Here is a 61,837-nt window from a genome sequence, read left to right on the forward strand (position 1 = left end):
GAGACCTTTCTTCAGACAATCACAACTAATCTCACCGACGAGAGTTCAGTTTAGTCTGAAGAAGGGTCTTCTCTCTAAAGTCGCTGCGCTGCCTGTCCTGCAGAGTTACTCCAGCTTTATGTCTATCTTCAATTTCAGAGAAATACAATTTCTCACGGGGGGCTTATAACGTCTCTAAACCCCTCTGGGACCCTCTGAACACCTCTAAAACTCCTCTAGCCCCCCTATTTCCCTCTATTCCCCTCTAAACAATTGTAAACACACCTGAACCCATCTGAAGCCCTCTAAACATCTCTAAACCGTTTAAACCCCTCTAAACTAGGAGGCTGCAAGGTGACTTGGATAGGCTGGGTGAGTGGGCAAATGCATGGGAGATGCAGTATAATGTGGATAAATGTGAGGTTATCCACTTTGGTGGCAAAAACAGGAAAGTAGACTATTATCTGAATTGTGGCCGATTAGGAAAAGGGGAGATGCAACGAGATGCAACGAAAAATGCTCACGGCAGACCAAACGTGTTAAACAGAAATTGGTCAGATATTGAGCTTTACACAGTGAGAAATCATGTGAAATAAGCACTGAATTTAATTTTAAATGAATGTACCTGCATGTTATACTGTTTAGTTTGGAGATACCACCAGATAGTCTGGTTGATACAACCAGATTAGTTTGGAGATACAACCAGATTAGTTTGGAGATACAACCAGATTAGTTTGGAGATACAACCAGATAGTCCACTGAGTTCGCACCGACCAGCGATTTTTGTTACAGATTTGACAAATTTATTTGGCGGCCAATCAAACGCTGTCTCTAAGGGGGTTGAATCCAATCACCAACCAGCTTGCCTTAAAATTCCCGAAACTACACGAAATATAAACATACATAAATTTTTACTTTTCTAGAGTAGGGGCCCCGCCATCAGTTTTCTAATTGGGCCCCGCAATTCCTAGCACCGGCCCTGGTCACGACGCACGATGCGCGCATGGCGTGCATTACGCATGCATGGGGCGTTTTGAGGCGTGGTGTAGGCAGTGATTTTGGGATTCACAAAATCTTTGCGTGCCACCTGTGTGACGAGCAAATGATGCCCAAGTGGGACAGACCCTTAAAGCTGGAGAAATTGAAACCCAGAATGCTCAAGGAGCCAGAAGTTTCTTTGGCACACCAAGAGTCAAGAGTGTTTTATTGTCATATGTCCCAGATAGGGCAATGAAATTCTTACTTGCAGCAGCATAACAGAAAATGTAAAAATAATACACTGTAAACAATATAATAAATAAGAAAAAAAACTTCATGTCCACGCTGACCTTTTCGCCCATCTACATTAATTCCATTTCTGCCCACAGCCTGTTTAAATATACCTAAAAGTTTTTAAACATAGTGCCTATATAGTCATCTTCTTGCGTATGGCCTGCACAGCCTAAAGTTGTAGGACAACTTGAAGGTACGCAAAAAGGCTGGAGAAACTCAGCGGGTGCAGCAGCATCTATGGAGCGAAGGAAATAGGCAACGTTTCGGGCCTAAAAGGACAACTTGTTCTATTTGATCTATTTGATTGTGCACGCCTGGTTGATTGCATTTGTTGAAACAGGGCAGACCACGTGAAGGTTGCAATCTCCCACCCCACCTATATAGTATCTATACAGTACAGAAATAGGTCCTTCAGCCCAATATCTCCTCACCAACTTCAGATAGACCTTGATTTCTCTATTCCCCTTCCCCTTCCCAGGTTTCCCACTTGTCTTACTGATTCCCCCTACATTCTGTCTTTGTCCCGCCCCCTCCCCTGCAATCCGAAGAAGGGTATCGTTCATTTTGTGTCTATCTTCAATTTAAACCAGCATCTGTAGTTCTTTCTTACACACCTCCATGCCAATGTTAGTGTCCATTTACACTGATCCCATTTGTCCACACCAGGTCTGCATCCTGATAAGCCTTGCCTACTTAGCTGTAGGAAGGATCTGCAGATGCTGGTTTACACCGAAGATAGACACAAAATGCTGGAGTAACTCAGTAACGCAGTTCCTTCCTCCAGAGGGATCTGGGAATCACTGTGCACAGTTCCCTGAAAGTGGAATCTCATGTAGATAGGGTGGTAAAGAAAGCTTTTGGTGTGCTGGCCTTTATAAATCAAAGCATTAAGTATAGAAGTTGGGATGTAATGTTAAAATTGTACAAGGCATTGGTGAGGCCAATTCTGGAGTATGGTGTACAATTTTGGTCGCCTAATTATAGGAAGGATGTCAACAAAATAGAGAGAGTACAGAGGAGATTTACTAGAATGTTGCCTGGGTTTCAGCAACTAAGTTACAGAGAAAGGTTGAACAAGTTAGGGCTTTATTCTTTGGAGCGCAGAAGGTTAAGGGGGGACTTGATAGAGGTCTTTAAAATGATGAGAGGGATAGACAGAGTTGACGTGGATAAGCTTTTCCCACTGAGAGTAGGGAAGATTCAAACAAGGGGACATGACTTGAGAATTAAGGGACAGAAGTTTAGGGGTAACATGAGGGGGAACTTCTTTACTCAGAGAGTGGTGGCTGTGTGGAATGAGCTTCCAGGGAAGGTGGTGGAGGCAGGTTCGTTTTTATCATTTAAAAATAAATTGGATAGTTATATGGACGGGAAAGGAATGGAGGGTTATGGTCTGAGCGCAGGTATATGGGACTAGGGGAGAATACGTGTTCGGCACGGACTAGAAGGGTCGAGATGGCCTGTTTCCGTGCTGTAATTGTTATATGGTTATATGGTTATATGGTTATATGGTTATATGCCGACTGATCCGCTGAGTTACTCCAGCATTTTGTGTCTATCTTCGATTTAAACCAGCATCTGCAGTTCCTTCCTACAGATTTTGACGGCTCCATTGTGAAATCTCTTCAAGGTACGCCTACATCCTCTCTCGCTGCTCCTTCTCTATGATTCCTCCTGCTCTCCAACTCTACGACTACAATTTAACCCAGGCTCGTTGTCCTTTTCATGCCTTGGTTCTGCACCTTTTCATATCTCTTGTTTCCCTCTCCCCTGACTCTCAATCTGAAGAAGGGTCTCGACCAGATTAGTCACCTATTCCTGAGATGCTGCCTGACCTGCTGAGTTGCCTGTTTAGGCACCTGTCTAAATGTCTCTTAAACAAAATGATTGCGGTTGACTCCTCCATTTCCTATCATCACATTCCAGATATCAGCCACTCCACGTCTTAAAAAAACATTCCCCTCAAATCCCCTTTAAAAATCTTCTCACGTTGAAGTGTGATGGAATGGAATTCAATGTGAACTGGCAGGCTATCACAGTGATTGCAGTCTGAAGAAGGATCTCGACCCAAAACATCACCTATTACTTTTCTCCAGAGATGCTGTCTGACCCGCTGAGTTACACCAGCTTTTTTGTGTCTATCATCGGTTTAAAAGAGCATCCCCAAAATTTAGGGGAGAGAGAAGAAAAAGACAATAAACAGAGAATAAGAGAGGGTGGGTTTCTTAAATGTGTATATTTTAATGCTAGGAGCATTGTAAGAAAGGTGGATGAACTTAGAGCCTGGATTGACACCTGGAAGTATGATGTTGTGGCGATCAGTGAAACATGTTTGCAGGTGGGCTGTGATTGGAAACTAAATATTCCAGGATTTCGTTGCTTCAGGTGTGATAGAATTGGAGGGGCAAGAGGTGGAGGTGTTGCATTGCTTATCAGGGAAGATATTACAGCAGTGCTTTGGCAGGATAGATTAGAGGGCTCGTCTAGGGAGGCTATTTGGGTGGAACTGAGAAATGGGAAAGGGGTAGCAACACTTATAGGGGTGTATTATAGACCGCCAAATGGGGAGCGAGAATTGGAAGAGCAAACATGTAAGGAGATTGCAGATATTAGTAGTAAGCACAAGGTAGTGATTGTGGGAGATTTCAATTTCCCACACATAGACTGGGAAACACATTCTGTAAATGGGCTGGATGGGTTGGAGTTTGTAAAATGTGTGCAGGATAGTTTTTTGCAGCAATACATAGAAGTACCTACTAGAGAAGGGGCGGTGCTGGACCTCCTGTTAGGAAATGAGACGGGTCAGGTGGCGGAGGTATGCGTTGGGGAACAGTTCGGGACCAGTGATCACAATACCATTAGTTTCAATATAATTATGGAGAGGGTCAGAACTGGACCTAGGGTTGAGATTTTTGATTGGAGAAAGGCTAACTTTGAGGAGATGCGAAAGGATTTAAAAGGAGTAAATTGGGACAGTTTGTTTTATGGGAAAGATGTGGAAGAGAAATGGAGAACATTTAAAGGTGACATTTTAAGAGTACAGAATCTTTATGTCCCTGTTCGGTTGAAAGGAAATAGTAAAAATTGGAAAGAGCCATGGTTTTCAAGGGAAATTGGACACTTGGTTCGGAAAAAGAGAGAGATCTACAATAATTATAGGCAGCATGGAGTAAATGAGGTGCTTGAGGAGTATAAAGAATGTAAAAAGAATCTTAAGAAAGAAATTAGAAAAGCTAAAAGAAGATATGAGGTTGCTTTGGCAAGTAAGGTGAAAGTAAATCCAAAGGGTTTCTACAGCTATATTAATAGCAAAAGGATAACGAGGGATAAAGTTGGTCCATTAGAGAGTCAGAGTGGACAGCTATCTGCAGAGCCAAAAGAGATGGGGGAGATATTGAACAATTTATTTTCTTCGGTATTCACCAAGGAGAAGGATATTGAATTATGTGAGGTAAGGGAAACAAGTAGAGTAGCTATGGAAACTATGAGGATCAAAGAAGAGGAAGTACTGACACTTTTGAGAAATATAAAAGTGGATAAGTCTCCAGATCCGGACAGGATATTCCCTAGGACATTGAGGGGAGTTAGTGTAGAATTAGCAGGGGCTATGACAGAAATATTTCAAATGTCATTAGAAACGGGAATAGTCCCCGAGGATTGGCGTACTGCGCATGTTGTTCCATTGTTTAAAAAGGGGTCTAAGAGTAAACCTAGCAATTATAGACCTGTTAGTTTGACGTCAGTGGTGGGAAAATTAATGGAAAGGATACTTAGAGATAATATATATAAGCATCTGGATAAACAGGGTCTGATTAGGAATAGTCAACATGGATTTGTGCCTGGAAGGTCATGTTTGACTAATCTTCTTGAATTTTTGAAGAGGTTACTCGGGAAATTGATGAGGGTAAAGCAGTGGATGTTGTATATATGGACTTCAGTAAGGCCTTTGACAAGGTTCCTCACGGAAGGTTGGTTAAGAAGGTTCAATGGTTGGGTATTAATGGTGGAGTAGCAAGATGGATTCAACAGTGGCTGAATGGGAGATGCCAGAGAGTAATGGTGGATGGTTGTTTGTCAGGTTGGAGGCCAGTGACTAGTGGGGTGCCACAGGGATCTGTGTTGGGTCCACTGTTGTTTGTCATGTACATCAATGATCTGGATGATGGTGTGGTAAATTGGATTAGTAAGTATACAGATGATACTAAGATAGGTGGGGTTGTGGATAATGAAGTAGATTTTCAAAGTCTACAGAGAGATTTATGCCAGTTGGAAGAGTGGGCTGAAAGATGGCAGATGGAGTTTAATGCTGATAAGTGTGAGGTGCTACATCTTGGCAGGACAAATCAAAATAGGACGTACATGGTAAATGGTAGGGAATTGAAGAATGCAGGTGAACAGAGGGATCTGGGAATAACTGTGCACAGTTCCCTGAAAGTGGAATCTCGTGTAGATAGGGTGGTAAAGAAAGCTTTTGGTGTGCTGGCCTTTATAAATCAGAGCATTGAGTATAGAAGTTGGGATGTAATGTTAAAATTGTACAAGGCATTGGTGAGGCCAATTTTGGAGTATGGTGTACAAACAGAGGAGATTTACTAGAATGTTGCCTGGGTTTCAGCAACTAAGTTACAGAGAAAGGTTGAACAAGTTAGGGCTTTATTCTTTGGAGCGCAGAAGGTTAAGGGGGGACTTGATAGAGGTCTTTAAAATGATGAGAGGGATAGACAGAGTTGACATGGATAAGCTTTTCCCACTGAGAGTAGGGAAGATTCAAACGAGGGGACATGACTTGAGAATTAAGGGACAGAAGTTTAGGGGTAACATGAGGGGGAACTTCTTTACTCAGAGAGTGGTGGCTGTGTGGAATGAGCTTCCAGTGAAGGTGGTGGAGGCAGGTTCGTTTTTATCATTTAAAAATAAATTGGATAGTTATATGGACGGGAAAGGAATAGAAACATAGAAACATAGAAATTAGGTGCAGGAGTAGGCCATTCGGCCCTTCGAGCCTGCACCGCCATTCAATATGATCATGGCTGATCATCCAACTCAGTATCCCGTACCTGCCTTCTCTCCATACCCTCTGATCCCCTTAGCCACAAGGGCCACATCTAACTCCCTCTTAAATATAGCCAATGAACTGGCCTCGACTACCCTCTGTGGCAGAGAGTTCCAGAGATTCACCACTCTCTGTGTGAAAAAAGTTCTTCTCATCTCGGTTTTAAAGGATTTCCCCCTTATCCTTAAGCTGTGACCCCTTGTCCTGGACTTCCCCAACATCGGGAGCAATCTTCCTGCATCTAGCCTGTCCAACCCCTTAAGAATTTTATAAGTTTCTATAAGATCCCCTCTCAATCTCCTAAATTCTAGAGAGTATAAACCAAGTCTATCCATCTTTCTTCATAAGACAGTCCTGACATCCCAGGAATCATCTGGTGAACCTTCTCTGCACTCCCTCTATGGCAATAATGTCCTTCCTCAGATTTGGAGACCAAAACTGTACGCAATACTCCAGGTGTGGTCTCACCAAGACCCTGTACAACTGCAGTAGAACCTCCCTGCTCCTATACTCAAATCCTTTTGCTATGAAAGCTAACATACCATTCGCTTTCTTCACTGCCTGCTGCACCTGCATGCCTAATTTTAATGACTGGTGTACCATGACACCCAGGTCTCGCTGCATCTCCCCTTTTCCTAGTTGGCCACCATTTAGATAATAGTCTGCTTTCCTGTTTTTGCCACCAAAATGGATAACCTCACATTTATCCACATTATACTGCATCTGCCAAACATTTGCCCACTCACCCAGCCTATCCAAGTCACCTTGCAGTCTCCTAGCATCCTCCTCACAGCTAACACTGCCCCCCAGCTTAGTGTCATCCGCAAACTTGGAGATATTGCCTTTAATTCCCTCATCCAGATCATTAATATATTTTGTAAATAGCTGGGGTCCCAGTACTGAGCCTTGCGGTACCCCACTAGTCACTGCCTGCCATTGTGAAAAGGACCCGTTTACTCCTACTCTTTGCTTCCTGTTTGCCAGCCAGTTCTCTATCCACATCAATACTGAACCCCCAATGCCGTGTGCTTTAAGTTTATATACTAATCTCTTATGTGGGACCTTGTCGAAAGCCTTCTGGAAGTCCAGATACACCACATCCACTGGTTCTCCCCTATCCACGCTACTAGTTACATCCTCTAAAAATTCTATAAGATTCGTCAGACATGATTTACCTTTTGTAAATCCATGCTGACTTTGTCCAATGATTTCACCACTTTCCAAATGTGCTGCTATCCCATCTTTAATAACTGACTCTAGCAGTTTCCCCACTACCGATGTTAGACTAACTGGTCTGTAAATCCCTGTTTTCTCTCTCCCTCCCTTCTTGAAAAGTGGGGTTACGTTTGCTACCCGCCAATCCTCAGGAACTACTCCAGAATCTAAAGAGTTTTGAAAGATTATTACTAATGCATCCACTATTTCTGGAGCTACTTCCTTAAGTACTCTGGGATGCAGCCTATCTGGCCCTGGGGATTTATCGGCCTTTAATCCATTCAATTTACCCAACACCACTTCCCGGCTAACCTGGATTTCACTCAATTCCTCCAACTCCTTTGACCCGCGGTACCCTGCTATTTCCGGCAGATTATTTATGTCTTCCTTAGTGAAGACGGAACCAAAGTAGTTATTCAATTGGTCCGCCATATCCTTGTTCCCCATGATCAACTCACTTTGCATCTACCCGATCTATTCCTCATGATTTTATACATAGTATTAAGGGATCAAGAGATATGGGGTTAGAGCGGAATAGCAGTAGTGTCATAAAAGGTCAGTCACAATGGTATTGAATGGCATCATAGCCACAAGAGGCTACAATAGTCACAATGACCTACTGATGCTAATTTCTAATGTGGTAATCATAATTGGTATACGTGACAATAAACTGACCTTGAAACCTTGCTGTGTGGGAGCTGAATGGAGGGTTATGGTCTGAACGCAGGTGTATGGGACTAGGGGAGAATACGTGTTCGGCATGGACTAGAAGGGTCGAGATGGCCTGTTTCCGTGCTGTAATTGTTATATGGTTATATGGTTATCTGCAGTTAGCTCCCACACAGCAAGGTTTCAAGGTCAGTTTATTGTCATATATACCAATTATTTCCACACTGTTTCACTCTATGACTCAATGTCCTGAATTTCTGAATGAGTGACCCATCACCGTCTTGCTGAGTAGAATAGTAAGTTACCTCCGCAATAGAATAGTAAGTAACCTCCGCAGTTTTGGGGACGGAGCCTTCTCCAGGGCAGCTCCCAGGCTCTGGAACTCCCTCCCCCAACTGATCCGCAATTCCGTGTCCCTCACCATCTTCCAGTCCCGCCTCAAGACCCATCTCTTCACCTCTGCCTATTCTTAGCCCCACGTCCCCGTCCCTTTTCATCTGTGCATTAATTGCCTCATACTGTGTTTTGTATTGAATTCTGTCTTTACTTTGTGTACTAGTCATGTCTCTACTATTTATTTCATTCCCCTTACATGTTTTTCCTCTACATGCTCAATTTTTGTAAGGTGTCCTTGAGACTCTTGAAAGGCGCCCATAAATAAAATGTATTATTATTATTATTAATAGTAAGATTAAACGAGAACTAAGTTTGAAGTTTGATCTTTATTTTATGAGGAGTAACGTTGAGGGGTTACGTGAAGACCCCATCCAGTACGCATGCGTGTCATTCTTCAAAGCAATGATGTGAAATCACAGAAAACAGTTCTTGAAATGAACATAGTAAGATAAGAGAACCATAATACCAGTTGAACTTTATGATAGAGGGCTGGGAGCGGAGGGCACGTAATCCCTCAACGTTACTCCTCATAAAATAAAGATCAAACTTCAAACTGGTAAGTTCTCGTTTAATCTTACTATTTTACTTCGGAGTCACGTGAGTGACTACGTGAAGATTTTAAAGCTCTATGATTTCATGTCGTGGAACCAAGTCCAGGCATCATACACTGCATCAGTAGGCCAATGATGAGTGAGCATTAAGAATGCATTCAGACATGACATAGATATAGACATGCTGATGCTATAAATGAATAATAGTGGCAATAGTAACCTCCCTCAACCTGGAGGAAGTATGAACCATACCTAACATCGAGTTGGCAAATACCCCTGATCTGGCAATAGGTTTATTCTGAATATTTGGATAGATCAATAGTTTGACCATCCTGCAACCGCTAGGATGTGGTCCATCCCTGCTGCTGAGGTATAGCGGTCCTGGTGGAGTGAGACTCAATGTCAATGTACACTCCTGTATATGCCAGACCCATATAACCATCTGGAGAAGGTTCGTCATGATACCTTCTAACAAGATTTTATGTAACTTATAATATTGCTGTCAGTCTATAAGGCTCTTAGGAACCTTGACATACTGGTGTAAATGCGTGATCACACGCAACCCAAGGTCCATGGGATATGCAACTCTAGTTTGGTCTTGTGTCCCTGTCTAATCTGCTTGATTAATCATAAACAAACATGTTATTATAGCCCGCAGATATGATCATCCTATCCAGTGTTGCAATGACTGGACCCATAGCCCTGTACTCAGTGTCATGGCGTAATTACTAGTACGTGAGTATGACCATGGGCAGGGATGTTGCTGATGCCCATCAGTGAAGTGACGTAGTACAATGTTAACAACCCATATCTCTGCGTCCCTAAACCTGGGAGGTTTTAAGACGGCACCTTCATTCTCTGGATATCAGAGGGTGAGACCGGACAGAGTGGTTTACGTACTCATCAGCCAAATGATTAGGAGGTACTTAAGGCGCAGTAATGGAATAGTAACAATGTTATAATATAACCATATAACCATATAACAATTACAGCACGGAAACAGGCCATCTCGACCCTTCTAGTCCGTGCCGAACACATAATCTCCCCTAGTCCCATATACCTGCGCTCAGACCATAACCCTCCATTCCTTTCCCATCCATATAACTATCCAATTTATTTTTAAATGATAAAAACGAACCTGCCTCCACCACCTTCACTGGAAGCTCATTCCACACAGCTACCACTCTCTGAGTAAAGAAGTTCCCCCTCATGTTACCCCTAAACTTCAGTCCCTTAATTCTCAAGTCATGTCCCCTTGTTTGAATCTTCCCTACTCTCAGTGGGAAAAGCTTTTCCACTTCAACTCTGTCTATCCCTCTCATCATTTTAAAAACCTCTATCAAGTCCCCCCTTAACCTTCTGCGCTCCAAAGAATAAAACTCTAATCCCATAATCCCTGAATCCTGAATTTTAATGTGTCAGTCATCCGTGCCGAGTTAAACGTAAGGAAGCATAAACAATGCTTCCCATCTCCTATGCAGATTGCTGCTATTTGGTGCTATCCCTGCAATCTGTAGTGAGCACTCTTAACGCTCATGGTTTGACAACCCAAGCCGCAGAAATGATCTCTCAGAGTCTGTGAGTCTATGATTGATTATATCATGCAGAGGATGGTTTCAACATCACAACTGAACCAGCATCTTTTTATCCGGAATTAAACATGTAAGGTTTTATGTTCATTCTTCGCCTCAGCAGGAGCCATAGGTATATAACCCAGGCAGGCACTATGAAAACCCAGAAGCGGGAATCTTGCTGAATTTTGCAAAACCCGTCTATTGAGGCCAAATGGAGGAAGACATAAAAGAACATTCCTCCCTAGTGTAGCGAGAATGCACCCTTCGCCACTGTATGCCTCGTTCACTGTTGATTGAAACTGGATGCAAGCAACTCAATAGTTAGTGTTCTATCAATCCACATTGTCATTAAATACTTTGTGATCACACATTCATTCTGTGTTGTCATTGATTTTGCATAATAATACACCAGTGCTAAATGCAGTTTGGTAAAACTATCACCGGATACTTTGATTTGATTGGTCTCACCAATGTAGATCAGCAGACAACTAGAGCAGCGGATGCAATAGATGAGGTTGGAGGAGGTGCAGGTGAACCTCTGTCGCATCCGGAACGACTGCTTGGGTCCTTGAATGAAGTCGAGGGGGGAGGTAAAGCGACAAGTGTAGCATCTCCTGCAGTTGCAAGGGAAAGTGCCCGGGGAGGGGGTGGTGCAGGTGGGAAGGGAAGAATTGACCAGGGAGTTATGGAGGGAGCGGTCTTTGTGGTAAGCAGACAGGGGGGAGATTGGAAGATGTGGCGAGTGGTGGGGTCAGGATGGAGGTGGCAAAAATTACGGAGGACTATTTGTTGTATGTGAAGGCTAGTGGGGTGGAAGGTGAGGACTAGGGGGACTCTGCCCTTGTTCCGAGTTGGGGGATGGGGAGAGAGAGCAGTGTTGCGGGGTATTGAAGAGACCCTGGTGAGAGCCTCATCTATGGTAGGGGAGGAGAACCCCCGTTCCCTGAAGAATGAGGACATTTCCGATGCCCTGGTATGAAACACCTCATCCTGGGAGCAGATGCAGCGTAGACAGAGGAATTGGGAGTAGGGGATGGAGTCCTTCCAGGAAGCAGGGTGGGAAGAAGTGTAGTTTAGATAGCCATGGAAGTCAATGGGTTTATAGTGGATGTCGGTCAAAAGTCTATCACCTGCGATGGAGATAGTGAGGTCAAGAAATGGTAGGGTAGTGTCGGAAATGGTCCAGGTGTATATGAGTGCCGGATGGAAGTTAGTGGCAAAGTTGATGAAGTTAATGAGTTCTGTGTGGATGCAGGAGGTAGCACCAATGCAATAGTCGATGCAGCGGAGGCAGAAGTCGGGGGCCTAGAGAACGGAATGCCCGGAGACGACAGAGAGTGTCTGAGGTGTCTTGAACATAGGTAGGGAGGGTTGTTGCGGAGTGAGTCGATGGCAGTACGTTCGGGGGGGGGGGGGGGGGGGGGGGGGGGGGGGGAGAGGTTAGAGTGAGACAGGGGAGTGGAGAGGTTGAGGTCCACATTAACCAACCTGATCTTCCTGTGGCTGAGCACTTCAACTCCTCCTCCCATTCCGAATCCGACCTTTCTGTCCTGGGCCTCCTCCATGGCCAGAGTGAGGACCACCGTAAATTGGAGGAGCAGCACCTCATATTCTGCTTGGGCAGTCTGCACCCCAGCGGCTTGATCATTGACTTCTCCAATTTCCGGTGGCCCTTGCTGTCTCCTCCCCTTCTCAGCTCTCCCTCAGCCCTCTGGCTCCTCCGCTTCCTTTCTACTTCCCTCCCCCCCACCCTGCATCAGTCTGAAGAAGGGTTTCGGCCTGAAACGTTGCCTATATCCTTCGCTCCATAGATGCTGCCGCACCCGCTGAGTTTCTCCAGCGCTTTTGTCTATCTTGGGTATTGTATTTAAATGAGATCATCTCTCTTTCTTATCAACTTAATGTAATATTGAGGCTCCATTAGGTACTGGTGAGGCAGCATTTGGAATGATGTGAGGAATTTTGGGCATCATATCTGAGAAAGGATGTGCTGGCTCTGGAGAGGGTCCAGAAGAGGTTTAAAAGAATTATCCCAGGAATAAGTAGGTTAATCTATGATGAGCGTTTGTCAGCACTGGGCCTGTATTCGCTGGAGTTTAGAAGAATGAGGGGGATCTCATTGAAACATACAGAATGGTAAAAGGCTTGGATAGAGTGGATGTGGAGAGGATGTTTTCACTAGTGGGAGATTCTAGGACTAGAGTTCATAGCCTCAAAATTAAATGTCATTATTTTAGGAAGGAGATGAGGTGAAACTTCTTTAGTCAGAGGGTGGTAAATCTGTGAAATCCTTTGCCATAGAAGGCTGTGGAGGCCAAGTCAGTGGATATTTTTAAGACAGAGATAGACAGATTGTTGATTAGTATGGGTGTCAGAGGTTATGGGGAGAAGGCAGGAGAATGGGGTTCAGAAGGAAAGATAGATCAGCCATGATTGAATGGTGGAGTAGACTTGATGGGCCAAATGGCCTATATCTATTCCTTATGACATGACCTTGACAGGTACATACTGTGCCCTCCATAATGTTTGGGACAAAGACCCATCATTTATTTATTTGCCTCTGTACTTCACAATTTGAGATTTGTAATAGAAAAAAATCACATGTGGTTAAAGTGCACATGGTCAGATTTTAATGAAGGCCATTTTAATGCATTTTGGTTTCACCATGTAGAAATTATAGCAGTGTTTATACTTAGTACCCCCATTTCAGGGCACCATAAAGTTTGGGACACAGCAATGTCATGTAAATGAAATAAGTCATGTTTAGTATTTTGTTGCATATCCTTTGCATGCAATGGCTGCTTGAAGTCTGCAATTCATGGACATCACCAATTGCTGGGTGTCTTCTCTGGTCAGGCCTGTATTGCAGCCATCTTTAGCTTATGCTTGTTTTGGGGGCTAGTCCCCTTCAGGCTTCTCTACAGCATATAAAAGGCATGCACAATTGGGTTCAGATCAGGGGATTGACTTGGCCACTCAAGAATTGACCATTTTTTAGCTTTGAAAAACTTCTTTGGTGCTTTAGCAGTATGTTTGGGATCATTGTCTTGCTGTAGAATGAACCGCCAGCCAATGCGTTTTGAGGCATTTGTTTGGGCTTGAGCAGATAGGACGTGTCTGTACACCAGAATTCATTATGCTACTACCATCAGCAATTGTATCATCAATGAAGATAAGTGAGCCAGTACCTTCAGCAGCCATACATGCCCAGGCCCACCCCCACCACCGTGTTTTACAGATGAGGTGGTATGCTTTGGATCTTGGGCAGTTCCGTCCTTCTCTCCTCCATACTTTGCTCTTGCCATCAACTGATGTAGGTTAATCTTTGTCTCAACTACCCACAAGACCTTTGTCCAGAACTGCGGTTGCTCTTTTGCGTATTTCTTGGCAAACTATAACCTGGCCATCCATTTTAGTGGCTAACCAGTGGTTTGCATCTTGCAGTGTAGCCTCTGTATTTCTGTTCATGAAGTCTTCTGTGGACAGAGATCATTGACAAATCCACTCCTGAAGAGTGTTTCTGATTTGTCGGACAGGTGTTTGGGGATTTTTCTTTATTATAGAGAGAATTCTTCTGTCATCAGTTGTGGAGGTCTTCCTTGGCCTGCCAGTCCCTTTGCGATTAGTAAGCTCACCAGTGCTCTCTTTCTTCCTAATAATGTTCCAAATAGTTGATTTTGGGAAGCCTAAGGTTTGGCTGATGTCTCTAACAGTTTTATTCTTGTTTCTCAGTCTCATAATGGCTTATTTGACTTTCCTTGGCACAACTTTGGTTGATAAACTCATGTTAATAAACATTTCCAAAGGTGATGGAAAGACTGGAGGAAAGATTAGGTGCTGAGAGCTCTCTTATACCTGCATTAAGGAGGCAATTAAACACACCTGAGCAATTGCAAATGCCTGTGAAGCCATGTGTCCCAAACATTATGGTGCCTTGAAATGGGGGAGGGGGGGGGGGGACTATATGTATAAGCACAGCTGTAATTTCTACATGGTGAAACCAAAATGTAGAAAAATGGCCTTTAATAAAATATGACAATGCTCACTTTAACCACGTGTAATTTTTGCTACTACAAATCTCAAATTGTGGAGCACAGAGGCAAATAAATAAATGATGTGTCTTTGTCCCAAACATTATGGTGGGCACTGTAGGTCAATCTACTTCATCTTTCATCACTTGTTCAACAAACCCTTCAAATTAGCTCAATGAAGTGTGGGTGCTGCACTCCTTCTATTTAGTTTAGTTTATTTTAGAGTCCGCACCGAGCAGTGACACCTATACTACCCTACACACTAGGGACAATTTACCATTTTACCAAGTCAATTAACCTACAAACCTTTACGTCTTTGGAGTGTTGGAGGAAACTGGAGCACCCAGAAAACCAATGCAGTTTGTCCTTAGTTACTTGGGAAAACAAGGTCTATATACAATATTCTATTCAATGTATACAATATATATTGAATATGTAATAGTTAATATGTACAATAGATTTTCTCACACAAAGGGTGGTGTTTATGGTGGAACGAGCTACCAGAGGAGGTAACTGAGGCAAGTACTACAACAACTTTTAAAAGACATTTGGACAGGTACATGGTTAGGAAAGGTTTTGGGAAGGATATGGGCCAAACACAGGCATGTGGGACTTGTGTGGATAGGCATCTGGGTTGGTATGGGCAAGTTGGGCCATGCTGTATGACTCTATGACTCTATAGATGTGGTGTGACTAGAACCACATATATTATCAGTGCAAGATGTCTCTATTATGTAATTAAGTGCTCCTGTGATAAAGGACAGCATACTGTATATTCCTCTTCCTAATGTTCCAACGATGCTCTTATTATATCTCCACAGAAACCAGAGCACTTGACCATGGAGGAACTGTTTCAGAATGTCATGGCCGGTCTCCTCCCACACTCCAAAGATGTGCAGGTTTGTAGGTTAATTGGCTTCTGTAAATTGTAAATTATCCCTAATGTGTAGGATAGCGTTAGTGTACGGGGTGATCGCTGATCGATGCGTACTCGGTGAGCCAAAGGATATGTTTCTGTGCTTATCTCTAAAGTCTAAAGTCTAATGTGTGAGTAGAAAAAATTTAGAAAAATATATTGGGATTACAATAAGTGGATGGAACCGTTTTACATTGATCTTTGGGAAGCAGGCTTTGTATGTGAGATTGCACCTTGAAACATTCTTCATACACGCTAGGAGTTTGAAACCTTTTCAAATCTTTAACAAAAGGTAAAATGCTTGTGACTTTACTGCATGCTGTCCAATGTTTCAATATTGCCGAGATGGTGTGGAATTTAAACGACAAAATATTTAATTTGCAAGTTCTATCCAGATATTTTAGTTTTTAGTTTAGTTTTAGCTTAGTTTAGAGATACAGTGCGGAAACAGGCCCTTCAACCCACCGAGTCCGCGCCGGCCAGCGATCCTCGCACACTAACACTACCCTACACACATCAGGGACAATTAAAAATGATACCAACCCAATTAACCTACAGGCCTGAAAATAGACACAAAATGTTCGAGTAACTCAGCAGGAGAGGCATCATCTCTTGAGGGAGTTGGCTGAATGGGTGACATTTTGGGTCGAGAAGTCTGAAGTAGGGCCTCGGTCTGAAACATCATCCATTTCTTCTCTCCACAGATGCTGCCTGTCCCGTTGAGTTACTCCAGTATTTTGTATCTTTCTTCAGTGTAAGCCAGCACCCGCAGTTCCTTCCTACACAATTAACCTACAAACCTGCATGTCTTTGGAGTGTGGGAGCAAACTGGAGCACCTGGAGAAGACCCAGGCGATCACATGGAGAACGTGCAAACTCCGTACAGACAGGATCGAACCCGGGTCTCTAGCACTGTAAGGTCAGAAGGCCGTAAATTCATAAGTGATAGTAGAATTAGGCCATTCGACCCAAGGCCGATCTATCTCTCCCTCCTAACCCCATTTTCCTGCCTCTTCCCCATAACCTCTGACACATGTACAAATCAAGACAGCAACTGCGACCTATCTGTGCTGTATCTGCACCACCTCGTTCCCATTTTATTCGGACTCAATTCGGTACATTCCTACATCTGGATCAATACCTGCCTGGTATTTCAATTGAAAGACAAGTCAAGCCTGGTGTTGTACGTGCATTACAAACACAATGAAAATCCTTGCTTGCAGCAGCATAACAGGTCAAATAGAATGAAATGAGCTCAGTGTGTAAATGAAAGTCACAGAAACTAGACTAAGTGGGACCCGTTGAGTCCCAGCTTCACACGGGAGGGCTGACCCCCCAATGCAATATTCCACCTCTCCACCAGTTCCAAGATTGCTGGCCAGTGTGGGGGGGAGGGGCTTTCTGGAGCGCTAGCATGGGTGTTGTGGGCCGAAGGGACTGGTTTCCAGGGGGCTAGTATGGATATTGTGGGCCGAATGGATTCTTGAGATGGCAGCTCAGTAACTCAAGCCTGGCAGGCTGGCAGCTCAGGAACTGCCAGAAATTCTGCCAAAAACAGGTGAGAAACTGTGAGAGAGAAGGGGGAGAGGGTAGACAATCAATTTTAGACATTTTCATATTTTATTACAGTTGCAAAAGGCACGCAGTTGCAAAAGACACACAGTTACAATAGGTACACATTTCAATAGCCACACAGTTGCAAATGGCACAGTTTAAAAACACATAAAGGGCACTCGCAGGTCAGTATTCTCAGTGTTCTGTAGATTTCCAGCTCACACTGAGAGTCATGACCCTGTCCCTCCCCCATCTTGCAGAGACTGAGCCAACTCCACACTTCTGGGTTTGATAGCTCCTCCCCCCTCCCCCCCAGAAGGGCCGTGGCCTTCATGGCACGATTGACCAAAGAGTTCCTTCTGCAGTTGTACAGAGCCCTAGTGAGACCACACCTGGAGTATTGTGTACATTTTTGGTCCCCTAATTGAGGGAGCGCAGCGTTGGTTTACAAGGTTAATTCTTGGGATGGCGGGACTGTCATATGCTGAGAGAATGGAGCAACTGGGCTTGTACACTCTGGAGTTTAGAAGGATGAGAGGGATTTTCATTGAAACATATAAGATTGTTAAGGGTTTGGACATGCTAGAGGCAGGAAACATGTTCCCGATGTTGTGGGAGTCCAGAACCAGGGGCCACAGTTTAAGAATAAGGAGTAAGCCATTTAGAATGGAGATGAGGAAACACTTTTTCTCACAGAGACTGGTGAGTCTGTGGAATTCTCTGCCTCAGAGGGCTGTGGGGGTGGATTCTCTGGATGCTTTCAAGAGAGAGCTAGATAGGGCTCTTAAAAATAGCGGAGTCAGAGGATATGGGGAGAAGTCAGGAACGGGGTACTGATTGGGGATGATCAGCCATGATCGCATTGAATGGCGGTGCTGGATCCAAAGGCCAAATGGCCTACTCCTGCACCTATTGTCTATTGTCTATTGACAGGAGAGAGAATTTCAACATTTTTTAAACAGTAATAAATCTTTTATTTTTCATCGATGGGAAAAATCTTCTGGCCCTGGCAGCTGGAGGGGGACTCTGAGTTAGGTGGCCAAATATCACAGCCGTAAGTGGTCGCGTTTTTCTAAAATCAATATAAATTGCAACAGGAAGTGGTCAAGTTTCGACTTTTAATTATATGGATAATAAACTGTGGACCCACTCCGAATTTCCACCGCCTCCATCCATATCTCTTTAAGTATGTACAGTTTTCTGCATGTGTCTATGTTTGTGTGGGAGCCCACTCCTACTTACATATGTGCTCATACTTGAATGCATCCCTCTCAGTTGTCTGTATCCAAATGAGTTTGTCCTAGTGGTGTGTGCGTGTGCACACGAGTGCATATAGATAGATTCTGCATGTTCATATATAAATGATAGATTGGATTAAAGGTATATAACAATCTTTTATTTCATATTTATGAGCACCCTTTTTGTTGATGTTATGAGTTACAGATCAAACTAAGCTATAAATTAATATGTGTAGGAAGGAATTGCAGATGCTGGTTTATATTGAAGATGGACAGAAAGTGCAACTCAGGGGTCAGGCCGCATCTCTGGAGGAGAGGAACAGGTGACATTTTGGGTCAGAACTCTTTTTCAGTCTGAAGAAGGGGTATGACTCAAAACGTCACCTAATCCTTTTCTTCCAAAATGCAACCTGACCCGATGAGTTACTCCAGCATTCTACTCTATCTAAGCCATAAATTCCTTCCTTGTTGATAAAGGAAAGGTGCGAAAGAGGATTTCTAGTGATAATATCAAGAATAGTCAGCATTGATTTGTGCACTGCAAATTCGTCTCTCATATATTTGATAGATTTTTCTGAGGAAGCAACTAAGAAGATTGATGAGGCAGCAGCTTAGAAATAGTCTATGTGGAATTCAGCAAGGCCTTAGGAATGTTCCATGTGGTAGGGTGTTCTGTAAGGTTAGATTGGGATCCAGGGAGAGCTGGGAACTGGATATAGAATGGGCTTCATGGTTGGAAGCCAAGGGTGGTGGTGGAAGGTTAGTTTTTGAACTGAAGGCCTGTAACTAGTGGCGTACTTCATGGATTGGCGCTGGACCCATTGCTATTTGTGATCTATGTCAATGATTTGGATGAGCATGTACAAAGCATGTAAGTCTGCAGATGACACTAAAATAGGTAGTTATCAAGCATTACAATGGGATCGTGATCAACTGGGAAGAGGAATGGTCAATGGAGTTTCAATCAGATAAATGTGAGGTGTGGCATTTTGGGAACTCAAACCGAAGTAGGTCCTTGTGAGTGAACAGTAGGTCCTGTGTGTTGTAGAGCAGAGTGGTCTAGGAGTAGAAGTACAAGATTCCCTTAAGTGGCATCACGGACAGGGTGGTGAAGAGGGGCTTTGGCACACTGACCTTCATCAGTCAGTAAAATGAGTGCAGAAGTTTGGAGCAGTTGTACAAGCCATCGGGGAGGCTGCACCAGGAGCATTATGTCCAGTTTTGTCACCATGCTAAAGGAAATCTGCCATGAAGCTGATAGGAGTGAAGGGAAGATTTACAAGAGTGTTGCCAAGACTCGAGGGCCTGAGCTAAAGTTAGAGGTTGATCAGGCTAGGACATTTTTCCAGTGTAGGGGAATCAAATACTGGAGGGCATAGATGAGAGGGGAAAGATTTAATAGGAACGCGAGGGGCAACCTTTTACACACAGGTGGTGTTGGATATATGAATAAACTGCAAGAAGAAGTAGTTGAGGCAGGTACAATAACAACATTAAAAGCCATTTGGTCAGGTACAGTACATGGATTGGGAAAGATTTGGGCCAAACATGGGCAAGTAGGGCCATGAGACTTATTTCTCTGCTGTATGATTCTATGACTGTTATAACTTTTAGTAGTGATTGCATGTTATGCTTCTCCTCTGAAATCGATTCCACTGAAGCCACTGAGACCTTTAACATTACTAAAGGTATTGAGTTAATGTAAATTGCCAATGCTGTGGATACCTTAATCCCAAGAAACATACAACATGGGATGTCAGGACTTTCATATGAAGAAAGACTGGATAGACTCAGCTTGTACTCGCTAGAATTTAGAAGATTGAGGGGGGATCTTATAGAAACTTACAACATTCTTAAGGGGTTGGACAGGCTAGATGCAGGAAGATTGTTCCCGATGTTGGGGAAGTCCAGAACAAGGGGTCACAGTTTAAGGATAAAGGGGAAATCTTTTAGGACCGAGATGAGAAAAACATTTTTCACACAGAGAGTGGTGAATCTGTGGAATTGATTGCCACAGAAGGTAGTTGAGGCCAGTTCATTGGCTATATTTAAGAGGGAGTTAGATGTGGCCCTTGTGGCTAAAGGGATCAGGGGGTATGGAGAGAAGGCAGGTACAGGATACTGAGTTGGATGATCAGCCATGATCATATTGAATGGCGGTGCATACTCCTGCACCTATTTTCTATGTTTCTATGTTACAACACAGTCTGCTTTCCTCTTCTTCTCTGCCTAAGGGGGGGCTATCTCCCCTTCCCATCCCCCCCCTAGTAACACTCATATATCCAGCATGCTCCAAAAGGCAGATCACTGGTGAAATAATCAAATAAGCCAGTTCATTTATCACAATTTATTAAGTTCCGTGGTACGTGTGGAAATAAATATGCAAGTAAGTCCGGCCGGACTGAATGGTGGTGTTTCCAAAGCAATACAGGGTGAGGTGCAGAGCCATGCTCAGGTCTGAGTGGTTCAGCCCTGGTCAAAGATAGGACAGGCCTTACCGCAGAGCACCACAGGGGGCATGCCTGGAACATCGAAGCTGGGATTGAAACCAAAGAAAGACACAAAATGCCGGAGTAACTCAGCGGGTCAGGCAGCATCTCTGGAGTGAAGGAATGTGTGACGTTGCAGGTCGAGACCCTTCTTCAGACCGAGAGTCAGGGGAGAGGGAGACTAGAGTTATGGAAGGGTAAGGTGTGAAAACGACAGATCAAAGCAAATGATGATCAAGGAAATGTAGAATGGTTCATTCATAGCAGAGGAGAAGTTGTCAACGAAGCATACAGTCAGTAAAATTAATCAGAAGGACAGCGAAACTAGTCAGAGAACTAGGGTGGGAGAGGGACGGAGAGGGAGGGAATGCACAGAGTCTATTGCCCAGAATAGGGAAATCTAGAACCAGAGGACATAGGGTTAAGGTGAGGAAGGAAAGATTAAATAGAAACCTGAGGGGTGACTTTTTTACACAAAGGGTGACGGGTGTATGGAAGGAGCTGCCGGAGGAGGTAGTTGAGACAGGTACTAATGCAATGTTTAAGAAACATTTCGACAGGTACATGGATAGAAAAGGTTTAGAGGGATATGAGCCAAATGCAGGCAGGTGGGACTAGTGTAGATGGGGCATGTTGGTCGGCATGAGCAAGTTGGGCCGAAGGGCCTGCTTCCACATTCTATGACCCTATGTTTATGCTTTGGTCATGGCCGAATCAAATTTCAACATCACAAGTCCTGTTAAACAACTGATTCCCTTTCATTGATAGAAGATCAAAATGCTCTTTCATCCCAAAAGGAGAAGATCATGCAAAATTAATCACGTTGCGGTTTATTTTGAAGACATTTAGGAAATAACCAAAATATAATTTAACATCAAATATGGCGTTTGGTGGCGTACAAAAAGAGCAGACATGGAATAACAACATAATTTAAGAAGTTTGTATACATACTGGACATTTGCCTGCGTACATTGTAAATGGGTTTTATTTTATGTATCCTCAGCAACCCAAGAGGGATCAAAATTGTCTCCTATCTACAGGAAGACAACACACAAGGAATCTTCGCCAAAGCATATACAGTGATGCTAGATATGGTGACCAGAGCAAATTGTATCTTCTCCGACTAAAATCTGTACGGTGGAGACATGACAAACACAGAAACAGGATAACGACTAAACGCATAGGTACGTTCTTTGTTCCTCTTCAGACCCAAAGTTATCTGTCTGCAAACATTGAAACATTACAAATGTGAAACTTCATATCCAGCTTTATTATAGAGTTTGGGGGAAGAGTTTATACGCCAGCACTTCTTAACTCCTCATACCAATTTTGGTTTAGAATGATGAGAATTGAATATCCCCTTTGGCAATCACACCAAAACTAAGCATTGCAGCGTATTGTTGCAGAGTTACTTCCACTGCGGCCCAATGGAACCTTGCATTTACCGGTCGCTTGTTCTGTATCGTTAATGAGGAAGCAGGGTCTGAGCTTTATAAAGGTGCTCCTGCCACCACCTCCCATAAGGGAAGATTTGGACTTGAATTGTCTGAAGCAGATGCAACTCTTAAGGACCTGTCCCACTTTCACGACCTAATTCACGACCTTTTTTACTCGTGGACATTTTTCATCAGGCTAGAAAAAACGCCCCGACCTACTTGATGCCACGAATACCTACGACTAGCATCATGGTCTGCTACGATCTACCTACGACCTCCTACGACCTTGTGACGACCATGGTGCGAGTATGAATCAAGGGCAAACTTGGCTGTGGTCGTGAATTAGGACGTGAAAGTGGGACAGGCCCATAGCTCTTCTTAAGTTAAGTTCAGGGATTGTCCAGGCAATTAGCTCTGTGTCTATAATGCCAAGTGTTCCCAATATTATTTAGGTCCCAAGTAATGACTGTTAAGGGCCTGTCCCACTTACGTGACTTTTTCGGCGACTGCCAGCACCTGTCATAGGTCGTTGCAGGTCGCCGATATTTTCAACATGTTGAAAATTCAGCGGCGACCAGAAAGACGCTACGACTCTTTGGGCGACTGAGGAGACTACTCATGACCATACAGGCGACACCCTGGTGACATGTCGCAGGGTGCAGCCTGTATGGTCGTGAGTAGTCGCCCAAAGAGTCGTACCTTGTTCTGGTCGACGCTGGATTTTCAACGTTCGGTGACCTGTAACGACCTATGACAGGTGCCGGCAATCGCTGAAAAAGTCGCGTAAGTGGGACAGGCCCTTTAATGCTTGATGGATAAATAGCCTCCTTGAGCTTTGCAGACTATGTGTATATCTCATCTTTCATCTCAAAGATGTAGGCCATTTGGCCCATCCTACCTATGCTGGTGCTCTCTCGCACATTCATCAACTCCCCTCGACTATCCTTCTACTCACTCTCACCATGTGATAATTTATTGTGGCCATTTAATCTATAAATCAGCAGGCCTTTGGCATGTGGGAGGATACTGTAGCCCCTGGAGCAAACCCACACAATCACAGTGACAGGGAGAATATGCAATCTCCACACACGCACCACCGGAGGTGAAGAATGAACCTGGGTCACTGATGCTGTGAGGCAGGAGCTCTGTACACTTCATTAGCGAGCCTTGTCAGGGATAACTAGTTCCCTATTGCCATCATTGTTCTGCACTCTTCTCAAAGGTGAGCACTCCTAGAGATTGGGGAATTCATAAGTTCATAAATGCATAAGTCTAGGAGTAGAATTAGGCCATTTGGCCCATTATGTATACTCCACCTTTCAATCACGCCTCTCGCCACCGTCGGCACTCCAAGCCTGGGAGATTGCAACCTTCACGTGGTCCGCCCTGTTTCAATCAATGCAATCAACCTGGCGTGCACAATGAAATCAGATCAAATAGAACAAGTTGTCCTACAACTTTAGGCTGTGCACGCCATACACAAGAAGAAGAATCACACCTTTCATATTGTTCCCTCTCAACCCCATTCTTCTGCCCATTCTGTTGTGCTGCAGCAAGCAAGAATTTCATTGTCCTATCTGGGACGCATGACAATAAAACTCTCTTGACTTGACAACCCCTGACACCCTTACTAACAAAGAATCTGTCAATCTCCACCTTAAAAATATCCCAAATGACTTAGCCTCCACCGGCGTCTGCGGTAATGAATTTCACACATTCACCACCCTCTGATTAAAGAAATTCCTCCTCATCTCATTTCGAAACGAACAAATTTCCTCCTCATTTCCCTGCTAAATGAGAATGGGGCATAGTGTTGTTACCCATTAAAGTGTGAAAATCTATACAGACTGTGTTATTGACTGAGGTGACATTAGTTAAAGCTCGCATCAAGACTTTGAAAGTACACCTGCTATTGACAATGGGAACAATTTTGATCTGATGCCTTGAAAATCCTGAAATACCATTTTTTACTACAAAACCATTCTTATTTCTGAGCTGGGGTCATACAGTGGGTCATACAGCATCTCTAGTGTAAAGGGATGGGTGACTTTTTGGGCCGGGACCCGAGTATGAAGAAGAGTCAGGACCCGAAATGTCACACATCCTTTTTCTCCACAGATGCTGCCTGACCCGCTGAGTTACACCAGCACTTTGTGTCTATCTTCGGTATAAATTGCATCTGTGGTTCCTATCCGCACACTTCTTTCTGGGCTGTTGACTGGCTGCGGCACTCCAGGCATGGTTTTCAGCTCCCATAACATAATGATCCAGTGGACAAATGTTTGTTTGGTTCAGGAGTAGGCCATTCGGCCCTTCGATCCAGCACCACCATTCAATGTGATTATGGCTGATCATGCCCGATCAGTACCCCGTTTCTGCCTTCTCCCCATATCCCCTGACTCCGCTATCTTCGAGAGCCCTATCTAGCTCTCTCTTGAAAGTATCCAGAGAACCAGCCTCCACCGCCCTCTTGAGGCAGAGAATTCCGTGATTCCTTTCATGATTTTCAGGATGGTGTTTCAGAAGTTCTAGGAGCAGAAGTAGGCCATTTGGCCCATCATGTCTACTCCACCATTCGATCTTGGCTGATCTATCTTTCCCTCTCGACGCCATTCTGCGGCTGCTTTGTAGACAGGGTCTCTTTCCAGGTCAACTGCCCAGTGACTAGCTCTTCCCCAACACCCACTCTTCGAATTTGAATCCTGACTCTCTATAACATGTCTTATTTCCCTTTGGGAACGCAGTGCACTACTACCCCAGTGGGGGGAAATTCCAGCTCCCCAAACCCCTAGTCAGTCCCCACTGTGGGCGTGACAACAAACCATATTCCCGGGCTGAATGGACCATGTGTGGACCTGAACTAGTTCTATTTGGTTTGCCTCTCACAATCAGCAGTGGGGTGATTTTAGTTTTGTTTCGAGATACAGCATGGAAACAGGCCCTTTGGCCCACGGAGTCCATGCTGACCATCGCCCACCTGCACACTCGTTCTATCCCACACTCTAGGGACAATTTACAGAAGCCAATTAACCTACAAACCTGCATGTCTTTGGAATGTGGGAGGAAACCGGTGTAGCCAGAGAAAACCCACGGGGTCACGGGGAGAACGTGCAAACTCCATACAGATAGCACACGTCGTCAGGATTGAACCCGGGTCTCTGGCGCTATAAGACAGCAACTCTACCCCTGCACCACCATGCCACCATGTTCCTGAGCTAGGCTTGATTCCATGTCTTGAAGGTAAAAGAATACAGACAAATCTATTCAAATAACAGGTAACATATAATGGGGCGATGTATGCAGTCCTCCCACCATCTCTACCTATGGTGGAAATGTCAATGTGTGGGACAAGTTCTTTTACACAGAGGATAGTGGGAGCCTGGAACGCATTGCCAGGGGTGGGGGTGGAGGCAGATATGATGGTGGCGTTTAAGAAGCTCTTAGTTATGTACATGGGAGTATGGGGAATAGAGGGATATGGATCATGCACAGGCAGATGATACCAGTTTAACTAGGCATTTGGGGGTGGGGGGAGGGGAATGGCATGTGTTGTACTGTTCTGTGCTCTATGTTCTGTGAACGGTTTAGAGGGCCAATGGGCAAATGCAAGCAAATGGGACCAGCATACATGGGGCATCTTGGTCAAAGCTGAGTTGGGCTGGGGGGCCTGTTTACATGCTGTATGGCTTTATGACTCTCAACAGGAGGAAGCATGAGCCAGAGAAATCCCAAGGAAGATAAAGGGAACAGCATCGAAGGAGCTGCTGAAGGATTTCGTGGCATGCGTGTGTGTGTTTTTTTATACCCTTTATCCTTTCTCAAGTCAAAATTGGAAATGCGAAAACATCAACGATCCTTGAACAAACACGTTTACAGAACATGCATCTCAGTCCAGAGAAGTCCTGCGGCCTTCACCTTAAATGTCGGTCTCTTTCAGCCCGAAGGAGTCAGTCACATCGTATATTTGATAAGCAGCTTGCTCTTTGAACTCCTGGCACAGGCCGATGGAGATGGATTCCACCGACGTGCCCTCTACCTTGGGTTGGGCTGGAGCGCAGGGCTGGTGCTGTCCCACCCTGAACTTGTTGGAGAGGTTGTTCATCTTCTCTCTGAGTTGGAAGGGCGAGTTGGACAAGGAGGGGAAGAGTCTCCAGCTGTGATGGCTGAGCGCTTGGTTGGCCTCTCCGCCCACGCCCACGCCCACGCCGCCTCGCTCGCTGCTCCCCCACCGCCCGCGGCTCAGCTTGGAGGAGCTGTTGATGGACAGCGTCTCCTGGCTCATGACGGACCGGCTCATGGCGTCCTCGTTGAAGCCGCGCTCGGAGCTGTTGATGGAGGCCTGCCAGTCCCGCTGGCTGTGCAGGCGCCAGGGAGGATGCCGCCTCCTGCGGCACTGGCACTTCAGCAGCCTGGTGAAGGCTCGCTTAAACTCCTTGCTGAAGCACGGGTAGATGATGGGGTTTATGCAGCTGTTGAAGTAACCCAGCCAGAAGATCACCTTGAAAACCACGTCCGGGGGCTTGATCGACGGGAAGAAAGCGCCTGGAAGATAATTGAAGGAAAGACAAAAACGTGAGCGAGGCATCTCATTAACATTTGATGTTGTCAAGCTGGAAAAGGTGGAGAAAATATTTAGTTTAGTATAGAGATACAGCGCGAAAACAGGCCCTTCGGCCCACCGAGTCCGCACCAACCTGCGATTTCCCGCACATTAACACTACCCTTCAAGTCAAGTCAAGTCACATTTATTTATATAGCACATTTAAAAAACAACTCTCGTTGGCCAAAGTGCTTTACATTTGTAATAAGAATAGTATAAACAAACAAACCACATACATATATACATATATCCCTCACTCAGTGGACGTCAGGAAAGGCTTGGGAGTATAGATAAGTTTTTAAGTCTTGACTTAAAGGAGTCGATGGAGGGGACAGTTCTGATGGGAAGGAGGATGCTGTTCCACAGTCTAGGGGCTGCAACCGCAAAGGCTCGGTCGCCCCTGAGCTTATGCCTAGACCGCGGGATATTCTGCAGCCCCAAGTTGGCCGATCTGAGGGACCTGGAGGTGGAATGGTGGGTGAGAAGACTTTAAATGTAGGAGGGGGCACTAGGGACAATTTACACATACTCCAAGCCTATTAACCTACAAACCTCTACGTCTTTGGAGTGTGGGAGGAAACTGAAGGTCTCGGCGAAAACCCCAAGCAGGCCGCGGGGAAAACGTACAAACTCCATACAGACAACACCCGTAGTCAGGATCAAACCCGGGTCTCTGGTGCTGTAAGGCAGCAACACTACCGCTGTGCCAACGTGCCACCCGCAACGAGAATATTGCTAGGAATTGAGACCTAAACTATAGGGAGAGGTTGTGAAGGCTAGGACTTTATTCCTTGGAACGCAGGAGGATGAGGGATGATCTTTTGAGGTGTACAAAATCATGAGAGGAATAGATCAGGTAAATGCTCAGAGTCTTTAACCCAGAGCAGGGGAATCGATAACCAGAGTCCATCGGTTTAAGGTATGGGGGGAAAGATTTAATAGGAAGTTGAGGGGTAACCTGTGTACACAAAAGGTGGTAGGTGTATGGAATGGGCTGCCAGGGAAGGTAGTTGAGGCAGGTACAATCAAGACATTTAAGAAACATTTAGGACAGGTTTAGAGGGATATGTGCCAAATGCAGGCAGGTGGGACTAGGGTAGATTAGACATGTTGGTTGGTGTGGGCAAGTTGGGCTGAAGGGTCTGTTTCCACACTGTATGACTTTATCACTCCCTCTGCTAGAAGTTTCTGCACAGGGAAAGGAGAGACTGTGTTACGATGGTGCTTATCCCCGACGTGAACTTTCTCCGACTTTGTCCGAAATAAGAACAGAAAATGCTAGTGGCTCTTGGATCAGGCAGCATCTGTGGAGGAAAACCAATCTCAGGTTAATCTATTGCTGTACTGAGGGGAGGCTGCTCTGATGGGGAGGTGTTGTCTTTCAGGTGAGGTGTCAGACTGGTTCCTGTCTGTTCCCTCGGGTGGCTGCCAAAGATCTCAGGAAACTTCAGTGGACACAAAGTCAATGGGTCAGGCAGCATCTCTGGAGGACATGGATAGATGATGTTTTGGATCTGTCATAATGCCCCTCCACGAAACATTGTCTATTTGCCTATCCATAGCCTCCCAAGATGCTGCCTGACCCATTGAGCTTCCCCAGCACTTTATGTTCCCCGTAAGATTCCGGCTTCTGCAGCTCCTTGCATTTCCAAGGCCCATAGTCGCAGAGATAGACTCATACAGCTTGCTCACACCGACCAATATGTCCATTCCAGTTCATTGCGTCATTTAGCCCGATTCTCTATTCAGCTTTAGCCGGCAATTTGTGTGTTGGATCTTCACCAGTTTCACAATTAAAGCACTAATTGATGATCTATCCAGGGATTAATTAACTTTATGGTTTCTAATTATGGGATGTTCTGTTAAGGGCCTGTCCCACATGGCGATTTTTTCAGCGACTGCCGGCATCATTGACTGACGTAACAGGTCATTGAAAAATTTGCGGCGTGACGCGACGTGGTGACATATGATGCGCGGTGTTTTTTCAAGTGTAGCACCATTTTTTTTGTTGCCGCTGGATTTTGAAATGTTCAAAATCTTTTGGCGACACTGATATGACGCCGGCAGTCGCCGAGAAAATTGCCAAGTGGGACAGGCCCTTTACACGACATAAATGACCATAGTCAGGGCGCTTGTAAATGAAAACTTCCACTCTATAGAACACATGGTTTCTATGTGCCCAACACAAACATCGAGAATGAGACAATTCCCTTGCTTAAGGGACAAAAGTTTAGGGGTAACATGAGGGGGAACTTCTTTACTCAGAGAGTGGTAGCTGTGTGGAATGAGCTTCCAGTGGAAGTGGTGGAGGCAGGTTCAATTTTATCATTTAAAAATAAATTGGATAGGTATATGGACGGGAAAGGAATGGAGGGTTATGGTCTGAGTGCAGGTAGATGGGGCTAGGTGAGAGTAAGTGTTCGGCACGGACTAGAAGGGCCGAGATGGCCTGTTTCCGTGCTGTAATTGTTGTATGGTTTTATATGGTTTACTCCATAATAAAGACAAACCCTGGAAGATTGCATGATATTTAAGCACCAATGCTGTGACTGGTTTCATAAACTACCGAAACAAAACAAGCAGAGTTAGATGCCCTCCCTTTTAGCTGAGCCTCAGCATTATACAGCACAGAAGCAGGCCCTTCGGCCCATAACGTCCATGCTACCCAATCTACCTTTCATCCGCTAATCCCATTTGCCCACATTGGAACTGTAGCCTTCCATGTCTTGATTTGGCCTGCATTTAGCCAAGAATTGCAAAAGTAACAAGAAGGAAATTGATCACATGAGTGACAACAGGAGAGGGGTGGCACAGTGTCACAGCGGTAGAGTAGCTGCCTTACAGCATAAGAGACCCGGGTTCGATCCTAACTACGGGTGCGGTAGTTAGTGGAGTCCCCAGGATCTTCCATCTGGGCTCAGTACCAGAACCCTACAATTTGATCCTGGACAGCTTATTAACTGAGCTCCACCCTCGGTGCAATGTACGCTTGGCTCCGAGGTCAACAGATCCTGATGACTTTCACTCTCGGCTCTTGTGTTGAATATTATGCCCTATTCATCGGGAGGATTCATCTTGCCACTGAACAGGTACATCACAGAATGGACATTTGGTGCAAGGAAAGACATGTCCTGTTGAAAAAGGAGTTGTCATCACCTGGACCAGAGATTGCTTGTTGGTCACTGGTAGTGAACAGACCTACATTATTAATCACCTGTGGTTTTCCCCTCCCGAGGCTAGACACTGCTGTGAAGATGAACTACAGGAGGATATACATGGAACTGCAGATGCTGGAATCTTGAACAAAACATAAAGTGCTGGAGGAACTTGGCAGATCAGGCAGCATCTTTGGAGGGGATGGATAGGCGACGTTTTGGGTCAGAACCCTTCTTCAGACTGACTGTAGTGAGGGGAAGAAGAAAGCTGGAAAAGAGAGGTGGGGACAGGCTAAAGCCTGGCAAGTGACGGATGGATTCAGGTGAGGCGGTGTGATTGGCAGATGGGTGGAGTAAGTGACAAAGGCTGGAGATGAAAATGAGACAAAAAGGTATCAGATAAGAGGAGAGACGAGGGAGGCTACAGTGCCTGTGATAGGTGTGTATATGCGGAAACATTCAGGCATAGAGTAAAAGACCACTTGCACTAATCCATATGCCTATCCAAAAGTCTCTTAAACTTGATGGGTTTAAACATATGCGTCAATAACAATTCAAATTAGAATGCAAAGATACTTTGCACAATCTGTTCACTAATGTGAGTTCTGACCAAAAAAAGATCTTCGACGTGAAACCCTAACTATATTTCTCCGTTTAGGAAAAAATCTTTCACCCAGAGAATTGTGAATCTGTGGAATTCTCTGCCACAGAAGGCGATGGAGGCATGTTTTCAAGAGAGAGTTAGATTTAGCTGTTAGGGTAAAGGGAATCAAGGGATGTGGGGAAAAAGCCAGAACGGGATACTGATTTTGGATGAACTGGCATGATCATATTGAATGGTGGTGTTGGCTCAAAGGGACGAATGGCCTACTCCTGCACCTGTTTTCGATGTTTCTATGTGTCTATGTTCACAAAACCTGCCTGACCTACTGAATGTTTCCAGCACCTTCTGTTTATATTTCAAATTTCCAGCAACATAAGCTTAATATATTTTCATTTTCTGCTGACCTCTGTGCAGCTTTAAGGAATTGAGCTGCGTATGAAATTAGTAATACTGCATGATAAATTATTTGTAATAATTAGACAATCACATTGAATACTAAGTTTATAAGTAATTGGTTTGAATTATGCTTAAAGACTTTTTAAATTTAGACCAATTAGATATTCCAATCAGCTGATAGAGCAGTAGAGGGCAACCATTAATAATTCCGATATCGGCAAATGACCACAGTTATTTCGTTAGGGGATGTTTCTTTAGTTAGTTAGTTTGGGGATGTTTCTTTAGTTATTTTGTTAGGAGATGCTATGCCCCCCCCCCCCCCCCCCCCCCCCCCCCCCACCGTCACCTCTATCTTTCAGGCTGAAGAAGGGTTGCGACCCGAAATGTCACCTAATCCTTTTCCCCAGAGATGCAAGCAGAGGGACACTTCCGGCAAGCAGGACCGACTCGCCCATCACTGAATCATCCCCGAGTTACCAGTGTCGACGGAGGGCCGCCGAGAACAAAGGGGGAACTGGCGGAGGGTGAGGGAAAGTAGGGGGAGGGCCCATTGCCACGTGCGGTGGCAGGCAGTAGATAGGATTGTTCGGTACTATTGTAACTTTGTCAGCGCCAACATGTGGCGACACTTATGTTAGGCAACATGTGCCTAGGTTCTTCGCAAAATAAACCCTTTCACCTGGGTACATGTGACAATAAAGTATCATTCATTCATTCTGAGTTACTCCGGTATTTTGGGTCTATCTTCTGTGTAAATCAGCATCTGCAGTTCCTTCCTGCACAGTCATTCCGTTTGTTGCTTTTCAATAATTGCCGACCTTGATGCTTTAAACTGATGCTCTGCTTCAGCGCTTTAAACTGCTCTGCCATTCTTCCATTTTGCATCCTGTTATATTTATCATCACTTGGGTGGCACGGTAGAGTTGCTGCCTTACAGCGCCAGAGACCCCTGTTTGATCCTGACTGCAGGTGCGATATGTATGGTGTTAGTACGTTCTCCCAGTGACCATGTGGGTTTCCTCCGGGTGCTTTGGTTTCTTCCCACATTCCAAAGATGTTTGTAGGTTTGGCTTCAGTAAATTGTAAATTGTCCCCAGTGTGTTGGACAGTGCTAGTGTCCTAATGTGGAAGATAACTGGTCGACATGGACTCAGGGGGCCGAAGGGCCTGTTTCTGCACTGTATCTCTAAAGTCTAAAGTCTACAGTCTAAAGTCACTGTATGTACCGTATGCAGTTTACTTCATGCACTTTGTGTGGAAAAGGAATTGCATTGCACCTTAGTGTATATGACAATAAATTAATCTAATCTAGTCTAATCAGCGCAGCGGGCCCATCGAGTCCACATCGACCAGTGATCCCCACACATTAACACTACCCGACACACACTGGGGACAATTTACAATTATACCATGCCAATTAAACTACCCGGTCATGGGGAGAATGTACAAACTCCGTACAGACAGCACCCCTAGTCAGGATCGATCCCGAGTCTCTGGCACTGCAAGCGCTGTTGCAGGTGGTTGCCGGAGGTTGCAGGTAGTGGAAGCGGGTAGGAAGACTGACAAAAACCTCCGGGAACCTCCGGGAACCGCACAGAAACCTTGGGTGGGGTGCAAAGTCTCCAGAGGTTTCCGTTCAGGTTTCCTAAGTGGCAGAAGGCAGCAACTCTACCGCTGAGCCAACTTCCACCAGGGCCCCTGGGCTCGGGTCTTGGTATATTCTATGCCATGGTATGCTTGGCTTCAAGGGTTTTGAACACTGAGTATATGAGCCAGGAAGTTATGTTGCAGGTTTATAGGATTTTGGTCGGCTGCATTTGGAGTATGGTGTACAGTTGTTGATGCCCCATTACTGGAAGGACGTGGAGGTTTTGGAGAGGAAGTGGAAGATTAGAGGGTATTAGCTATTGAGAAATTATTTCATAGAAAATGAAACATAGAAAATAGGTGCAGGAGGAGGCCATTCGGCCCTTCGAGCCAGCACCGCACTTCTCTGCAATGCCAAAGCTTGAGGGGAGACCTGTTGGAAGTATATATCATTATGAGAGGCATTGATAGGGACGACAGTCAGAACATTTTTTTCCCAGGATGGAAATATTCAAGACATAAGGACATAGCTTTAAGGTGAGGCAGACACGGTATAAGTGAGATCTGAGGGACAAGTTCTTTTACATAGAGAGTGGTGGATGCCTGGAATATTGTGCCAGAGGTGGTAATGGAGGCAAGTATGATAGTGACATTTAAGGGGCTTTTAGATATGCAGGGACTGGCGGGACGTGGATCGTGTGCAAGCAGAGAAGATGACATCCTGATCACCATGGACATTATGGGCCGAAGGGCTTGTTCCTGTGCTGTACTATTTTATGTTCGTTGTTCAATCAGTTTTAAACAGTTTTAACAAACTAGTTCTGTATGAAAGACACCTGCAAATATATTTTTACAGTTGCCCACAGATTCAATTTATACAGCAAAGTATGTGTCCAGGACTTGCCATTGCAATAGTTATTTATTGCTTGTAGAGATCTAGTAGTAAATATAGTACTTGGTGATATTTCTCACCATGAATGAGCATAGATGGCAACAAATGTCAACAATAACAAAATCATTTATATAGTGCCTTGAACACAGTAAAACATCCCAGCAGAAGATAGACATAAAACGCAAGAGTAACTCAGCGAGTCAGACAGCATCTCTGGAGAAATGGAATAGGTGATGTTTTAGGTCAAGACCCTTCGTCAGACTGAGAGTCGGGGGGGGAAAGGGAAACGGGAGATATCAACGGTGATAGAGAGAGATATAGAACAAATACATGAAAGATATGCATAAAGGAAACGATGATAAAGGAAACAGGCCATTGTTAGCTGTGGGTCTGGGTGAAAATGAGTTCCAGACAATGAGACTCAGCAAGACGACTTTGAACCTAGTACAACGATGGGTGGGGGAGGGACGAAGAGGGAGAAGCTACAAAAGTACATAGAGTAGAATGTAGAAGTATTAGGGAAAAGTGCACATCAGGGAGGAAGAATCAAAGCCCTATTGTTCTACATAGATAAACATTTCAGTAAAAATTAACAAAAGTATTTTCCAATATTCACCGTAATCCAGTTGGCACGGTGACACAGCGACAGAATTGCTGCCTTATAGCATCAGAGACCCGGGTTTGATCCTGATTACGGGTGCTGTCTGTACGGAGTTTGTATGTTCTCCCTGTGACCACGTGGGCTTTCTCTGGGTGCTCAGGTTTCCTCCCAAACTCCAAAGACGTATTGGTGTGTGGGATAATTGGCTACGGTAAGTTGTAAACATTGTCCCTGGTGTGTAGGGTAGTGTTAGTGTACGGGGTGATCACTGGTCGGCGTGGATTGGTGGGCTGACGGGCCTGTTTCAGCGCAGTATCTCTAAAGTCTAAAGTGTAAAATAAAGTCAGTCAACATTTTCCAAGGGTGATGCGAACAATATAGCATTCTCAGACTTTACTCTTCTCCAGTGTTATGGGACTTGACACCTATTATTGTCAAAGCTCTACATCTGCGATGGAATACATGGCCTGAATGATGGCAGGAGATTTGATTTTAAGTCCCGTAAGAGAATTGGATACATGTCTTGGAAGATACTTGATTAGTACAGGGTGTCAGGGGTTATGGGGAGAAGGCAGGAGAATGGGGTTTGGAGGGAGAGATAGATCAGCCATGATTGAATGGCATAGTAGACATGATGGGCTGAATGGCCTAATTCTGCTCCTAGACCGTATGAATTATGACCAACACATTTCCTGGAGGACTTTAGTTATGAGGAGAATACGGATAGGCCCCCCTCGGTCATGACTGACCATGGGTGATGCATCCTGGTCGGATGCAAGCCTGGGCGATGTCATATGGATGACAGGCTGTTGCCCATGCAGCACGTCCCCCCTCTCCACGTCGCTGATCGATCCAAAGGAACAGCAGGGCCGTTACAGTTTGGCACCAGCGCCGTCGCAGAAGCTGCCAGAGCGAGGTTGTAGACAACGACGAACTGCCTTAGGGGCTCCGACTCCAGATTTTCTTGTGGTTTACTCCTGGAGCCGTTTCCATGCCTGGATATGGCCACAAGGCAGTGGAGGTTTTAAATCAGAGTTTTGCCTCTCCTAGATGGACTGCCTTCCCAGGCTGACGAGCCCCATCTGCCTGAGACTCGTGGGGGCGGGAGCATCTACCTTCCTGTGCAGGTCTATAGCACCTGCCCGCTACCTATGGATAGGCTCGTCGATAAAGTATGTGTGACAGTTGCAGGTCGGAACCCTTCTTCAGATGGTCCGAAAAAAGGTTCTGACCCGAATTTCTAACCCGTTGAGCTACTCCAACACTTTGTGTTTATCGTCAGTATAAATCAGCAACTGCAGCTCCTTCCTACACATGGATGGGCCTGGTTTGTTTTCCTGAAGTGAAGGGGACTGACAGATGATCTGATCGGCATACAAATAGTCTGCAGCTTCTGTTTTAGAAAACTAATTTTTCCATAGATCATAAATGAACAAGTTGAATAAATGTCGATTAACATGAATAATTAGAAACATAGAAATGTACAACATAGGTGCAGGAGTAGACCATTCAGCCCTTCCAGCCAGCACCGCCATTCAATATGATCATGGCTGATCATCCAAAATCAGTACTCCGTTCCTGCTTTCTCTCCATATCCCTCGATTAGATATAGCCCGAAGAGCTATATCTCTCTCTTGAAAACATCCAGTGAATCGGCCTTCACTGTCTTCTGTTCTAGAGGATTCCACAACTCTCTGGGTGAAAAAGATTTTCTACATCTCAGTCCTAAATGTTCTTATTCTTAAACTGTGACCTCTGGTTCTGAACTCCCCCAACATCAGAAACATTATTCATGTCTGGAGTCTGAAGAAGGGTCTCGATCTGAAACAACACCTATTCCTTTTCTTCAGAGATGCTGCTTGACCCACAGAGTTACTCCAGCATTTTGTGTCTAACTTCAGTGTAAATCTGCATCTGCAGTTCCTTCCTACACATGAGTATTTATTTATTGTATTCTTTTGTGTGGATAGAATGGCAGAATATCCGAAAATTCCACATCCATTGGCTAGTTTTAATGAACTTAAAACATCATTTTCACATTACATTTTTTCTAACACATATCACGTGTTAGTTGCCTATGAGATTTGCCTTGTCAGTTTCCAAAACAAATCTCTTTACTTAAGAGCCTGTCCCACTTAGGCTATTTTTAGGTGACTGCCGGCGACTGTCATAGTCGTAACAGGTCGCCGAAAAACAGGCGACTGGATCCCCCTTTGACATAAAATTTGAAATGGATTCATACTTTAACCACAAAAAAAAACAAAGCCAGCACCGACGACAACCTACGTCACCTGGCGACAACCTACGTTAACCTGCGACAACCACGACAGCACCCACGTCAGGAGAAGTCATGCTACGCTCATTGGCGTCAAACACTCTGTCGCCGATTGTCTCCGAAACATTTTCAACATGCTGAAAATCCAGCGACGACCAGAAAGACGCTACGACTCTTTGAGCAACTGAAGAGACTACTCACAACCATACAGGCAACACCCCAGCGACCATGTGGCGTTAGCCCAGTCGCCTGTAGTCGCCTAAAGGGACGACAGATGGCACAATGGGCTAAGTGTTCGGCTGGCAACCGGAAGGTAGCCGGTTCGAATCCCGCTTGGAGTGCATACTGTCGTTGTGTCCTTGGGCAAGACACTTCACCCACCTTTGCCTGTGTGTGAATGTGTGTGAATGTGTGTGAGTGATTGGTGGTGGTCGGAGGGGCCATAGGCGCAGATTGGCAGCCACGCTTCCGTCAGTCTGCCCCAGGGCAGCTGCGGCTACAGAAGTAGCTTACCACCACCGAGTGTGACTGAGGAGTGAATGAATAATGCGATGTAAAGCGCCTTGAGTATTAGAAAGGCGCTATATAAATCCCATCCATTAATATTATTATTAAAGAATAGCCTACGTGGGACAGGCCCATAACCTCCTACTGTGAACTGGTAGCTGCATTCTTATGGACAATGTATCTGTTCGATTACTGTGGTGAGGTCACATGGTTATCTTTGAAGACTGGATGCCTTTTGAAATAACTAGCTGCTGCCCTGATTCCATAACTCCTGAAGAGGCATAGATAAATAGGGATAAAGGTCAGGATCATTTTCCCTACGAAGGAAAACCAAGAAGACATGGGGTTAAGGTGAGAGGAAATTGTGTTAATAGGGAATTGAGGGGTTATGTGAAGAGTGGTTGCTGCCAGAGGAGGCAGAGCCAGAGACAAACACTACATTTAAGGGAAATTTAGGCAGGCACTTAAATTGGCAAAGTATAGAAGGAATATGGGGCGTGTGGGCTGAGGGTAGTTGATCAAAAAGGTCAGCATGGATATGATGGACTGAAGGACCTGTTTCTGTGCTGTGCAATTCCATGATTCTGCGATAGTTTAGTTTAGTTTAGCGATACAGCGTGGAAACAGGCCCTTCGGCCCACACACTAGGGACAATTTACACATACACCAAGCCAACTAACCTACAAACCTGTACGTCTTTGGAGTGTGGGAGGAGACTATAGACAGTAGGTGCAGGAGTAGGCCATTTGGCCCTTCGAGCCAGCGCCGCCATTCACTGTGATCATGGCTGATCATCACCAATCAGTACCCCATTCCTGCCTTCTCCCCATATCCCATGACTGTTTAAGAGCTCTATCTAACTCTCTCTTGAAAGCATCCAGAGAATCGGCCTCCATTGTCTTCTGAGGGAGAGAATTCCACAGATTCACAACTGGGTGAAAAAGTATTTCCTCAGCTCCGTTCCAAATGGCCCACCCCTTATTTTTAAACTGTGGCCGCTGGTACTGCACTCCCCCAACTTCAGGAACATGTTTCCTGCCTATAGCGTGTCCAATCCCTTAATAACCTTGTATGTTTCAACAAGATCCCATCTCATCCTTCTAAATTCCAGTGTATACAAGCCCAGTCGCTCCATTCTTTCAACATATGTCAGTCCAGCCATCCCAGGAATTAACCTTGTGAACTTACAGTTCACTCCCTCAAAAGCAAGAATGTCCTTCCTCACTAACTGAAGATCTCAGAGAAAACCCACACAGGTCAGGGGAGAACGTACAAACTCTGTACAGACAGCACCCGTAGTCAGTATCAAACTCGCATCTCCAGCCCTGTAAGGCAGCAACTCTTCCGCTGCACCACCGTGCCACCGTGATAATCAGGGTGAAAGTTACAGTGCATGCAGAATTCATTTACTGCATTTAGGACAGCTTCAATTTAGCAAATTTTTAGCAAGAGGTAGGGGTGTGCAATTTATTTTCTGGATTTAGTTTTAACTAATGAAACCAGGCAAGTAGAAGGAGTGTCAGTGGGAGAGCACTGTGGGGGTGGATAACAATTCAGGTCGATTTAACTGAGGTTTAGTTTAGTTTTTGTTTCGTGATTCAGCACGGAAACAGACCCTTCAGCCCACTGAGTCCACACTGGCCACCAATCCCCGTATAATAGCACTACCTTAATTTACAAATTTACTGCAGCCAATTAACCTACATACCTGTACGTCTTTGGAGTGTGGGAGGAAACTGGAGCACCCAGGGAAAACCTACAAGGTCACAGGGATATTGTACAAACTCCGTACAGACAAGTACTCGTAGTCAGGATCGAACCCAGGTCTCTGGTGCTGTAAGGCAACAAATCTACCACTGTGCCACTGTGCAGTCCCAAAGGTGCTGAGCTGGGACATGGCAAGTTTTACTCGGCTGAGAATTGATTTTGCAAAAGTAAAGGGCCTGTCCCACGAGCATGCGACTGCATGCGGCAAGCGCAACCTAACGTGGTCGCTTGAGCCGTACGGCCTTGCGGGGCCGGTCCCACTTTGATCGCCAGAGCCGTATGGAGTTGTGCGGAGCTGGTCCCGACATCGCGCGGGGCTCCAAAAAACTGACACTGTCCAAAAATTCGGCGCGGCAACGCCTCGACGCCGTACGCAGCGTCTCGACGCCGTACGCAGCGTCTTGACGCCGTATGTCACGTGCGAACTTCCCGCGGACTTCGCTCGAACTTCACGTCAACTTGTACGGGATCACTCGACCTCCACGCGGCCCCCGCTTCCGGTTTGGTCGCACTTGCGATAATGAAAGACCTGGATAGTGTGGATATGGAGTGTCCACTGGTGGGAGAGTCTAGGACCAGAGGCCATAGCCTCCGAATAAAAGGACTTTTAGAAAGATGACAAGGCATTTCATTAGTCAGAAGGTGGTGAATCTGCGGAATTCATTGCCACAGAAGGCTGTGTGTGAGCCAAGGCTCCTATAACATGAATTTATGAACTTTAGAGAAACACAGAAGAGAACACGATAAAACAATCAAAATATTTTTTAAAGAGGGACGATAACCAAGGAAAGAATAATGCCCATGAAGGACCACATACTTAATCTGTCTGTTGCACTGAAGGGTGTGGGAAATGTTCTAGTGAAATATTTCACAGCTGTAATTTCAAATTAGGTGGGGGTTGATAATGACTGCAGTTGAGGAGGGTATTTGAAATATGCATGGGATAAGTATTGGAACAGAGGGAGTATTAAAGGGTTCACCTCTTTGAAGGTAGATAAATTGTCAGGCTAAATGAGATATACCACAAGAAGCAAGGAAGGAAATTGTGGACATTGTAATCATAGTTTCTGAGATTGATCTTGGCAGCTAAAGGAGAATTGAAGGACTGCCTTTGTTGTCTCATTGTTTTAAAAAAAAGATGGATTTAATAATGTGTAGGAAGGAGCTGCAGATGCTGGTTTACTCCAAAGATAGCCACAAAAAGCTGGAGTAACTCAACAGGTTTGGCAGCATCTCTGGAGAGGTGATGTTTCTGAAGAAGGGTCTGAACCCGAAATGTCTCCTATTCCTTTTCCCCAGAGATGCTGCCTGACCCGCGGAGTCGTAAATTTAATCATTACTAGCAGGTTAATTTTAATGGGCAAATTATTGGAATCGATGCTAAAAATCTATGTAAACGTTCATGTAGAAAAGCAGACATTAAGCAGGGATAGGTACACAAAAATGCTGGAGAAACTCAGCGGGTGCAGCAGCATCTATGGAGCGAAGGAGGTTCAGGCCGAAACCCTTCTTCAGACTAGTCAGCATGCATTTGTTTGGGGAACCCTGACCAACGTAATTGAGTTCTTTGAGTCCTGCTGAGTCCTGCTCAGGGCAATGTATCGATTCCAGCAAAGCTTTACAACATATTCCACGTGATGGACTAATTGAAAAATAAAAGCCCATGTGATGCAAGGAAGAAAGGGAAATTGGATCCAAATCTGGCGGTAGTCGGAAGCGGAGTGTAAGATTTGATGTTGGAAGGAACATCTGCAGATGATGGTTTAACCGTAGATAGACACAAGATGTTGGAGTAACTCAGCGGGACAGGCAGCATCTCTGGAGAGAAGGAATGGGTGATGTTTTGGGTCGAGATCCTGAATGCTAAATCTGAAGAAGGGTTGGGTCCCGAAACGTCACCCGTTCCTTCTCTCCAGAGATGCTGCCTGTCCCGCTGAGTTACTCCAGCTTTTGTGTAAGGTTTGATGGTTATTTCTGTGACAGAATGTCTGGTTCAATGGTGTTTATAGTCACATCTGCAAACACACAGTGAATTTGTTTTTTTCCCCATGTGTTTCATGGAGCTGTTGTAATATATGCATACCAAAGAAGTTTGTAGACGACATAGAAGTTATCTGTGTGGTTAACAGTGAGAGGTAACAATTACACCACAGGATTAATCAGTTTGACAGAATAGCGTTAACTGAATCCATAAGATCATAAGTAATAGCAGCAGTATTAGGCCATTCAACCTATCAAGTCTACTCTGTCATTCAATCATGGCTGATCTATCTCTCCCTCCTAACCCTATTCTCTTGCCTTCTCCCCATAACCTCTGACACTCACAATCCAGCAGTGTACAGTATGAGGTAAGACACAACGTGCTGGAGTAACTCAGCAGGTTAGGCAGCATCTCTGGAGAAAAGGAGTAGGTGATGTTTCGAGTCGGGACCCCTCTTCAGTCTGAAGAAGGGTTATGACCCAAAATGACACCCGAGTTGCTCCAGTATTTTAGTTTAGTTTAGTTTATCCCCTCAGCCCACCGAGCCCATGCCGACCAGCGATCCCTGCTCACTAACACTATCCTACACACACCACGTGCAATTTACAATTTTACCAAGCCAATTAGCCTTCAAACCTACATCTTTGGAGTGTGGGTGGAAACCGAAGCTCCTGGAGAAAACCCACACAGTCACAGAGAGAACGTACAAATTCCATACAGACAGCACCCGCAGTCAGGATCGAACCCGGGCCCTTGGCGCTGTAAAGCAGCAATACTACCCCTGCACCACCGTGCCTCCCTCTTTTGTTGCCCTTTACTCTATCCCACTGCGCAAAGTTACCTTAAAGAACCCCGCCCGTTCCAGCCCTCTTGTTTCTTCACATTGTATGGACGTTGATAGCAAGACAATCATTTATTGGCGATTCCAATTTACTTCAGAAATTTGTGGTGCAAGTGAGAGCAATTTGCTTCAACGTGTTGCTGGTTAGTTCAGGTCAGAAGTTAGTTAAAGCCAAACACGGTGCAGTGGTTCTGGACTTTCACACAGGCCGGAACAGTTATTGACAGTAGATTGAATAGCAATTATGAGCACCATATCTGAGGAAGGACGTGCTGGCTCTGGAGAGGGTCCAGAGGAGATTTACAAGTATGATCCCAGGAATGAGTGGGTTAACCAGTGATGAGCCATTGTCGGCACTGGGTCTGTATTCGCTGGAGTTTAGAAGAATGAGGGGGGAAGGCCTCCTTGAAACACACAAAATAGTGAAAGGCTTGGTTAGAATGGATGCGGAGAAGATGTTTTCACTAGTGGGAGAGTCTAGGACTAGAGGTCATAGCCTCCAATTAAAGGACGTTCTTTTAGGAAGGGGATGAGGAGACATTTCTTTAGTCAGACGTTGGTGAATCTGTGGAATTCTTTGCCACAGAAGGCTGTGGAGGCCAAGTCAGAGATAGATAGATTCTTGATTAGTACGGGTGACAGAGGTTATGGGGAGAAGGCAGGGGAATGGGGTTAGGAGAAAGATAAAGATCAGCCACGATTGAATGACCGGGCTACAATGCCTTGTAAGTCTCTCTTCTCTGTCCATTCATGTTTCCTCTGAATGCATCTAATCCAAGAGACCCACTTCCTATTCCCTTGACCATATTTCTACTAAGCTAATGACTACATAACTTCAGCTTCTGGCCAGCACATAAGATATTGCCAAGAGTTCTATTTATGAAGACATTGCTCTCCGCTCCTTCAAATCCAACATCATCTCCTCAAAACAAAACATTTGCCTCTATAGTCCGACTCCGCCAGCTCTAATCTACCTTGGACACAAAGTGCTGGAGTATCTCAGCGGGTCATGCAGCATCTCTGGAGAACATTGATTGGTGATGTTTCCGGTTGGGACCCTCCTTTGGAGATGCCACCATCTATGTTATCCAGAGAAAGACACAAAATGCTCGAGTAACTCAGCAGGAAAGCAACATCTCTGAAGAGAAGGAATGGGTGACCTTTCAGGCCGAGACGCTTCGTCTGAAGAAGGGTCTTGACCTGGAAAGTCAGCTGTTCCTTCTCTCCAGAGATGCTGCCTGTCCCGCTGAGTTACTCCAGCTTTTAGTATCTATGTTCGGTTTAGACCAGCATCTGCAGTTCCTTCCTACACATATGTTCTCCAGAGAAGCTGCCTGACCCGCTGAGTTACTCCAGGAATTTTGTGTCCTTTTGTGCAAACCAGCTTCTGCCGTTCCCTGTTTCACTAAGCTCCCTTGCCTCTCCAATTCTTGATGGTGCTGTATATTTCCCAAAAACATGTCCATCTATCCCAGAACCACCAATCTCACTGGGTCTCTGCACTCAGATCAGAACCAAAATAGCTCTGATCAAACCTAACATTTTATTTATGATGAAGATGTACTATCTCTCCTTGCCCTTCACGTTCCAGCCGTTTCTTATCACAAGATTAATCACACCTGCCTCTTGCAACCTTTGTCAGCAAGGTGGAATTACACTTGCTTCCTTTATATCTAACCAGTCATGGCCAGAGGTAGACAAAAATGCTGGAGAAACTCAGCAGGTGAGGCAGCATCTATGGAGTGAAGGAATGGGCAACATTTCGGCCAGAGAATCACCTGCAGGAACTTATTTTCTCAGATGTGTATTGTCACCCCCTTTGTTCTCTGAACTATGAACTATGGCCCTAACTATGGGCCGAACTATGGGCCTAACTATCCATTTTCCATCTTCCTGGTGCCCCTTGATATTATAAGCTAAAAACACTTGCTGTCGACACATCTCCACCTCCCAATCCTTACAATTTCCAAAGTGTTGATATTCAGTGAGGGAAGAACAAACTTCTCCACCAACTGAACAGAGTGATGATCATAAGATAAGATTGTTGAATTACGCGGGATTGCCTATAGGCACAGGAAAATGACAGACTTTGAACAAATGTGTTGCATTTATAGTTTACTAGACTAAGTGGGACCCGTTGGGTCCAAGTCACACGGGAGGCCTGGTCCCCCCAACGCAACCCGTTCCCCAACGCAATATTCCACCACTCATCTGTTCCCCCAACGCAACCCGTTCCCCAAAGCAATGTTCCACCACTCTGGGGAGGGGGAAGGGGTGTGGGGGAGGTGGGGTGTAGGGGAGGGGGGTGTGGGGAAGGGGGGTTGTGCGGGGGGGGGTATATGGGGGGGATGTGGGGGAGAGGGGGTGTGGGGGTGGGTTGGTGGGGGTGTGGGGAGGGGGATGTGAGGGGTGTGGGAGAGGGGGTGTGTGGGGAAGGGGGGTAGGGGAGGGGGGTGTGGGGAGGGGGGTGTGGGGTGATGATTCAAGTGGTCAAGAGCACAATAGTTGCCATCCCAATCTGAGATTCATCAGTCAGAGTATTGAGTATAGAAGTTGGGAAGTCATATTGCAGTTGTATAAGACGTAGGTGGGGCCACATTTAGAACATTGTGTTCAGTTCTGGGCACCATGTTATAGGAAAGATGTTGTCGAGCTGGAAAGGGTTCAGAGAAGATTTACAGGGAAGTTGCCAGGACTGGAGGGTGTGAGCTGTAGGGAGGGGTTGAGTAGGCTGGGACTCTATTCCTTGGAGCACAGGAAGATAAGGGGTGATCCTATCGAGGTGTATAAGCTCATGAGAGGAATAGGTCAGGTAGATGCACAGTCTCTTGCCCAGAGTAGGGGAATCGAGGACCAGATGACACAGGTTTAAGATGAAGGGGAAAATATTTAGTAGGAATCCGAGGGATAGCTTTTGTATGGATGTATGAAACAAGCTGCCAGAGGAGCTAGTTGAGATTGGGACGATCCCAATGTTTAGGAAATAGAAACATAGAAAATAGGTGCAGGAGTAGGCCATTCGGCCCTTCGAGCCTGCACCGCCATTCGATAAGATCATGGCTGATCATCCAACTCAGTATCCCATCCCTGCCTTCTCTCCATACCCCCTGATCCCTTTAGCCACAAGGGCCACATCTAACCCCCTCTTAAATATAGCCAATGAACTGGCTTCAACTACCCTCTGTGGCAGAGATTTCCACAGATTCACCACTCTCTGTGTAAAAAATGATCTTCTCATCTCGGTCCTTTGGTACCGAGATGAGTACCGAGATGGGTACATGGAGAGGAGAGGTTAGGAGGGATATGAACAAAACGCAGCCAGGTTGGACTAGTGTAGCCAGGGCATGTTGGCTGTAGTGGGCAAGTGGGCTGAAGGGCCTGTTTCAACACTGTATCACTCTATGACTCAATTCATCCTGCCAAAATACTCTCTGGCGTGCATCTGTAGATGTTCAATAGAATCCTTGTTGACCTATAGAATCTTTTCAGGTGCCCAAGAAGTTAAATATGCTGAAGCACCCTCTTTATCACTGCATTAGTGTGAAGGGACCAGATTAGATTGACAAGGGTGGCATCATTGGCAAAATTCAGAATCAGATTGCCGTTGTACGGGACCACGCAGTCAAGGGTGTACAGGGAGTATACGAAGAGACTGAACACACAATTCTACTCCTATGTGTTATAACACATGTGTTATTCCACTATGTGTATAACAAAACAAAACTAAGCCTGTATAGGTGTTTATTTTATTTAGTTTAGTTCAGACATAAAGCGTGGAAACAGGCCCTTCAGTCCACTGGGTCCACGCCCACCAAAATCACCCGTGCACTCATTCTATCCTATACACACTTGGGACAATTTATAGAAACCAATAAACCTACAAAAACCCACAAGTCTTGGGAATGCGGGAAGAAACTGGAGCACCTGGAGAACACGCACCCAGTCACAGAGAGAACTTACAATTTTTGTACTGACAGCACCTGTAGTCTGAATCAAACCTGGGTCTCTGCTGCTGTAAGGCAACAACTCTACCCCTGCGCCACTGAGCCGCCTTGTTCCTGAGCTAGGTTTGATCCCATGCCTCAAAGGTAAAAGAATACTGACAGAGCAATTCAAATAACAGAAAGGGGGCATTTCATGCAGCCCTCTGCTCTTATATACAGGAGGTTATTGTTGCCTGGAATTTCCGTGGACAACTTTTATAAAAAGCCCTTCCTACAAAAGTGGCTGCCACAATTGATACAAATGGGTTAAATCAAACCATGATTGTTTCAGCAAGAAATTTCAGTTACTTTCGCTCCTGCTGTGTAGACTTAATGTAGCTTGATGTACAGTAAGTTCTATTGAAATAATACTACCATATTTTTGTACGTTGGTCTATCATATTTATGCCAGATTAGGAAAATAGGACTGGCTCCTGTTGTGAAGCAATTTAACAAAACTGTTTCGGAGAAATACATTTATTCTTCTGCATGAATGAGACTATAGAGATTGATTGGAATCCACTGGGCAAAATGTATTAAAGTTAAAGGGAATCTGCTGAGCTCAGCCTCTGCTTGCCCCTGATGACCGGGATTCAGAGAGGAGGATGGAGGATGATGGCGGATGCTGGACAAAGGGCCCGGTGAGAATAACCGGCGGAGTTTTACCTTCCATGCCCTCAAGGTCGGCTGCAGGAGGCACCCCCAGGGGAACAAGAGCTAAAGATACCTCATACTGTGCACTGCTGGATTGTGGGTGTCAGAGGTTATGGGGAGAAGACTTAGGTGGGAGAGATAGATCAGCCATGATTGAATGGCAGAGTAGACTTGATGGGCTGAATGGCCTAATTCTGCTGCTATTACTTATGATCTTATAGAAACATAGAAACATAGAAATTAGGTGCAGGAGTAGGCCATTCGGCCCTTCGAGCCTGCACCGCCATTCAATATGATCATGGCTGATCATCCAACTCAGTATCCCGTACCTGCCTTCTCTCCATACCCTCTGATCCCCTTAGCCACAAGGGCCACATCTAACTCCCTCTTAAATATAGCCAATGAACTGGCCTCGACTACCCTCTGTGGCAGAGAATTCCAGAGATTCACCACTCTCTGTGTGAAAAAAGTTCTTCTCATCTCGGTTTTAAAGGATTTCCCCCTTATCCTTAAGCTGTGACCCCTTGTCCTGGACTTCCCCAACATCGGGAGCAATCTTCCTGCATCTAGCCTGTCCAACCCCTTAAGAATTCTATAAGTTTCTATAAGATCCCCTCTCAATCTCCTAAATTCTAAAGGGTATAAACCAAGTCTATCCAGTCTTTCTTCATAAGCCAGTCCTGACATCCCAGGAATCAGTCTGGTGAACCTTCTCTGCACTCCCTCTATGGCAATAATGTCCTTCCACAGATTTGGAGACCAAAACTGTACGCAATACTCCAGGTGTTGTCTCACCAAGACCCTGTACAACTGCAGTAGAACTGCAGTAGAACTGAATTATGGATTCAGTTAACGCAGTTCTGCCAAACTGATTAATCCTGTGGTGTAAATTGTTATCTCTTACTGTTAACCACACAGATAACTTCTATGTCGTCTGCAAACTTATTTGGTATGCGTATATTACAACAGCTCCACGAAACACATGGGGGGAAAAAAATAATTTCACTGTGCATTTACAGATGTGACCATAAAGCACCATTGGACCAGACATTCTGTCACAGAAATAACCATCAAACCTTACACAAAAAGCTGGAGTAACTCAGCGGGACAGGCACCATCTCTGGAGAGAAGGGTTGAGACTCTTCTTCAGATCCTTCTTCAGAAGATGGCTGTGCATGGAGAAGGGCGATGGTTCATGGGATGACCGGAATGGAGGATGCGGCTGCAATGGGCCTTTGTGGCCAGCTGCAGCTGTGATGGCAAAACGGCACCAAAAATGGCATCTCATGCTCGATTCTAATCATGTATTGTCTTTCTGCTGACTGGATAGCACGCAACAGAAGCTTGTCACTGTACCTTGATACATATCGACTTAGTGTGCTGTTCTATACATTGCACAGAGCTGAACAAGAGTTTGAACAAGCAGCAACAAAGAGAAGCAGGGAGAAGAACTGATTAGCTGAAGCCCCGTGTGGAAGATAGTCAGAGGTGAGTCAGAGGGGGCAAATAGTTGAAAAAGAGCGCCAAAAGGCAGCTAGACTTAGCACAGAGTTTACGTGGAGTTTGAATAAGTAGCAACAGAGAGAAGCAGGGAGAAGAACTGGTTGGCTGAAGCCCGTGGGGAAGGTGAGTAAGTCACAAGTGAAAAACAGTTTAAAACTGAGGAATTTGGTTTGTTAATTCGTAAATTTGTCAATTTATCAGTCAATATGAGCAAGGCTGCTCTTAGGGAGTGGCTGTGAGGGTCATTGGCTCGGAGGCTGAGGGAGGACCGCCACGCCAAATGAAAGAAGGAGATGTCAAGCAAGTTGATTCAATGTGATGCTTGCAGTATGTGGGAGGTCAAGGACACCGCTGGTGCCTCTGGCTGCTACAAATGTGAGAAGTGCATCCAGGTAGAGCTCCTGAAGGACCGTGTTGGGGAACTGGAGAAGCAAGTGGATGACCTCAGGTTCGTCTGAGAAGCTGAGTCATTCCTTGATGAGTCCTACGGTAAGATTGTTACACCTAAGGTAGTGCAAAAGAGAAGGTACACAAAAATGCTGGAGAAACTCAGCGGGTGCAGCAGCATCTATGGAGCGAAGGAAATAGGTAACGTTTCGTGCCGGAACCCTTCTTCATACTGATAGGGGGTGTCGGGGAATAGAAAAGAAAAAGGAGGAGGAGGAGCCCGAGGGCTGAGGAAGGGGAGGAGACAGCAAGGGCTAACAAAATTGGGAGAATTCAATGTTCATGCCCGCAGGATGCAGACTCCCCAAGCGGAATATGTGGTGCTGTTCCTCCAATTTCCGGTGTTGCTCGCTCTGGCCATGGAGGAGACCCAGGACAGAGAGGTTGGATGGGGAATGGGAGGGGGAGTTGAAGTGGTGGGCCACCAGGAGGTCAGGTTGGTTATTGCGGACCGAGCGGAGGTGTTCGGCGAAGTGATCGCCCAGCCTCCGCATGGTCTCACCGATGTAGATCAGCTGACATCTAGAGCAGCGGATGCAATGGATGAGGTTGGAGGAGATGCAGGTGAACCTCTGTCGCACCTGGAACGACTGCTTGGGTCCTTGACTGGAGTCGAGGGGGGAGGTAAAGGGACAAGTGTTGCATCTCTCGCGGTTGCAAGGGAAAGTGCCCAGGGAGGGGGTGGTACGGGAGGGAATGGAAGAATTGACAAGGGAGTTACGGAGGAAGCGGTCTTTGCGGAAGGCAGATATGGGGGCAGATAAAAAGTGCTGTTGAGCCAAATCCAAAGAGGCCGACGTTGGGCAATGCTGTGGTAGTTGGAGACTCCACTGTGAGAGGTACGGACAGGGGTTTCTGTGGCAACAGATGGGATTCGAGGATGGTGTGCTACCTCCCTGGTGCCAGGATCCAGGATGTCATGGACAGAGTGCAGAAAATCCTCAAGGGCAAAGGCGAACAGCTGGAAGTTGTAGTGCATGTCGGCACATACTATGTCAGAAAGAATGGGATGAATATTCTGAAGCATGACTTTAGAGAGCTCGGAAAAGTGCTGAAAAGCAGGACCTCCAGGGTGGTTATCTCCGGTTTGCTTCCAGTTCCTCGTGCGGGATAGAGCACGACCAGAGAGCAGTGCTGAACTACTATCTACCTCATCGGTGACCCTCGGACTATCCTTGTCAGAATTTGCTGGTTTTACCTTGCCCTTATTTCCTTATCAGTACACTGTAAATGGCTCGATTGTAATCATGTATTGTCTTTCTGCTGACTGGTTAGCACGCAACAAAAGCTTTTCACTGTACCTCGGTACACGTGACAATAAACTAAACTGAAACTGAGCGCAGACTGGCTCAATGGACTGTTCCTGTACGTGGTGGCTAATCCGGTGTGGCATGATGATACTCTACTGGATTGTTTGTAAGAAAATAATTTCACTGTGCTTTTGCACTTTACACATGCAACAATAAAGCACCATTGAACCATTGTTATAAAACTGAAACTCCCACTATTAAACTCCAAGAGGTGATTAAGTTACATGACAAGCATCAATCTAAATCCCAACTGAATCCCACCATGGCAGCTGCGATTTCCAATTCAAGTAATAAAATACATTTGCTAATTTGGAAACAATTGCAACGTTCACTACAAAACAACTGGATTTTTACACAAAAGATCCCAGGTTATGAAACCTAACATATACAGAGCCCGTATGTAGTTTAGAGATACAGCGCGGAGACAGGCCCTTCGGCCCACCAAATCCGCACCAACAACCAGCGATCCCCGCACATTAACACTACCCCACACACACCAATTAACAATTTACATTATACCTACAAACCTGTACGTCTTTGGAGTGTGGGGGAAAACCGGAGCTTCCAAAGAAAACCCACACAGGTCACGGGGAGAATGTACAAACTCCGTACAGACACCACCCATGGTCAGGATCGAACCCGGTTCTCTGGCGCTGCAAGGCAGCAACTCTACAGCTGTACACTACTGCAGGCACCTTATGTTGTGAGAAAACTCGAAAGAAACTTGTCCTCAACTCAATGGACACCACAGACAATACTGGGTATAGATAACAGTTTGCCTACTATAACTTAGTAAGGCGGCACAGCAGCGCCGCTCCCTCACAGCGGCAGAGACCTTGGGGAGCTGTCTTTGTGGAGTTTGCATGTTTCCCCTGTGCTCCGGGTGCTCCGGTTTCCTCCCACATCCCAAAGACGTGCGGGTTTGGAGGTTAATTGGCCTCCGTAAATTGCCCCCAGGGTCATAGTCATTGTCATACGGTGTGGAAACAGGCACTTCGGTCTAATTTACCCATGCACCCCAACATGTCCCATCTACACTAGTCCCACCTGTCTGTGTTTGGCCCATGTCATAAGGTCATAAGGAATAGCAGTAGAATTAGGCCAGTCGGCCCATCTAGTCTACTGCACCATTCAACCATGGCCAATCTATCTCACACTCCGAACTCCATTCTCCTGCCTTATCCCCATAACTTCTGACACCAGTACTAATCATTGTGATCATGGCTGATCGTCCCCAATCAATAACCCGTGCCTGCCTTCTCAACATATCCCTTGATTCCACTAGCCCCTAGAACTCTATCTAACTCGCTCTTAAATCCATCCGGTGATTTGGCCTCCACTGCCCTCTGTGGCAGGGAATTCCATAAATTCACAACTCTCTGGGTGAAAAAGTTTTTTCTCACCTCAGTCTTAAATAGCCTCCCCTTTATTTTAAGACGGTGGCCCTTGGATCTGGATTTGCCCAACATTGGGAACATTTTTCCTGCATCTAGCCTGCCCAGTCCTTTTATAATTTTATATGTTTCTATAAGATCCCCCCTCATTCTTCTAAACTCCAGTGAATACAAGCCTCGTCATTTTCAATCTTTCCTCATATGACAGTTCATTTTACTTGTCACATCCTCAAAAAATTCCAGAAGATTAGTCAAGCATGATTTCCCTTTCATAAATCTGACTTGGACTAATCCTTTTACTGCTATCAAAATGCGTGGCAGTATAATATGTATAAATGTGAGGTTATCCACTTTGGTGGCAAAAACAAGGGCGCAGATTATTATCTCAATGGGGTCAGGTTAGGTAAGGAGGGTGTCCTTGTACACCAGTTACTGAAAGTTGGCGTGCAGGTGCAGCAGGCAGTGAAGAAAGCTAATGGAATGTTGGCCTTCAAAACAAGAGGATGTCAGTATAGGAGTATAGAGGTTCTTCTGCAGTTGTATAGGGCTCTGGTGAGACCACATCTGGAGTATTGCCTACAGTTTTGGTCTCCTAATTGAGGAAGGACACCTTGTGATTGAGGCAGTGCAGCATAGGTTCATGAGATTGATCCTGGGATGGCGGAACTGTTAAATGAGGAAAGATTGAAAAGACTAGGCTTGTATTCACTGGAGTTTAGAAGGATGAGGGGGTATCTTATAGAAACATATAAAATTATAAAAGGACTGGACAAGCTAGATGCAGGAAAAATGTTCCCAATGTTGGGCGAGTCCAGAACCAGGGGTCACAGTCTTAGAGTAATGAATGAGGAGGCGATTTAAGACTGAGGTGAGAAAAAACTTTTTCACCCAGAGAATGGTGAATTTGTGGAATTCTCTGCCACAGAGGGCAGTGGAGACCAAATCACTGGATGGATTTAAGAGAGAGTTAGATAGAGCTCTAGAGGCTAGTGGAATCAAGGGATATGGGGAGACGGCAGACACAGGTTATTGATTGGGGACAATTAGCCATGATCACAATGAATGGCGGTGCTGGCTCGAAGGGCCAAATGGCCTCCTCCTGCACCTATTTTCTATGTTTCAAATGCCCCATAATGATATCTTTAATAATTGACTCCAGCATCTTTCCCACCACCGAAGTCATATCTCTGATATCTCTCTCTGCCCTAAAAATACCCACTAAATTTGCCTCTACAGCTTTCTGTGGCAAAGAATTCCACAGATTCACCGCCCTCTGACATTTCCCTCCAAACTTGTCCTACCCATGTACCCGTCCAATTGTTTCTTAAACGTTGCAATCAGTAGTATGTAGGGAGTGGATGACAAAGTGGGATGACATGGAACTAGTGTGAACGGGTGATAGATGGCTGACATGGACTCGGTGGGCCGAAGGGCCTGTTCCCTTGCTGCATCTCTAAACTAAACTACAACATCATTACATCTTGCAAAGAAAGCCGAATGATGGGATGACATGGAACTAGTGTGAACGGGTGATAGATGGCTGACATGGACTCGGTGGGCCGAAGGGCCTGTTTCCTTGGTTTAACGGCATATTGCCAATAGTTGGACTGCGAAATAAAGCACTACAGGGCTGTCGCATTTCCCAACATTACCCAATGGGGTTAGCAACAGTTCTCAGGAACAGAGCCCCGTCGTATCCTACGGAGGGCTTGCAATGTTATGGCGAGGAGGCGGCAGGAGAATGGGATGAGGAGGGACAGGTAGATCAGTCATGTTTGAATGGCGGAGTAGACTTGATGGGCCCAATGGCCCAATCCTGCTACTATCACTTATGATCTTATGTCCCTCGGGAAAGATGTCGCGGATCTGGAGTCACATAAGCGCCAGAGTAGGTCCAATGTCGGAAAGATAGACACAGAATGCTAAAGTACCTCTGCGGGTCAGGCAGTATCTCGGGAGAAAAGGAAAGGCCCACGAGTCTATGTTCTCTTTAGCCCGTCCCCACAACTAGCGTCTTTTCCACTTAAATCGATATTTTTCGCATTCCCTTCAACTCGCTCCAGATTCTACCACTCACTAAACATGCTTGAGGCAGCGATCAATTAACCTACCGATCCGCCCAATTATTAGCGTCGTGGGAAGAACACACACAAGACCAGAGAGAGAGGACCAAGTTTCTCACAGCGCCGGAGCCCGGGATTGAACCCAGGTCACTACAAACTGCATCGCTGTCGCTGTCGTGTCACTGTGGGGAAAGGAATCAACGGGGGTTGGGGGTCGGCGAGTGCCAAATACTGCAGCTGTATTCAATGTACTAATGTTTCAGTGTATAGAGCTGGATCTGCCACGTTTGGAGAATTGTGTGCATTTTTGGTCACCGCATTGAAGGACGGTTGTGGAGGCTTTGGCGAGGCTGCAAAATAGGCTTTATCGGGACGGTAGATAGACACAAAGTGCTGGAGTAACTCAGCGGGTTAGACAGCATTTATATCCGTATCCGTGTACCCCTTCGTTATCGCCTCTTCTCCAGCCAACAATGGGCCATTGTGGGCTTCACCCTTTCTTGGTCACCTGTTGTCGGCCCTGATTTGTTTTGGCTTTTTCTTACCTCCAGTTCCCTCCATTCTACTTTCAGCCTGAAGAAGGGTTCCGAGCCGAAGTGTCATCCATCCTTTTTCTCCAGCGATGCTGCCTGGCCCGCTGAGTTACTCCAGTACTTTGTGTCTATGTTCAACAAGGAACTGCAGATGCTGGAAAATCGAAGGTAGACAAAAATGCTGGAGAAACTCAGCTGGTGCGGTAGCATCTATGGAGCGAAGGAAATAGGCAACGTTTCGTGACGAAACCCTTCTTCAGTACCTTTGTGTCTATATTCGGTGTAAACCAATTCTATGCGGTTCCTTTCCACACATTTTATCAGGACGGTTCCTGGCTTCGAGAATATTAGCTGTAAAGAGAGGCTGGACTAACTTGGCTTTCTCTGAATGATTCGAGGTGAGGGGATACCTAATGAATTGTCATAAAACTACGAGAGGCATAGATAGGATAGATAGTCACGGCCGTTTTCCCAGGAGGGAAATGTCAAATAAAGGTGAAAGGCGGACGCTTAGAATGTAAAGAGTCTCGAATCGAAACGTCACCCATTCCTTCTCTCCAGGGATGCTGTCTGTCCCACTGAGTAACTCCAGTTTTTTTGTGGCAATCTTCGGTTTAAACCAGCATCTGCAGTTCCTCCCTGCACGCTTAAAGATTTACCGGGCAAGTTCTGTTACACAGAGGGTGATAGCTGCCTGGAAGGGACAGCGGGGCAAATGATCGACTAGATAGACACTAAATGCTGGAGTAACTCAGCGGTACTCAGGCAGCATCTCTGAAGAAAACGAATAGGCGACGTTTCGGGTCTCGAACCGAAACGTCAGCTATTCCTTCTCTCCAGAGATACTTCTTGACCCGCTGAGTTACTCCAGCATTTCGTGTCTATCTTCGGTGTAAACCAGCATCTGCAGTTCCTTCTTACACAACTGACGAAGTAGATATGATAGCGATATTTAAGAAGCGTTTACGCAGGCGCATGGACAGACGGGGAATGGAAGGAGATGGGATTACGTACAGACAGAGGAGATTTGTTTAACTAATTGGTCTAACATTATGATCAGCGTAGCGGTGGTTTAAAGAACCCTTTCGTGCGCTGTGTGCAGTTCTATATTTAACAGTTTGACTGCAGGACCTCTAAAACGAATCGCCTCATTATCTTGTCAATTTCGAGGAGCGCCGATTCTCGCCGCGGTGAAATAATCTCCATGGAGCGTCAGAGCAAGAAGTCAGACATTTCCCAACAACATCAACTCTGATTTATGTGGGAAAGTCGAGCAAATGAGGGGGATGTGGTTTTGGAAAGTTGGAAGGCGAGTACTTGCTGGGGCACTTTCATCGCTTGCTTGAGAACCGCACGAACCGAAGTCAGCGAGTACATCCAAATAAATAGCCAGGCAGAAAAAGCGCAACGTTCCCAAGCCGCGGGGCGAGGGTGCGATCTGGCGATAATATTGGCGGTGTGAGGGCGGGAGTGGCCTAGTGAATGAGCGGGATATACACCTGTCTGCAGAGGTGTCTGGCGCTAATAGTTTAATCTGGGTCTGAAGAAGGGTCTCGACCCGAAACGCCACCCATTCCTCCTCTCCAGAGATGCTGCCTGACCCGCTGAGTTACTCCAGCATTTTGTGTTTATCTTGGGTATATGTACTTCGGCGTGTTGCGCGGGTTAACAAACAGCAAATAGTTGCAGAGTTAAGGGCCTGTCTCACTTTCCCGAGTTATTCACGAAGTCTCCCGAGTTAAACGCACAGCGAGCAGAAACGTGGTATTCATGCCACAAAGGTCGTGGGGGACAAGTCATTGGATATGTTTTTAAGTGGTGATTGACAGATTCTTCATTAGTAACAGTGCACACAGTTATGGGAAGAAGGTATATGTAGGGGTTGAGAGGGAAAGGTAGATCAGCCATGATTCAATGGCAGAATAGACTCGATGGGCCGAATAGCCGAATTCTGCTCCTATGACATGAACTTACAAGAGGAATGATTGGATAGTGAATGACCAGTCAGACAGCGCGGAAACAGGCCATTCAGCCCAACTTGCCCAGTCTGACCAACATGCTCCAGCTACACTAGTTCCACTGCCCGCGCTTGGCCCATGACCATCCAAACCTGGCATATACAAGTACCTCTCCAAATATCTATTAGACGTTATGATAGTACCTGCCTCAACTTCCTCCTCCACTGCTCGACCATACACCCACCCACTGTGTAAAATAGTTACCCCTCAGGTTCGTATTACACCTCCCCTCCTCCCCCTCACCTTAAACCTATTTATGTCCCCTGGTTCTCGATTCCCCAACTCTGGGAAAAATACTGTAATATGGACCCTAATCGCATTATCTTGTATACCTCTATAAGATCACCCCTCGCCCCTCTGCTTTTCAAGGAATAAAGTGCTAGCCTGCCCAACCAGCGACACCTGGGTACTTCCCCGTGAATCCTCCCTGCACCCTGTGTAGCTTGTCTGGTGGCGGACTCTAGAATATTTGGCAGCAAAACACATGTATCGTGGGAGCATAGAACATAGAACACAGTACAGCGCGGGAACAGTCACGTCGTCCCCCAATGTTTGTGTAACATGATGCCAAGACAAACTAATCTCATGTGCCTGCGTGTGATCCATAACCCCCCCCCCCCCCCACCCCCCACACACACACACACATTCCCCCCATATACATGTGCCGATATAAAAACCTCTTAAGTGCCACTATGGTATCTGCCTCCACCACACGCAGTGCGTTCCAGTCCTACACCACCCGCTGTGTAAAACACTAACCTGCACATCTCCTTAAACTTTGTTTCTTTCACCTTAAAGCTATACCCTCTAGGTTGTTATTTCCACCCTGGGGGGGAGTTTCTACTCTACCCATGCCTCTCGTGATCCTATATACTTCTCTCAGGTCTCTCCTCAACCGCCAGCCAAAACAAGCCTCCCCTTCGAGCTAATACTCTCCAATCTCCGCACAAGGTTCTGGCTATCTACCCTATCTATGCCTCTCATAATTGTAGATACTTCCATCAGGTCTCCCCTCAACCCCCAGTATTCCAGATTAAAACAAGCTAAGAAAACAAGCCAAGAATGGTTTTAGAACCGGGCAGAGAGTACCACACACAGTGAGATCCCACCTAGACAGTTGAAGTTTAGATGAACTCTTCCCTACTAAGAGCAAGCGGATTAAAGTGAAAATAAACCACGGGGTTGGGGTTGAGAGGGATGAGCCCGTGCACGGGTTCCAGGCTTACAGCGACACTAAACGATGCTGTCTGGTTGGTCTACCTACCCAGCGGTAAGATGGTGAAAAATGGCAGCCAGCAAAGGGTGAAGACGCCGACCACGATGCCCAGAGTTTGGGCTGCTTTCTTCTCCCGGGAGAACTTGAGGAGCCTCATGGACAGGGAGCTGCGCAAATGATGTCCCTTGTTCTTGAAGTTGGAGTGGGAATCGTCCAACACACTCCTGCAGTGAATCCTCAGGACCACCTCCATGGTCTTACTCCTCTCCCTCTTCACCCCGGCCTCCAGGCTCTTGGTAGTCCGCCTGGCTACCACGTAGATTCGGAAGTACATGACCAGGATAACCATGAGAGGCAGGTAGAAGGAAAATAGAGAGGAGAACAAGGCGTATCCCGGCTCCTCGGTGATGTTGCACATGGTATCGTCGTCCGGGGCGGGCTCCTTCCAGCCCAAGAGTGGACCCACCGAGACCACGATGGAGGTGACCCAGAGGACAATGAGGATCCACACCGCCTTCACTTCGGTCATGATGGTCGGGTAGCGTAAAGAGTAGCGCACGCCGATGTAGCGATCGATGGAGATGACACACAGGCTCATTATGGAGGCCGTGCAGCACAAGACGTCGACGGCAGCCCAGACATCGCAGAATATTCTCCCGAAAGCCCAGTAGCCAAAGATCTCCAGGCTGGCCGAGAAAGGCAAGATGATGGTGCTGAGGAGGAGGTCGGCGATGGCCAGGTTGATGATGAAGTAGTTGGTGACTGTCTGCAGGTGCCGGTTGCAAGCCACCGACAGAATGACCATGATGTTGCCCACAATGGCGAACAGGATGAAGGCACCGAGGATAACGCCCAGGGCCACCGCTTGGCTGACATCCAACCCGTCCGAGTGGCCCGACCTGTTGGCGGTGATGGAATCATTGGGAAACACGGCATAGCTCAGAGCCGATGCGTTGGAGCAGTTCCCGTCCAAGCTCTCATTGGTAAACTCCGCAAAAGTCATCTTGGAAGGACTGCCGTCTCCATGTAAGTAGGTTTCGCCAACTTCAGCCGCTTCGAGCCCTCGCTTCGTGCCAATGTGTCAAAAAGATTCCCATGCAACGCCGCGGATTCTGCCGGTGCCCAAACGGGTGAGATTCAAACTCCATGACCCAGCCTGGCGGGGTGACCGGGGAAGGACATTTCTCCTCCGCATTTCCAGCTCGATCGAAGAAGCCCCGTGAGACTCCTCCGCCCTGGTGACATCCCTCTCCTTCGCCGACTCCTGTCCAACCGCCTTTGCAACTTTTCCTCCCTGCACCGTTTCAATCCCTAGCATCTGCAGAGTCCCGGGATAATATCATTCCTCTCTCTCCAACATACACACACACACACACACAGACACACACAATTTCATGCACTGGCAAGAAGTGTCGCCGAAGCTGACCACCGCTGACAATCTCTTCAGGCGGTTGGGTGCTGAAGCACCAAGATCACTTTTCAATCACTTGCAAACCTCGCCTCCTCGGGATGGTCCTCACGTCACCGATTCCTTGCGCTTGCGGCGGCCGCCATCAGAGGGCAGCAGAGGCCCGACTGTGGAGAGACCCGGTCAGCCCGAAAACTACTCAACTACAGAAGGAAGTTGGTCTCATTTATAGAAATATATGACATTGAAAATTATAAATAAGCCACAGCTAACGTATCCCACTTGCAGTACTTAACTGACCAATGGAAACCAGCAACTTAAATTTGACCACCGTGTCTATCTCTGTACCTATCTCTGTGTCTATAAATGTCTCCTCGTATTTCAATTCTTCCACCAATCCCACAATTTATTTATTCTTGTTTCTATTTTTATCATTAACCCCTCGTATTATCCATCATTTGTTTTTTTCCCCCCAGTCTTTCTGTAAATTGACCTCCCACCCCCCGACCTCGCACCTGCCGCCGTCTTATTAGAGTTTCTAATATATTCTCAGGATGTTAAATAGACTTTTGATTTACTGCCGCTCGTTGTTTAGTTGCTAACTCGCCAGTTCACTCTTTCATCGTGTGATGCAACCGTAAACGCGTTGCTATAACGGCCCTGGAAGGGTTCAATGGTCAAATGATCAAACTCCTCAACACACAACGTGCTGGAGGAACTCAGAGGGGCAGGCAGCGTCTGTGGGGGGATCGGACAGGCGACGTTTCGGGTCGGGATCCCTTTTCACAACCGCACCGCCGTCCGTCCGTGTCCCTAGACTGACAGTCGCAGTCTGACCCACTGAGTTCCTCCAGCACTTTGTGTTTAGTTCAAGATCCCAGCACCTGCAGTTCATTGTGTCTCCAAATTCATCGGTTCTCCCATTTGACAGTTGAAATCCCTCTGAAGTGAGGGATCTTGTTTACAGATATGACTCGGGCAGCATCTCTGGATAGAAGGAATGGGTCGGGTCCATACCTTTTCCAAAGATGCTGCCTGTCCCCGCTGAGATACTCCAGCATTCTGTGTGAATGCTCGGTGTAAACCAACATCCGGAGTTCCTTCCTACACATTGCGGAATCAAAATCGTTGGATTTTAAAATATGATGCCTCAACTCAAATGTTGACGACCAGATAGTTTCTATGGTGACACGTTGAAACACTCGCGACCAGTTCAACTTTCTATGATGCTCACCTCAACTATGAACTTCTATGGACGCTCTTTGGTTGCGCTAAGAACTTTTTTGCACTAATATTGTAGTATTAGGTTATTATATGTTTTCGTTTATTATATATAATTTGCGTGTATTGCATTTACAGGCCTGATGCGCTGCTGCAAGTAAGAATTTCATTGCTCCCTTGTCGGTACATATGACAACTAAACACTCTTTCGGCAGGCACTGGGGAAGACTCGCTAACGGCAAGTAAGCACGGGAAGACTCGTGAAGATTTTTCAACATGATGAAAAATGTCCACGAGAGCCCCGAGTACCGACGAGTGGCCATTACCGCAAATCTCCGAGTTCGAATCAGGGCAAATCAGGAGAACTCGTGGAATGAACTCGTACCGTGGGACAGGGGTTTAAGACTCTAGTTGTAAAGATGAAAATAAAATAAAACACACACAGTGCTGGAGTAACTCAGCGACTGATGCAGCATTGACCCGCTGAGTCACGCCAGCAGTTTGTGTGTGTTTTTGTAAACCAGTATCCGCATTTCCATGTGTATCTGATTTGACCATAGCACCAATAACAACAAGTAATGATGAGAGGCGTAGATAAGATAGACAGTCAGAACCTTTTTTTCCCCAGGGTACAAGTGTCCAACACTAGAGGGCATAGGTATAAGGTGAAGGGGGGGGGGGGGGGGGGGGGGGGGATATAATGGAGATGTGCGGGCGTTTTTTTTGTGCCAGAGATGATGGTGGTAGAGGCAGGTACGATAGTGGCGTTTAAGAAGCTTTTAGATAGGCACATTCATTTGCCTGGAATGGGGGATGTGGATCAGATGCAGACAGATGAGATCAGTCAGCATCATAGGTACACAAAAATGCTGGAGAAACTCAGCGGGTGCAGCAGCATCCATGGAGCGAAGGAAATAGGCAACGTTTCGGGCCGAAACCCTTCTTCAGACCCCTCAGTCAGCATCATGTTGAGCACAAACATTGTGGCCCGTTCCTGTGCTGTACTGTTCTATGTTCTACGCACCTATGTACAATGGGAATACAGATTCTAACCCGCCAACTGAAAAGCATGATCAGTATTTTTATTCGGAAGAGCTTTACTTTAAACAGTTTGTACGTGCGCTTTCAATTGGGCTAAAAGCAACAAGTGATAAAATGTGCCAACTTTGTCATGAAATAGTCCTGCTAAAATTGTTTTTCTCTACCGACTTGGGTTTGTCCTCCCCTTCTTTCTCTCCCCCGGTAATTCCATCATCTCGTTGAAATTATATATATTTGCTTCGTATATTCCTTTTCTGACTGTGTTTCCTCTTTGATTCCTTTCTTACACTCTGCACTCTGCTTTTCTCTCCGCCGCCTCTCCATGTGTTTAACCCGCCCTTTCTGTTCTATCCCTTGTCCCAGCCCCAACCCCGGCGATTTGCAACCTGCTGACCCAAGGAACTGCAGGTGCTGGAATCTTGAGCAAACCTCAAAGTGCTGGAGGAACTCAGCGGTTCAGGCAGCATCTGGGGAGGGAATGGACTGAAGACGTTTCGGACGGCGTCTCAGACAGATGAAGCGTCCCGACCCGAAACGTCGCCTGTCCACTCCCTCCCCAGACCAGAACATTATGTTTAGTAATCTCCTGCCTATTTACTGTCACACAGGAAGGAAACAGGACCTTCGGCCCAACTTGCCCATGCCGACCAGTCCCATCTGCCCGCGTCACCGTAAGAAATAGGAGCAGAATTAAACCATTTGGCCCATCGGATTTACTCCGCCATTCAATCATAGCTGATCTCTTTTCCTTCTCAACTGCATCCTCCTACCTTCTCCACGTCACCTTTGACGCCCTTATATTAATCAAGAACTTATTCATCTCCGCTAAAAAAAAGCAGCGACGGCCTCCACAGCCGTCCGTGGCAATAGAAACATAGAAACATAGAAACATCGAAAATAGGTGCAGGAGGAGGCCATTCGCCCCTTCGAGCCCGCACCGCCATTCATTGTGATCATTGCTGATCGTCCCCAATCAATAACCCGTGCCTGCCTTCTCCCCATATTCCTTAACTCCACTAGCCCCTAGAGCTCTATCTAACTCTCTATTAAATCCATCCAGTGATTTGGCCTCCACTGCCCTCCGTGGCAGGGAATTCCACAATGAATTCCATAGATTCACCACCCTGCTGGACTAAATTCCTCCTCGTTTTTCTGTGAACATTTTCTCTCTCTCCCTCTCTCTGTCTGTCTGTCTGTCTGTCTGTCTGTCTGTCTGTCTGTCTCTCTCTCTCCCCTCCCTCCCTCTCTCTCTTCCCCTCGTTCTCCATCTCTTCCCCTTTCTCCCTCCCTCTCCCTCTCTCTCCCTCTCGTTCTCCTTTTCTCCAGCTTTCTCCCTCCCTCTCCCCCTCCCCCTCTCCCCTCCCTCTCTCTATTTATATATCTCTCTCTCTCTCTTTCTCTCCGTCCCTTCTCCATCAATCTGCTCTCTCTCTGTCTCCCCGCTTGTACATTTCCTACTACTTTTCC

General features: G+C 45.9%; 1 protein-coding gene across 1 annotated transcript; it reads right to left on the minus strand.

Annotated features, from left to right (window-relative positions):
• Positions 1-25,996: 25,996 nt before the first annotated feature.
• On the minus strand, positions 25,997-58,266 carry adra1d (adrenoceptor alpha 1D). The gene is made up of 2 exons (XM_033035419.1): positions 56,749-58,266; positions 25,997-26,915 (listed from the first exon to the last, which is right to left on the minus strand). Exons 1-2 carry the CDS (start codon positions 57,701-57,703, stop codon positions 26,290-26,292), a joined length of 1,581 nt encoding a protein of 526 aa, XP_032891310.1. The 5' UTR covers positions 57,704-58,266; the 3' UTR covers positions 25,997-26,289.
• Between the last annotated feature and the right edge of the window lie 3,571 nt (positions 58,267-61,837).

Source organism: Amblyraja radiata, chromosome 1 (genome assembly GCF_010909765.2).
Source record: "Amblyraja radiata isolate CabotCenter1 chromosome 1, sAmbRad1.1.pri, whole genome shotgun sequence".
Taxonomy (NCBI): domain Eukaryota; kingdom Metazoa; phylum Chordata; class Chondrichthyes; order Rajiformes; family Rajidae; genus Amblyraja; species Amblyraja radiata.

Excerpts from the sequence above, each read along its gene's own strand:
- adra1d (XM_033035419.1), bottom strand. The coding sequence starts at position 57,703 with ATGACTTTTGCGGAGTTTACCAATGAGAGCTTGGACGGGAACTGCTCC. Across the intron at positions 26,916-56,748 it reads TTTCACCATCTTACCGCTGG|GCGCTTTCTTCCCGTCGATC; the intron begins GTAGGTAGACCA and ends ATTATCTTCCAG.